Source organism: Corvus moneduloides, chromosome 24 (assembly GCF_009650955.1).
Source record: "Corvus moneduloides isolate bCorMon1 chromosome 24, bCorMon1.pri, whole genome shotgun sequence".
Lineage (NCBI taxonomy): Eukaryota > Metazoa > Chordata > Aves > Passeriformes > Corvidae > Corvus > Corvus moneduloides.
Genome location: NC_045499.1, coordinates 753,850 through 820,700, shown reverse-complemented (window position 1 = coordinate 820,700; position 66,851 = coordinate 753,850). Strand labels below are relative to the sequence as shown.

Here is a 66,851-nt window from a genome sequence, read left to right as displayed (position 1 = left end):
AGGCTCGTTCCTCCACCTGTCAAAGCAAGGGAACACTTCTAACTTTTGGGCAAGAGGAGGGGGAGCAGATCACAGGGAAAGGAAGCAAGAAAAACAGGGAGAGATGAGCTGAAGATATATTTGCATCAATATTTTCCTCTGCCAGTTTCCAGCGCTCACGTCCTCGTTCCCACCTGGAACCACCATTCACCTCCATCTTGACAGACTTAAAAACTGGTTTTGACTGTGCTACAAACAGGAACTTTAAAGTAGATTGGGGGAAAAAAGCACCAGTAAAAAATCTCATTTGCCTGAACTTCAGATCATTCTGCTTTCCATGATTACAGAAGGCAACTGCAGCTTTTTATCTCCATGAAAAAGTGCAAGACACCCCAAAATCATCATTTTCTGGGAAATAACATTCTTTAACTTGAAACTAATATCAGGTATTTTACACGTTGGGAGAATGACAAAAAGCTAAAGGATAGGCAAGAGAGAAGGAAAAGTCCAATGAGATACCAAGAAGTGGAATTCACCCAAATTGACTCAAACATCTTCGACTGAGGAGAGAAAGGAGCACTGCACGTTTCCAGCACTGTGAGTTAAAAAGGCTTCATTGCAGCAATTTCACATAAAGCTTTTCCGGGGTGATACAAAGAAATAACCACGAGGAAGCTTCATGTTACCAGAATAAAATAAAGCACTGTCTCCATACGTTTTTGAGGGATGAAGAGGAGAGGTAGAAGTTGTTTTACTTCAGTCTTCAGGTCACTGCTCTTTGAATTAATGAATCTTTAAGAATCTCTTAATCAGAATGAAAAAAACTCCCTCAGTATCCCCTTTTTTAGGGTGTGAGATTAATTTGGTTAAAGAACAGGTTAATTTCTTTTCCTAAAAAAAAATGACAACAGGAAATCTGTATCCTGCCAAGTTGTCCTTGGGAATTTCTCCCATCGTTACTGAAGTAGAGTTTTCTTTCTCCTCTTCACCTTCCTTCACTTCCCAACTCCATAAGAACAAACCTCCTCAAATCTCATATATGAGTGCTCAGAAATAATTGTGTTGTTACAATACTTTAGAAAGGCCTAAGGCAGATCCGTGAACAAAACTTGAGACAAATAAGTTAATGGAAGAATTAAAAAATGGTGGACTGGTAGAAACCTTATTTAATATCACCAGAGAAATGGCCAAATTCAATAAAAACAACCAAATAAAATTCTGTGACATTCATAGAGGGATCTGTCAACCAGATGACATTTTTTGGACCCAAAAAGGAGATTTCTTTCAGTGAACAGTCTGTGTGCAGCAACACCAACACCTCCCTATGGATGTGGCATTAAGGAAGGTAGGAAAGCAGAGAGAACAGAAAGAAACTGGGAGATTTATTTCTTTACTTACTTATTTCAAGACAGAAAAATAATAAGAATAATTTACATTTCCTTCAGTTCACCAGAATTCCTGTTTTCTTGACCAGACACAGCAGTTTTACTGTCTAAACTTCTCTCACTGTTCATTACGCTCAGTGAGCAGCACAAACCACAAAATATCGAGTATTTAAACATTCACCCTCTGTCCTTTATGCTTCCATTAACAAAAACACCCTTGGAATATTTTCAGAAAATAGGAATACTTTTTTCTGCCAAATAAATTCATTCACCAAATGCAGTGCAACCACCAGCACAATTCCCACAGAAATCCTGACTGTGCCATTAAAAACCGCATCAGCAGAGATCAAAGAGACAGACTGCTCAATTTCCCTGCAAAGTCATCAGAAGGAACAATCCCCCTCGGAAGAAATGAGCTACTTTTCCATCTGCCTTCACTCCCAACTGTTCCTTTAGGCACAACTTTCACCTACAAATGTGAGGAAATCACCAGGGACTATGGGCCACTCCAGAGAAGCAACAGAATTTATCTTAATGGGTTCAGTTGGATCCAGGGAGTGGCAAAGTAACAACTTCTTGTCAATTGGAAATGTGCACCCAGGAACAAAGTAAAATTAATTGATTGTAGTTGAGATATATTTATTTTATATAGCTGCATTCATTCTATGGATCATCTGAAAATTGTAATAAAATAATAATAGTAATGACAATACTAAATATATAGTAACATATAATCTAAATAATATACAATGATCATTGTTATTATCATTACCATCATCTAAAGGAAATCAAGAAATTGATGTTGAATTTGGAGGAATCCTGACCAGTATTTCAGTTCAAGCCATCTCTAATGGCCTGAGGTTTTACCCTAAACCAGAAGCTTTCAATAACGGCAGAAAAACCACTTTCTGTTTGACAGTAATTGTTTCTGGGAACTCTTTCATCCACTGTGGAATATTCCCTGCAGTACAGATAGCTGTGGATGTGCAAACTGCCAGGAAACGCTCGCTGTGCTCTGTTCTGAACCACAGCTCTCCTGATCCGTGACAGGATCCTCCTCCAGCCACAAAACCTCTGGTGGAATCTGCGACCATCAAAAACACCCAACGAGGATCAGAACCACCCAACGGGGACCAGAAATCACCCAACGGGGATCCCACGGCAGCCCCGGGAATCAGAAATCACCCAAAACTCATCCCTGAGCACGCAGAGCACCCTGAGAACTCCAGAGAGCCAAGGAAAGGCATCGGGAGCCAAACCACGGCTGGAGCCGCGGGGCCCGCTGAGCTCCCGGCGCAAACCGGGGCTGGAGGCACGGAGAGGCAGCAGCCGCAGAATTCCCGGTACCGTCCCAGAGGGAGATCCCAGCACAGCCACGCCCGCGCGGTGCGATCCTAACGAGGGACCTGATGGGTAAAGCTGCCCCAGAGAGCCCGGGGAAGGGAACAGGGCTGGGGAAGGGGCTGGAGCCCCAGGAGCGGCTCAGGGAGCTGGGAAAGGGGCTCAGCCTGGAGCAAAGGAGGCTCCGGGGGGACCTTGTGGCTCTGCACAAGTCCCTGACAGGAGGGGGCAGCCGGGGGGGTCGGGCTCTGCTCCCAGGGAACAGGGACAGGAGGAGAGGGAACGGCCTCAGGCTGGGCCAGGGGAGGCTCAGGTTGGATTTAGGGAAAATTCCTTCATGGAAAGGGTGGCCAAGCACCGGCAAAGGCTTCCCAGGACAGAGTGGAAGCCATCTGTGGAAGTGTTCAAAAAATGAGTGGATGTGGCACGGGTTAGTGGCGAACACGGCAGTGCTGGGGCAATGGTTGCACTCAGTGACCTTTAAGGGTTTTTCCAAGGGAAATAATTCCATGACTGTGAAAGGTTCAATTCCTCTGATATCCCCACTCCCCGTTTCCCGGCTGCCTCCAGCACACCCCACCCTCACCGCGATGTGGCCGCAGCGACAACGAACACCAAGAGCCCCTGACACCAAAACACAACCAAAATACAGCCAAAATACAGCCAAAATACAACCAAAACACAGCCAAAACACAACTGGCATCGAGCCGGAGACGGCACCGCACGTGGAGCGGGGCTGGAACCGCCCCCAGCCTGCTCAGCACCGCCTGGGATGGGAAAGGGAACAGGAGAGGAAAGGAGGGAGGGAGGAAGGAAGGGAAGGAAGGGAAGGAAGGAAAGGGAAGAAAGGGAAGAAAGGGAAGGAAAAGGTGAAAGAAAAGGTGAGGCGTGGAAGGGGAAGGGGCAGGGAAGGGAATGGAAAGGAAGAGAAGGAACAAGGAAAGGAAGGGCTAGAAAGGGATGAGTAAGAAAGGGATGGGAAAGGAAGGGATAAGAAAGAAACGGAAAGGCAGGGAAGGAACAGGACGACGCCCTCCCCGCTGCCCCCCCGCCCGTCCCGCCGGGGCCGCCGCCGCCGCCCCCGCCCTCCCGTTTCCGCGCACGGGTCCCGGCAGGACGGGGAGCGGCGGGACCGTACCTGGCGGGGCGTCCCTGCGCGGCCGAACCCCCGGGCCCGCCCGTACTCACAAGTGCGGCCGCTGCTCAGCGCTCCGGGACATGGCGGGGCGGCCCCGCCGCGGCCCCTCGCGTCACTTCCGCCCGCCCCGCCCCCGCCGCCGCCGCTTCCGGCACGCCGCTTCCGGGAAGTGGCGCCGCCCGGCGGCCGCGAGCGGCACAGCGGGGGCGGCGCTTCCGGTGCGGGCGGAAACGGGCGGGGAGGGGCGGGGGGGGGCACCGGGGGCAGCGGGAGGAACCGGGGGCAGCGGGGGCACCGGTATCGCCCACAGGCACCCGCACCGCCCTGCTCCTGTGTGTGTGAACCGCGGACTGGCCGCGGGACAGCACCGCTGAGGGCGGGCGGATATTTAAATAGGCAATTTGCATATGCAAATACGTGTTATAATATGGGCAAGGACTGGTGTGTGTCAGAGTGGGGTGAACGCACACACCCAGTGAGCTTTATATATTATATATAATATATGTAAAATAAATAACGAAATGTAATATATCATCTAATATTATAATGATTTAATAATATAATTAATGGTGATAAAATAATACATTGAAATGAAAGTGATCAATAATGACATAATAAAAAATAATAACAATTTACAATTACTATGCTCTTATATATTATATAATTTGTATTATAGATTACATAAAGCATATATATACATATAAAATATAATTTTGTATTCTGTTCCATAGAGGCTCTGAGAAGGGGTACGTCAGCCTGCACAGACTACAGATATACATGTGTACATAGAAGGAGGCTGTGTGAGGCTGGGGTTTTTATACACATATATATAAAATGATAGACCACATTCCAGTGTAGCAGCATGTACCCAACAGGAGGCAACAGCATGACTCTGTGGGGTGTAATACTAAAAATAAATACAAATAATACTCTGCATAACACACAGAACGTGGCAGATATAAGCTGTCCTGGGAATTTTGTTGTATGTTCTGTGTTACTATAGCTGCAGGGAGAAATGAAGGAGTGCCTGGCAGTGTGTGCATTTGTGGAGCATAAATAACACAAATCACATTCTCTACTGTTAAGTGTTCTGTGGTGTAACATTAGGATAAAGAGTCTGTACAAACACATGGACCTACAGGCGTGAATGTGTGTGTACACAAGTGTATAAATACATATATCAAAGGTGCTTATATATTATGGAAATATATAATATATAATATATTATATATGATAATTTTATATATTTTGTATTATGTATTATATATTATATTCTATGTAAAACTTATCAGGTTGACGAGGTGAGGGTTGGCCACAGGTTGGACTCGATGATCCTGGAGGGCTTTTCCAACCTCAACAATTCCATGATTTGCACTGTTGGACTCCTTATTCCATGGAAGGGAAGAGTTTCAAAATCACCTGTTAAAATTTTGCTTTCACCAGCCATAAATTGCCAAAGTGGCACAAAATGCTGGGGACACGTTTGGCTGCTCCCCACGTGGGGAGGAGCAGCTTTGGAAGCTGTGTCTCTGCATCTGTGTCACCAGGCTCGTTCTCCCTCTGCCTGGTGAACCAGGACCATGTCAGCCCAAATTCCAACTTCCCAGAGCTGCAGAGCTTCCCCAGCCCAGAGCCAACACTCTGACAGTCACCAGTGTGGCCAAACACGGTGCTCAGTGTCGTGTTATCCATGAAGATTGGCCAGCTTGGATGGGCTTGGGGCAACTTGGGCTAGTGGAAGGTGTCCCTGCCCGTGGCAGGGGGTGGGACAGGATGAGCTTTAAAGTCCCTCCCAACCCAAACCAGGCTGGGATTCTGGGATTCTGGGATGTTACAAAACTGCCTGAGAGACTCTTGTCACTGATTTTCCTGTTGTTCCTTGGGAACAGACTGGAAGACCCTTTCATGTTCTGTCCTCTCTCTCTCTTGCTCCATGACCAGGATCACAGAATCCCAGGATCACTTAGGCTGATAAAGACTTCAAGACCATCCAGTCCAACCTGTGACCAGTCACCAGCTGGACCAGAGCTCTGAGTGCCACAGGCAGTCATTCCTTGAGCATGTCCACGGACTCCACCATCAATGGATCCCCCATTACCCTCCTCCACCCCAATCAAGAGAATGAGTCAAAAGTCTCCAGATTTGCGTATTACCGCAGGCCTGGGCCCTAGGGTACATCACCGTGTCCTGCAGCCATAGGGAGGAGGAGGAGAGAAGATCCAGTAGGCAGGAATTGTGCAGCAAGATTGATTTATTTAATTATTTTACAAACTCTTTTATAGACTTTTTTCTTCATAGTCTAATTGGACAAAGGATCAGCCACCCCTTGGGGGTGATTGGCTAAAATCCTAAAACATCCATTGTCAAAATATTTTTCTACCATACCATAAACAAGACTTTTCAAGGTTGCAGGTGGCTTGGTTGTTTACATAACTCTGCTACCTCTTCTGTGAGAGAGAAAAGTTTCTCACAGACTTAGAAAATAGCAAGAAAATCCTCGCTAGCAGCATTTTTGTATCTACATTTGTGAATGTCCAGATTGTGGTGACGAAGGCGTGTCAGAGCAATACAGGAGAAGGTGGCTGTGTCCTGAAGAAACCACATCCATCTCACGGAGCACCCACACTGGAGCAGGAGAAATGCAAGGAAAAAGGAGCAGCAGAGAGGATTTTTTTATGGACTGACCACATCCCCTATTCCCCATTCCCCATCCCCGCTGCACTGCCCAGGCTGGAGGGAAAGAGAGATTAGGGGATGTGAAACTGAGCCTGGGGAAAAAGTGGTTTAAATCTTGTCTTTATTTCTCACCATCCAAATATATTTTAATTTGCAATAAACTAAATGAATGTTTCCAACACCAAGTGTTTGCCCATGACAATTATTGGTGTCACATGGAGATTATAGGAATTTGGCAGAAAATAATCCCCCTGTGTCCCAACTGGTCCTCAGAGGGGCTGGGAGCAGCTGGGTTGAATTTCTGATCACGACCAGTTGGGCACCACAAGTCTGGTCCTGCTCAATGAGGACTTTCATAATCACAAATTTACGAACAGTAGGAATTTTTGAAACAACAGAAATACAGGTTTGGACTTGCTGTAGATAAATGCACCAGCACCAATAGAGTGATGATGATGATGATCAACAACAATCATAATAATAATGATGGTGTGCTAACATGGGTAATAATAATTGTATGCAAAATGTCACCAAGAAGGCATTCCCAGCTGGGAGGGGGGTGAGCAGAGTCACCCACCCACTCTCCCCAAGGTCCACCTCTTCACTAGGGTAATTTACACCCAAACCAATCATCCTTCTCCTGTTTTATGCGCAGCATCATCCAGGCAAAGAGCTGAGTTGTGAAGTCATCCACAGAATCCTGGAATCATTCAGGTTGGAAAAGTCCCCCAAGACCATTGACTCCAACCTGTGAATGGTCTCCACCTTATCAGCCAGGAGGGAGCACTGAGTGCCACATCCAGGCATTCCTTGGACATCGCCAGGGATGGGCACTCCAAACCTCCCTGGGCAGCCCCTTCCAATGCCTGATCACCCTTCCCGTGGAGAAATTCCTCCTGATGTCCAACCCGATCCTCCACTGGCACAGCTTGAGGCTCAAGACACAAAGGTTTAGACCATCTTCTGATCTTTATGGCTCCTGATACACCTGAAACATTACCTTCAGAATTACTGTTTCTTTATAAACAAAGACTGAGTTTGGAACCTGCCATGAAACCAGTGGTGGGCTTACACAGACAGAGGTGTCACGGGGACACTCGAGGACAGTGTCTGGCACGTGACACCAGGCAAAGGCACCATGACTGGTCCCAGTCTGTCCATGCCACTGCTCTGAGATGATTCTGCACTAATCCAACCCTTGGGCTGCATCAGGAGGTTATCTGGAGGAACACCCCATCGTTTCAGCCCAGGAGGGAGCCTTCACAAGCTCTCATGGGTACTTACTGGCCAGCAACTCATCAATGGGGTTGCTCATGCCCAAATTCATGCTTGTGAATCTCTTTCCATTTTTCTACACTACCTGTAATCCTAGTCACAGCCCAGAATCACCGAGTCATGGAATCATTTTGGTTGGAGAAGCCCTCTAAGATCATTAAGACCAATTGTTAACCCAACACTGACAGAGCCACCACTAAACCGTATCCCCTGAGCACTTCGATGGTGACTCCACTTGTGCCCTAGGCAGCTGTGCCAGGGCCTGACCACCCTTTCCAGGAAGAAATATTTCCCAATATCCAAACTAAACCTCCCCTGGCCCAGCCTGAGGCCGTTCCCTCTCCTCCTGTCCCTGTTCCCTGGGAGCAGAGCCCGACCCCCCCGGCTGCCCCCTCCTGTCAGGGACTTGTGCAGAGCCACAAGGTCCCCCCTGAGCCTCCTTTGCTCCAGGTCCTCCCCTGCGGAGGATCAGGCACAGGCGTGATTTGTCTCAGACATTGTGACTGTCACAACAGGAGAAGTGTGATCAGAGGAGAAGGTTCCGTGGAGCTGAGCCAACTCACTCCCTGCTGGTGGAGAGACTCGTGCTCAGTCCCCCCTCTCGAGGAGGATTCAAAGGATTGGCTGCGCATTCATGAACAAAACAGCACGAAAAATCTAATTTACATAAGAGGCTGCCCAGGTTTAACGACGAAAGGAAGTGGATTGGGCCCCCTGGTTCTCTTTTTCCTCTCTTTCACTTTCACTTTCTTTGTCTCACAAGCCGAGCTCCAGGAACGAGGTGGGATCTAAGGACTGGTGGTACTCTTTGCTCTTCTTCTCTCCTTCCCCCTTTTCTGTCTTTATTTCACAGAACCACAGAATGTCCTGAGTTGGAAGGGACCCACAGGGAGAGTCCAGCTCCTGGCCCTTCACAGACACCCCAACAATCCCATCCTGTCCCTGAGAGTGTTGTCCAAACACTTCTGGATCTCTTGCAGCCTTGGGGCCGTGACCTGGGGAGCCTGGGCAGTGCCCAGCACCCTCTGGGGAAGAACCTTTCCCTGATAGCCAATCTAAACCTCCCCTGACACAGCTTCAGACCATTCCCTCAGGTCCTGTCCCTGCTCACAGAGAAGAGATCAGTGTCTGCCCCTCCTTTTCCCCTCACATTGAAATTGTAACTGTGATGAGTCTCCCCTCAGCCTCCTCCAGACCAAGTGCCCTCAGCTGCTCCTCCCACAGCTTCCCCTCAAGGCTCTTTACCATCTTTGTTGCCCTCCTTTGGATGCTCTCCAATGGCTTAATGTCTTTTTTATCTTGTGGTGCCCAAAACTGCCTGCAGCCCTTGAGGTCAGGCTGCCCCAGAGCAGAGTGGGGCAATCCGCTCCCTGCCCAGCCATCGGTGCTGGGCCTGATGCCCCCCAGGGCAGGGATGTCCCTCCTGGCTGCCAGGGCACTGCTGGCTCAGGTCCAACTGGCCACTGACCAGGACCCCTGGGTCCCTTTCCAGGCACTGCTTTCCAGCCTCTCGTTCCCCAGTCTGTCCGGACAGCCAGGTTTGCCCCATCCCAGGTGCAGAATCCAGCACCTTCCCCTGTTGAACTCCATAGGCTGGTGATTGTCCTGTCCTCTAATTCGTTGAGGTCTCTCTGCAGGGCCTCCCTGCCTTCAAGGGGGTCAACAGCTCCTCCCAGATTTGTATCATCTGTGAACTTGCTCAGTATCCCTTCCAGTCCTGGATCCAAGTCATTTATGAAGATGTTGAAGAGCACAGAGCTGCGGAGGGAGCCCTGTGGAACCCCACTAGTGACAGGTCCCCAGTCTGATGTCTCCTCAGCCATTGTCACCCTTTGTGCCTGACCCGTGAGCCAGCTGCTCACCCTCCCATGATGTGTTCATCCAGCTGTGAGCTGGACATTTTGTCCAGAAGGATCCTGGGAGAGACAGCATTGAAAGGTTTACTGAAACGCACAAAGATTCCATCAGCTGGCTTTCCTGGATCAAGCAGGGTGGTGGGTCACCTTGTCATGACAGGAAATCAGGTTTGATGAAGCAGGACCTTCCTCTCATGAGGCTGTTGTGGTTGACCAATGACTGTGTTGTCCTTCAGGTGGTTTTCCATCATTCCCACAGTAACCTCCTCCACAGTTTTACCGGGAACTGAAGTGACACCGACAGGTCTGTAGTTCTCAGGGTCCTCTGGAGTTTAAATCTCCCTCAGCTGCTCCCTTGCTTTGCCTGGGCAAAACATGGTTTTCATATTCCATCCTGTGCTCTGCATGGAAGTTGGTTGTGGGAGTGGGGAGATGGAGTAGTGGCACCGTGGCTTGTGAGCCAGCTCCTCTGAGGAGTTTGTTGTGGGAGCTGAGGACCCATTGAAATGAACTGCACAAAATTCAGGGCTTGTAGCCACCACTCCTGTGGAAGTGCACTGTAAAAATTCAAGAGCTTGTTGGCCCACACCTTTGGAGTCTATACTCTATATTCAGCTGGCTGGTTGCTGGAGTTGCTGGAGTACCACAAAAGCACAAATGCTCCCTGACCTTTGCTCAGCCTGATGAGGATTTACAATGAACCACTCATGGGTCCTGAGACCCCCCAGCTCCCTCAGCTGCTGCTGGTGCTCCACATCCTTCCCCAGCTCCATTCCCTCCCCTGGACATGCTCCAGCCCCTCGATGTTTCTCTTTCCAGGTGGAGCCCAGAACTGCACACAGCTCTCCAGGTGCCTCACCAGAGCACCTCATTCTACCCAGTCAAAAGCTTTTTCTCCTATTTCCCTCTTTTCCCACCTGGATCCTAATCCTAAAAAATGAACAAGGTTTGGTGTCTGCCTGAACTGGGAATACAGCATCTGGCATGTTCTGGGTGTCACCTGGCCAGGACAGACAGGTAAAGGCTTCGGGCGTAAGTTTTTGCTATTTCCCAGGATCTCTGCCAGCAGTATTTACTGCTGGTCCTTTTAGCAAGAGGATGCTGGCTGGGCTCCTGGAAAATTCAAATTCCTTCAGATTTGGGTAATTTTTCCAAGACTTTCAAGCTCCCTTTGAATTGGCAAAGTCCCCCAGCTTCTGGAGGTTGATCTTTGCCTTCCTCATTTATGAGATGCCAGGCTAAAAATTTCTCTCAGGTTTTTTTTTCATGGTCAGGGCTTTTTCCTCATGTTGAATCCAAGCACATTGAGCAAGGTCTAACTCAGCTTCCTCTAAATTGCCAACCACAGCCACAGGCTTCAAACAAACATTTTGGGGAGAACACATTTCAGCTGTCTCCTCTCCTGCCTGCTCATTTGGCATCATTTGGGTTTGACTTTGAGGTCTGGTGTCAGCAGAGACTTGTGTGCAGAGATGATCATCTATTTATGTGTCAGATGTTGGTCCAGTCTGCTCTTCAAGAGCGTGGTTTGGCTCCTTGGTGTGACACTTCAGCTGGAAAGTAGCCGGACAGAGGCATCCACTGCCTGTCAAAAGGGATGTTGTGAGCACTTGCTCCTGTCAAACTTGCCACTGAGATATCATGAGATGTGACACTTTATTGTGCCATAAATCAAGTCTCTCCTGATGGGAGAGAATTTGCTGAAAGTCCTTGCAAGGCGTTTAAAAGATAAAGCGAGACGTCTTCTGTAGTTTCAATGCTTCCAGGTAGTTGTTTATTATTATTAACATTCTAGATAGATTGTTTATTAAGTCTTATCAGAGGAACTCAGCCACCAGTGTGACCCAGGTACAGCATGGAAGGAGGAAAAGTAGGAGTGAGAGTGAGAAAGACTAATTATCAAGATTTACACAGCCTTTTAAAGACATTTTAACCAATAGTTACTAAAAACTTACATTATTTTCACTTTCCTACCAATTATTCAGTAACACAGACAGGAACTGTGGAATTCTCTATCCAATGAATCCAAACTACTTTTACTGCAGAATATGCAGTGGTAGAAGAAGGAGAATAAGGTTTGAGAACAACAACAATCCTCCATTTTGATATTTTTTACTCTTATCTATGTACTTCAAAGAGAAGCCTAAAACCTCTAAATTTTTCACCCTGTGACAATCTTACATCGTAGTCTATCACCTAATTCACACCACTGTATTTTCTAGTTGTTGTCTGATCGTTGGTAATTTTTTCCAAGGTTGGAGGCTAAAACAGTGTTGTTCAGGGGGGTAAGAACCCTTAAAAACAGGCAGAGAAATATTCTCGGCACTCTGGGTTCCTACAGAGATGGAAAATTGGTGCCAAAATTCATCTGGAGTCTTGAAAGCACCAAATGATGCTGAGTTAGACTTTACCATGGGCTCCTTATTCAATCCCTGCTACATCTGTTATAAACTGGTTTGCAGCTCTCAGTGCAGTATTTAGGATTGAGTCAGCAAAGCCACACCTGTCCTACAAGGGCAGGGCTCCGCCTCTTTGGGGACACATCTGAATTGGTGTTTTCCACCATGTAAAGCTAATTTGTGTATATAAAGTAGTAAGACTGGCTAAATTCACTGCCAGTTTTGCAGCTTGGAAAGGTAGAGTTGGCACTGGACATAGAAAAACCTCATTTAAGGTCTTTAAACCATAAAAACTGGCAGAGGAAAGGTTAGATGGGATATTGGGAAGGAATTCCTGGCTCTTAGGGTGCTGTGGCCCTGGACAGGGTGCCCAGAGAGGCTGTGGCTGCCCCATCCCTGGCAGTGTCCAAGGCCAGGTTGGATGGGGCTTGGAGCAGTCTGGGACAGTGGAAGGTGCCCCTGCCCATGGCAGGGGGTGGAACTGGATGGGCTGAGATTCCATGATTCCATTATTTTAATTAAAATCGGACTTCATGAGAGTTCACAAGAATTTTACCTTCCACTTCTGATTTCTAGACATTAAGCAAACAAATGTTTGAAATTCTATTCAAGGCCCACCAAATCCTGGCTCATAGTGCTTATTTTGTTCAGGATATTTCTTTGTCCAATTCCACTCAACCACAAAGAATTAAAATTCAAAACTCATCCCAAGTCTGAAATGCCAATGGGCTGTTTGAGGATCCATCACCTTCATGCTTGAAGTTTCAGGATTAAGAAAAACCAGTTGAGTAAGAAAGTTGCAATTTTGACAGGACAATTTGGACCAGGAAAAAAATAAATCATGGGCAAAAGTCTTGTGCCTTGGCTCCACTGCCTCCCACCAGTGTTTACTGCACAGAGGAGGGTGATTATTGTTCCTGTTAATAAACCCTATAAAATAAGGAGTAAATGACCTGGAATTCAAAATCTCATTTGTTAAAGTGGTATCTCACTTAACAGTGTAATATTATGAAAAACATTAGGATACAGATTTCTGGGGTCTCAGAGTCTAGATCTGGGAAAGGATTTAGATTTAGCTCAGCCAGCACATTTTTTTTTAGATATAAAAACTCAGAAGATTTTATAAAAAAACCACCTTAAACTTATATCAAAGAGTAATACCCAGAACTTCTCCCATCAGCAGAAGCCTGAGAAAACATAGTTTAGTTATCCAGAAAAACCTAATCAGCCTAGAACTCAGCTATTTGTCCCATAAGCATCCATCCCAAACAAGACAGTGTTGAGTGGAGGACAGGCAGGTTGCCCTCCCCTCGCTGCAGCTGCTGATGGTTCAAGCACAGCACCAGGGGCACAGCACCAGGGGCACAGCACCAGGGGTACAGCACCAGGGGCACAGCACCAGGGGTACAGCACCAGGGGCACAGCCCTGCTCAGCTGGAGCTGTGGCTCAGCACATCGGGCTCCCAGTGATCAGGTGGGTTCCCAAAAGGATCACGGAGAGGTGGTTCCAGTTCAAGGGGCAGCTACAGCCTGGTGTCAGGCATCTCCCTGGCAGCCCTTTGCTGCATCCCCCCCAGCCAGGGAGGGCTGTTTGCCACCCTGCTCTGCGGAAGGGAAGGTGGTGGGACACAAGTGCCCCAGCACTGGAGGTACAGCACCACCAGGGTCGGTCAGGGCACAGCAGCCCCCGTGCCTTGGAGGGACTGTACTGAGGTGAGGGGGGATTTCCCTCTGCTGTCACTGCTGGCAAAGATCCGGCTGTCACTATCCAGGAGTGAGCCCTCTGGGATAAGGTTACATAGCTGTTCTTATTTTCAGCCCGTCACTGCAGTCCTTCAACACAACCAGTGGAATTGGCTGAACTGGTGATTGTTATTAATCACGGAATGTCATCGTTGGAAGGGACCTGTCGAGTCCAATTCCCGAGTCTGCACAGGACAACCCAAAGAATCCCAGCATGTGCCTGAGAGCACAGGGACTTCCAGCAAGGGGAGAGCAGTGGGGTGGAGATGCAGCTGTGGCAGAGGGAGCAGGGCCAGCATGGCATGTCCTGTGCTCAGGGACCCCAAGGTGCTGCAGAGCCAGTGCCGCTCCAAAAGCTCTGCTGTCACCATCACGTGTGACATGGCAGGATGCAGGGAGAGCCTGGCTGAGGCTGTCCTGGGAGCAGCTGCTTTGATCACCTTCCTCTGCCAAAGGAATTGGAGGAATAGAATCACAGAATCTCAAGGATCACAGATCCTTGTTGGACCCACAAGGATCATCCAGGCCAGCCCCTGGCCCTGCACAGACACCCCAACAACCCCACCCTGGGCATCCCGGAGAGCCTTGGCCAAACGCTCCTGGAGCTCTGGCAGCCTCGGGGCTGTGCCCATTCATTCCCTGGGGAGCCTGGGCAGTGCCCAGCACCCTCTGGGGGAAGAACCTTTCCCTGATCTCCAGCCTGACCCTCCCCTGACACAGCTCCAGCCCATCCCTGGCTCCTGTCCCTGCTCACAGAGAGCAGAGATCGGAGCTGTCCCTCAGGAGGAGCTGCAGTCCCCCAGGAGCTCTGCCCTGTTATGAGCAGTGAAACTTTCCTCAACATCCACAAGGGCAGATGGTTTATCAACTCCACTGCAAAACACTGTTGGCAAAACACTAAAGCAGCTCTGAAAATGCTGAGTTGGACAGGGCTTAGAGCAACCTGGTCCAGTGGGAGATGTCCCTGACCATGGCAGGGGGTGGAGCGGGGTGAGCTTTAAAGTTCCTTCCAACCCAAACCAGCCTGGGATTCCATGAAAGGCTCCCTGGAGCACAAGTGACCCACAACAGGTGACTTAATTTATGACCCACTCTCATTTCTGCCAACGATGACTCAAACCAAAGGAAACAAGATCAGAAAAGACACTTAAAGCCCTAATTCACAACCCCCAAATGAAAACTTTACAAGATAACCCCCATGAAGAAGCAAAGATGAGAAAGAATATCACCTGGGCATGGAGAGAAGCTTTGGGCATGTTGGAGGGGGTGAGGAAGTCAAGGGAGGGGCAGGAGTGGTGAAAAAAAACAAAAATCAAAAAAAATCAACACCATCTGACACCTTTCCCCCCTATAGTTAATGCACCTAAGGGGACCCAAATCCAGCCAGAGGGGCTTTGGATCGTGCCAGGAATGCCCAGCAAAGATGCCATCACTTGTCTCCACACCCCAGGACTCAGAGACCTGCATCAGGTGCATTTGATGGGTCAATATCTGAACAATTCCACATCAAATCCTGCTGCCTCCAAGCTCAGATCCCCTCAGCAAAAGATGCAGAGACAGATGCACTCTGCCAGTAATTCATTTTTACAGAGCAAGTGTCTTGGCCATGATGTCACAAACCAGCTCAGTCCTTCCACATGGCTCCAAAAGGACCTGGGGTGTTTGTTCTGGCCATGGTGTGTCCAGCAGGACCAACCAGTGACCGTCCCCCTGCACTGGGCACTGGTGAGGCCTCACCTCCCATCCTGGAGTCAGTTTGGAGCCCCTCACCCCAAGAAAGGCCTGGAGGGGCTGGAGCGTGTCCAGAGAAGGGAACAGGGCTGGGGAAGGGGCTGGAGCCCCAGGAGTGGCTCAGGGAGCTGGGAAAGGGGCTCAGCCTGGAGCAAAGGAGGCTCAGGGGGGACCTTGTGGCTCTGCACAAGTCCCTGACAGGAGGGGGCAGCTGGGGGGGTCGGGCTCTGCTCCCAGGGAACAGGGCCAGGAGGAAAGAGTTCAGCACTGAAAATACAAGACTTTGCAAGTTGCTGCAGGGGAGGTTTAGGTTGGATATTATGAAAAATTTCTTCCTGGAAAGGGTGGTCGGCCCCTGGCAAGGGCTACCTGGGGCGGTGGTGGAGTCACTACCCATTAAAGTGTTCAAAAATTGTGTGGATGTGGCATCTGGGAACATGGGTTATTGGTGTGGATGGCAGTGCTGGGGAAATATTTGGATTTGGTGATGTTAGAGGGCTTTTCCAACCTCAAGGATTCTCTGATTCCATGATTTTGCTTCTTTCAGTAACTTCTCCAATGCTACTTTGTCAGCCCAGAAGCAGAGGTCAGACTCCAGCTGCACTTGCTGTTTCTTGCTCAAAACCAGCTCCTTTGCAGGCCAAGTCCTGCTCCTTCCAACCACAGACCAGACCATGAGACTGCTTTGCAGTAACAGGAGTCCCAAAGAGGCCTTGAAAGGGTAGGGAGGCCGTGGCACAGGGTGCCCAGAGAGGCTGTGGCTGCCCCGTGCCTGGAAGTGTCCAAGGCCAGGTTGGATGAGGCTTGGAGCAACCTGGGACAGTGGAAGGTGTCCCTGCCCATGGCAGGGGGTGGGAATGGGTGGTCCTTGAGGTCCCTTCCACCCAAACCAGTCTGGGATTCCACAGTTCTGGTGTACTACACAGGCCCAGGACTCACTCAAGCTCAGGGAACACAAAACATTTCAAGGTAGAGACATTTCAGGAAACAAGACCAGCCCCTTTAGGATCTGAAGGCAAAGACTGTGCCTCAAAACACGAGGCAGGAGCCAGCTCTGCATTCCTGGAGCCCCTGCACTGGAGCTAGGCCACAGACACAGAATCACAGAATAAACTAGGCTGGAAAAGACCTTTGAGTCCAGCCTGTGACCTAACATTACCTTCTCAGCTAAACCATGGCACTGAGTGCCTCATCAAGTCTTTGTTTAAACACCTCCAGGGACGGTGAATCCACACCTGCCTGGGCAGATGATTCCAATGCTGAACCACTCTTTCTGTGAAGATTTTTTTTCTAATATCCAGGTTAAACTTCCCCTGGCACAGCTTGAGGCTGCAGCTTCTCATCCTATCACTGGTCACCTGGGAGAAGAGACTGACCCCCCCTTGGCTGCAGCCACCTTTCAGGGAGTTGTAGAGAGTGATAAGGTCACCCTTGAGTCTCCTTTTCCCCAGGCTAAACAACCCCAGCTCCCTCAGTCGCTCCTCACAGGGCTTGTGCTCTAGGCCCCTCACCAGCCCTGTCTCCCTCCTCTGGACACGCTGGAGCATCTCCACGTCCTTCCTGAACTGGGGGGTCCAGAACTGGGCACAGCACTCGAGGTGTGGCCTCACCAGTGCCCAGTACAGGGGAAGAATGACCTCCCTGCTCCTGCTGGCCACTCCATTCCTGATCCAGGCCAGGAGCCATTGGCCTTCTTGGCCACCTGGGCACAGCTGGCTCATGTCCAGTCAGCTGTTAACCAGCACCCCCAGGTCCCTTTCTGCCTGGCCACTGTCCAGCCACTCTGTCCCCAGCCTGTAGCTCTGAAGGGGTTTTATGGCCAAAGTGCAGGACTCTACACTGGGACTTGTTAAACCTCACAGTGTTGGACTTGACCCATCTATTCAGCCTATCCAGGTCCCTCTGCAGAGCCCTCCTACCTCCAGCAGACCCACACTCGCTCCCAGTTCGGTGTCACCTGCAAATTTACCGATGGTGGACTCAATCTCCTCATCCATGTCATCAATAAAAGTATTGAACAGAACTGGCCCAGCACAGACCCCTGAGGGACACCACTGGTCACTGGCCACCTCTGGATGCAGCACTGTTCACGAGCACTCTGGGCCAGTTCCAGCCAGTTCCTGACCCAGCAAAGAGTGCTCCTGTCCAAACCATGGGCTGCAGCTTTTCCAGGAGTTTGCTGTGGGAGACAGTGGCAAAGGCCTTGCTGAAGTCCAAACAAACATCCACAGCCTTCCCCTCACCCACCAGGCAGGTCACCTGGTCACAGAAGGAGATCAGGTTGGTCAGGCAGGACCTACCCCTCCTAAACCCACGCTGGCTGGGTCTGATCCCCCGGGCATCCTGTAGGTGCTGTGTGATGGCACCCAAGAGGATCTGTTCCATAATCTCACCAGGCACTGAGGTCAGGCTGACAGGCCTGGAGCTTCCCAGATCCTCCTTCCAGCCCCTCTTGTGGATGGGAGTAATCCCTTCAGGGATGCCATAAATCCCTTCAGGCACAGCAAGGAGCCCAGTGACAGAGGGGAGGGATGCTAAGAGGCTTCAGAGCAGCAGATCTCCCCAAAAAACCAAGCACCACCTTGAAATTCTACCTTCCCTAAAGGGGGAGCAGGAGGCCTTTCATTCTGGCCATCCCTGCAAGTCATTAGGTTTGCTGGAGGGCTGGAGTGTCAGGGAACATGGGCATCTCCAGGCTTGGAGCAGCAGGAGGGTCCTTGCAGCTTTGTGTTTATACCTCACTGCCCTGCTGCCAGCGTGCTCTGCCCTGACAGGTCCTGCAGGCCTCCAGCAGCACTGAAAGGTCCTGCAGTTTGTGGCCTCCTCCTGGTGCTCGTGGTTCCCACGCTGCTCCTGCACTGGATCCCGGGATGCTTCCAAGGAGTTTGGATTGCTGCTGGGGCTGCTGTGCTGCCAGGTTTCCCAAGAGGACCAATGGATATCAATCGTGGTAACAGATTGCTCCAGAGCCCTTGCATTGTTCATGTCAGAAATGAGTTTTATTTCTCTCCAAAGCCAAAATACTGCCTGCACTCCCCCACCCCCAAACCCCCAACCATAACTGACTAATCCAGCCTCGTCAAACTTCACAACAACACATTGCAGTGGCAGGTAAAATTTTTCCATGTGGTACATGATAGAATTAACCTCTGCCCTGCACGTGTAGAGGAATTAGCCAAAGAGGAGAATTATGGTGATAGAGCTGTATATTAGTGAGATACTTAGTAATTTAGTGAGATATTTTTAACATTGCTCTTAAAATGCATAGTAATTCCTACTTATGACTTAAAAACTACACACAAAGTACAAGGGGCTGCACTCTGCTGTCTCCCCAAACTGGGGATTACAATCACAAACTGGGAATTTAAAATAAATAATCTGAACGTCCCTAAGTCTCTGTCTCTACAAGGCAAGCAAAACAAGGTCCTAATACCAATGTGCAACCACATTAATGTGCACGTGGTCTTCTGACGTTGAGATGAGTATTTATCACAAAATCTATTTAAACAGGTGCATGAAACACCTGGATTTGAAGGATGCTGCAGCAGCAGGCCCTGCCATAACCAGGCACCTCTTGCGTTCACCCAACGGCTTCAACCAATGGCCCAGAAGCCACTCAAAGATAAACAATTCCATCCAAAATAACTGCACTAACACTACTCTAGATCCAACACTTCTCCTGAGGTCAGGTCACAAGCAAGAAGAACCATTAGCAGGGCAAAGAACAGAGGACAGTGCTTTGGCCAGCTCAGCTGGCCCCTGGCTCTCCCTTCTTGCCTTTTTCTGGTTCCCAGCAGGTGACACCTGAGGGAATTTCGGTTTATTCTGTCGTCCTGGCCACTTTTCCTTTCGAAATGCTTTCTTCAGAGTAGTCACATTTTACCTTTATTTCCATGGGGTCATCTGCATCATCTACAGCGAGAAGGGAAGAAGGATTAAAGTTTGGACATTCTTCTCTGACTTCAGCCAGGTGAAGACACAAAGTATCAGAAAATGCTTCTGTTCACAGGCAACAAGAACCATGGAATCTCAGGATGGATTGGGTTGGAATGGGCCCTAAAGCTCGGGCAGAGACACCTTGCAGACAGCTCCAAGCCCAATGCAACTCCTTGGCCCTTACTCTATTCCAGTATCTGCTCACCTCTATGAGCTGGTTTTCATACGGAGTTGGGTGCTGGAGTCAGGGACTCTCAAGATTTTGGCTCTACCTATCCCCAGCAGCATGCTGGGAGCACCACTGAGTCCCTGGTACCACAGAACTGCTGGAAGAACTGCCAGCATGCAGTGGTTATAGCTGAACTATTCCAGTGTGCAACCTCCTGGACACATTCAGAGGTATCCATTCCAGGGTTTGGAACAATTAATGCCCTCAGACCAGAGCAGTGAAGGAAGGGATAGTTAAGGTTCCCCCCAGCTGCTGCATGTTGAGTTTCTATAAAATAAAGAGAGGCTGCTGTGGCCCACTGTTAAATAAAAAGGTATTTTGTCACTTAAATTCCATTATGGAGCCAGGTTGGGCGAGCTGGGAACGTTCAGCCTGGAGAAGAGAAGGCTCCAGGGAGACCTTAGAGACCCTTCCAAAAGGAGCTCCAAGAGAGCTGGAGAGGGACTGGGGACAAGGGATGGAGGGACAGGACACAGGGAATGGCTTCCCAGTGCCAGAGGGCAGGGCTGGATGGGATATTGGGAAGGAATTCCTCCCTGTGAGGGTGGGCAGGCCCTGGCACAGGGTGCCCAGAGCAGCTGGGGCTGCCCCTGGATCCCTGGCAGTGCCCAAGGCCAGGTTGGACGGGGCTTGGAGCAGCCTGGGATAGTGGAAGGTGTCCCTGCCCATGGCAGGGGTGGGACTGGATGGGCTTTAATGTCCCTTCCCACCCAAACCAGGCTGAGATTCCATGTTTTACTGTGAAGGATTCCTCTGAGCTCAGCACAGGCCCTGGGATCTCAATTTTAAGAGCACAGGTACCAAAAGTGACACACCTGTGTGACTGGAAATACCTAATTAATTAATTACTTCAAGCTCAGCACAGTTTGAGTGTTCTAGCTTTGCCTGATAACTACCTGTTTGCTATCCATAGGGTTAAGCAATACAGAAAACCGGGCCAAAAGGTAAATTTCTTGGAACAACTCACCTCTCCAGAGCTTTGTGCTCAGTGGGAATCTCAATCTCTGCTATGGCTCAGGGCAGAGCATGGTACCAAGGACAAACAAGGATGTTCTGGCTCACAAGAGGCATGGGCAGAGCTGCACAGATCTCTGCACCTTGGAGACACACCCAGCCAGCCTGGGGCTGGGGAGTGGGGGCAGGTGGAGAAGATCTGGCTTTGGGAAGGATTTCTGCAACAGGCAGAAGGATGCTCCAAGGGGAGAGGGAAGGTAGAAAAGGCTCAAACTCTTGTTCTCCCACTTGGGACAGTGTTTTAACAGTAACTACAAGAGCTGTGCATGATGTTGGTATCCAAAGAGGAAAAGCACCCTGGAAAAGCACCCAAAGCCAAGCCCCAGAGCCCTGGGTTCCTGGGGACAGCCTGTGTGCCACAGCACAGGGAACATGGGTGCTGCAGCACCTCTCACCTCTTGTGAGCTGGGCTGTTCTGTGCTGCTCCTCTCTGACCTGTTTCATCAGCTGCAGGTTATGGTCACTGGCTTCCTTGTGGTTCACCATGGGGAAGGGGTAATCCTGACCTGGACAACATGGAGGCAGAGCCTTTACTGGACTCAGCAAGGACATTTCCCCAAATTTAAAACACTTCCAGCTTTTCTTAAATAGAACTGCCTAATCCTCTCCATCAAAGAGATGAGCTCCCACTTTGACATAAGATCCTTCAAAGATGTGTTAGAGCAGGAGTAAAAGCACAAGATGTTCTGATACTATTTAAAGCAGCCAAGCATCCAAGATGGATAAATTCAAAGGCAAAAGCCTGGAGTGATCCAAGAGTTTTAGGACATAAAGTTGAGGCAAGAATATGTACTCTGAAATGAGACTCCAATAAAAAAATGTTAATGGAGAATGAACAGAAGGGAGGCTGTTAGATTCGTCCATTTTCAGAAGAGAAATGGTTTACATTGCAAGTGTGATGCTGCCATCTCAGACACATTTAATTTGGACAGTTAGCAGCAAGAAAATCCTTAGCAAGGAATGTGAATGAATTACCAATGATACACCCTGCTTGCTTCTGCTCTTCTTCAGATGCTGTCCAGGGCTCGTAGATGTACTTGGAGGGAAAGTTCTTTAGTATAGGCAAGTATTTCCTACAAAACAGGGATAATAGGGGGGTTTATAATCCTGCAGGCAAATATTCATATATTCAGAGAAGTGTAAACCAACCTGTGCCATGTTAATATTGGTATTACAATCCATGGGAAAGTTCTGATTCATTCTCCACAAAAGAAGTGGATTTATGTTCTCAAACCTCCATAGGTGATGTCTTCCAAAAGTTAACTTTACAGCATAGAATAAATGGGGTGATTTAAACAGTACTTCAGCTTTGATTTCATCCAAAATGTATTTTTATCCAAAACCATTTCACTGACATTTAATCTTAAACATTAATAAATTTAAAAAACAAAAGTCATTTTCTGTCCTACTCTGTGAGGTACCTCAGCATGGGCTTCTCCTTGGCAATACCCAAATCTAGAGAGGAGGGGAGGAAGAGCTGTGGGGAAATGGAGCTGTTTGCTCAACATGAACACAGTGAGCTCAGGAAACCCTCTGTGCTTTGAGAGAGCCCATCAGCACCTTGTGGAGACACAAGGAAATGAGTCTCTGAAACAGAGAAGACTCAGAGTGGAAAATAAAACCCATGTGTGTGCAACTAAAGGCTGGCAGGGTTAGATGGGATATTGGATATTCCTCCCTGGGAGGGTGGGCAGGCCCTGGCACAGGGTGCCCAGAGAAGCTGGGGCTGCCCCTGGATCCCTGGCAGTGCCCAAGGCCAGGCTTGGAGCAACCTGGGATAGTGGAAGGTGCCCTTGCCCACGGCAGGGGTGGAACTGTATGAGGTTTAAGGTCCCTTCCAAGCCAAACCATCCCAGAATTCTATGAAAAGCAAGAAACAAAGTGCTGACTGGAACCAGGGAAACTGTGGGAAGTTCTACTCAAATCCATTAGAAAGAGGAGCCAGCCTGGTGATCAAACACAGCGCTGGAGGCAACAAATGCTCACAAATGAACACAAGCCCTGCTCAGCCATCACTTGGAACCACAGGTACCTCTCTGCTTTCCACGTTTCAGTTTCCTCATGAGTTCAACAAGACCATTGCTATGAGTGCTGTTTAACAGGTGTGTGTGTGTGTGTTTCAAACTGATCCAGTTCATCAGCTCCTGCTGTCAGAGGAGCTTGAGAAGCTCTAAGGGAGATGGTGGGGTGGGGTGGGGTGTCCCCTGACCTGATGTAGTTGCCCTGGGGGTCCGTGCGCTTCCCAAAGCGGACAGGGCAGAAGATCCGCGTGTACTGGTGGAAGAAGGCGCTGGCTGACAGCCACATCCAGTTCCCAGCGTTGATGCTGTAGTCAGCATCTAAAAGCAGCTCTTCAAACACCTGCACGTCAGGGAAGAGAGAGAAAAACACCCCTGAAATGGCTACATTGCAAAAACTAGACAAAAACAGGCTGGGAGGTGAAGGGGGGGGTTGCTGCTGGAAGCACAGCACTGTGGGGCCTGGGCTGCCTGGGAATGCTCTCCACAAAGACAGAAGGAAGCCAGAGCAACCCAAAAACTCTGGGTTTGGGACCTGCTACAGACTGAGCACATCTCCACCAGTATCCTCATTATCCAAAAATCACGAGGATTTGGGGAAGGGACCACCACTGCACCGAGTGACAAACCAAGAGATTCCATAAACCCTGAGATCCACAGGAAGGCTCAGAACAAAGCCCTGCCCTGCAGAACCCTCCCGCTGCTAGACTCAGGCTGTGCAGGGTTTCTCAGGGCCAGGCAGAACAGAGGAAAATAAAAGCCAGCAGTGAACCTTCATTCCCTCTTCCCAGCTGATCCAGAGGTCCCCCCGTGTCAGGAAGCAGGCGACAGCATGCCGAGCCAGGTGATGGATCCAGCCTTCCTGGCGCAGCTGGGTCATAATGGCATCGATCCATGGGAACCCTGTCTGTGCCTGCAGCAGAACAGGAACATCAGCCCTCCCCTCATACACTGCCTTCACAGAATCACGGCCTGGTTTGGGTGGGAAGGGACATTAAAACTCATTTTACCCCCTGCCATGGGCAGGGACACCTTCCACTGTCCCAGGTTGCTCCAAGCCCCGTCCAACCTGGCCTTGGACACTGCCAGGGATCCAGGGGCAGCCCCAGCTGCTCTGGGCAACCTGTGCCAGGGCCTGCCCACCCTCACAGGGAATAATTCCTTCCCAATATCCCATCTATCCCTGCCCTCTGGCACTGGGAGGCCATTCCCCCTTGTCCTGTCCCTCCATCTCTTGTCCCCAGTCCCTCTCCAGCTCTCTTGGAGCTCCTTTTGGAAGGGTCTCTAAGGTCTCCCTGGAGCCTTCTCTTCTCCAGGCTGAACATTCCCAGCTCTCACAGCTGGTCCCTCAAACTGCCAGCAGTGAAGGGAAGAGGAAAGCCCCAAGCTCCAATGCAGCTGCCGTGGCCGTGTGCCTCAGTTACCGTTTTCCATTTGTGGAGCCTCTCTGCATCCTTGTACCAGGAGATCTGGAGGCAGATGGGGTTCCCAGCCATTTGGGTGAAGTTGGGGGTTGCTGATGCTACTGTATAGAAGAATTCCCTCCACAACAGCTGCCCTTGGAGTGACAATGGGGGCAGAGAGTGGTGCTTTGCCTGCAAAAGACACAAGGTGACAGCTTCAGTTCATACTTATCATTGCAGCCTCACTCATTTTGTGACTGTCAGGCCCATAAAATAAAGATTAATCTGACTACAATACTGGTTTCAAGGCACTTCAACGTTCAAGTCAAGGCAGTCAAAGATCTGAGGCAACACTGTCTGGCCCAAAGCAAAGCCAAACTGCCAGACCTCAGTGTTACCTCAAACATTCTCCATCTACCTTCCAAACCAGTGTCACACTGGGATTTCTTACACCAAACATGTGTTTATTAATGTGTTAACTGAATTCAGGTGGCTCAGCCACGTCTCAAGAGATAATCTTAAGATGGAGGTTCAGGAGGACCTTGGTTTTCTTGGGTTGGTTTCAAGCTCACTTTTTCTTAAGAATCAAACAAGTTTTCTGAACGTGGTTTTGGTTTATGCTACAATTTAAACTTGTCTAAGACAAAACCAGTTGATTTCCAGAAACAAAACTGCATAAACTGATCAAAACCTGCCCTTAACCACAGAATCACCAGCTTGGAAGAGACCTTCAAGATCACCGAGTCCAACCCATGCCGTAACACCACCTCAACTAAACCATGGCACTGAGTGCCACATCCAATCTTTTCTTAAGCACAGCCAGGGATGGTGACTCCACCACCTCCCTGGGCAGATGATTCCAGAACTTTATCACTCTTTCAGTAAAAAATTTTTTCCTAACATCCAACCTAAATTTTCCTTGGTGTAGCTTGAGACTGTCTCCTTGGTTGCTGTCTGGAAAAAGAGACTGACCCCCCCTTGGCTGCAGCCACCTTTCAGGGAGTTGTAGAGAGTGATAAGGTCACCCTTGAGTCTCCTTTTCCCCAGGCTAAACAACCCCAGCTCCCTCAGTCGCTCCTCACAGGGCTTGTGCTCCAGGCCCCTCACCAGCCCTGTCTCCCTCCTCTGGACACGCTGGAGCATCTCCACGTCCTTCCTGAACTGGGGGGTCCAGAACTGGGCACAGCACTCGAGGTGTGGCCTCACCAGTGCCCAGTACAGGGGAAGAATGACCTCCCTGCTCCTGCTGGCCACTCCATTCCTGATCCAGGCCAGGAGCCATTGGCCTTCTTGGCCACCTGGGCACAGCTGGCTCATGTCCAGTCAGCTGTCGACCAGCACCCCCAGGTCCCTTTCTGCCTGGCCACTGTCCAGCCACTCTGTCCCCAGCCTGTAGAATTGCAGGGGGTTATTGTGGCCAAAGTGCAGGACTGCACACCTGGACTTGTACCACCAGACAAACAAACTAAAATCCTTGAATTTTAGGAAGGTTTTCCTGGGCTTCCATGCTGATCCCATGTCTGCTTGCTCCCTATTCATAGAACCATGGAATGATTTGGGTTGGAAGGGACCTTAAAGCCCATTTTTCTCCACCCTCTGGCAGGGACACCTTCCACTAGCCCAGGTTGCTCCAAGCTCTGTCCAGCCTGGCCTTGGAAACTTCCAGGGATCCAGGGGCAGCCACAGCTCCTCTGGGCACGCTGTGCCAGGGCCTCCCCACCCTCACAGGGAAGGAATTTCTTCCCAATATCCCATCTAACCCTACTCTTTCAGTTTGAAGCTTCCCCTTGTCCTGTCACTACAGCCCCTGATGAAAATATGAATTTAGAATATGAATATCCTGTTTCTAAAACTTAATTGGGAAGAGCCACAAACACTCACAGGTGTTTCACACAACATGAAGCCACTCCACAGATTTCATGAGACACTGTGAGAAGACATTAACAAAGCAGCATTTTTGATACACCAAGTCTCTACCAAGATGATCTGAGTGTTAAATCCTGCCTGCCGTGCCAGACATGTCACAGTTTTGGATTTGCTTACCTTGGAGCAATTATTTGCTTACCTGAGCATAAATGTTTGACAACCTATAAAAAAAGGTCCGAACTGACAGGCAGCCCATACTGAAATATGGGCTCAGGCCTGTGGTGCTTGGAAGAAGCGAGTTTGGGATTGTCCTTGGTTTAGTAAAACTTGTCACCCAGCCCTGAAATGAAAACAGCAATCTGGGTTCAGGCAGCACAAGATTACAAATGTCCAGTAATAAACAGAGGAAAGCTCTTGGAACTGGCTTCACTATCACAGGAGCTTGTTTGATGTAACGCCTGGAAAACATTCCCGCTTCCCAGAAATCAAGAACAAAACCTGAGCCCAAGCTGCCACCCTCCTCCAAGCCAAGCTGGGCACTGACCTCAGCCCACCTGGAACCACCACCATCCCCCCTGTGTTCCACCAGGGCTGACCTGGTCAGTCAAGTGTTGCTCCAGGCGCTGCAGCCCTTCAGTCTCCCCTCCTCTCCAAGGGGAAAGGCTCTCTGAGGAAATCTTCAAATCCACAGGGAGAGGCACCCTGTAACACTCAGCCAGGCCCGGCTCAGGGGCCCTACATCTCCTGAGGTGAGAGAGAAAACTTTGAAAGGGGCAACAGGAGCCAGGAGAAGGAGGCAGCCCCTGTCCATGGCACACGCCAAGTCTCCTCTGTCACGGTCCAACCAGAGCACAGGGAATGAAAGCACAGCCAGAAATGCCCGGCTATACTCTCCTGGGGAAGAGCAGCTCATCCTGCAATTGCTCCAGGGAATTCTAGCCTGAACTGGGGAAAGAGGAACAGTCCCACCAAGTTACAGTACTCAGGGCAGCTGCAGACCCACAGCTCAGACCCCTTTTAGTTCCCATCCCCTACACAAGGCTCAGAGACAGCTCCTCTCCAGTTGCTCCCAGCTGTCACATCCATCCCTAGGAGGGAACTAAGAGCCTCCTCAGACCCTAAACACAATTCTGGTGCTGCCTCCAAAGGCCACTCCAGATCCTATGCCTCTGAGGTCACTCCGGAGAGGTTTCACAGAATCCCAGACTGGTTTGGGTGGATGGGACCTTAAAGCTCACCCATTCCCACCCCTGCCATGGGCAGGGACACCTTCCACTGTCTCAGGTGGCTCCAAGCTCCAGCCGACCTGGCCTTGGACACTTCCAGGGATCCAGGGGCAGCCACAGCTTCTCTGGGCACCCTGTGCCAGGTCCTCCCCACCCTCACAGGGAGAATTTTTCCCAACATCTAATCCAAACCTGCTCTCTTTCAGTTTCATAGGGAAGGAGGCAGATCAGCTCCCTGGGCCACCCTGGCTGCTCGTTGCTAACCAAGGTGGGGGCTCCCCAAGCCCACACCCCTGAGCAGCCCCCCGACATCTCCTCAGCCTCAGCTGCTGAGGCTTCCCAAGGCCTCTGCCCCCCATAAGGCTGGAAGAGCATCAGTTTGGTTTTTCTTCCCCACCTTATAAACCAGATGAAGATGCCCAAGGAAGTGTTGGTGGTACAGAGATTTCTCACAACCCAGGAATGAGCTCAGACATCCACAGATCTTTGTACTTACCGGGACAAACCTGAGCTCAGCGCTGCTGCAGACACCTACAGAGCTGGAGCCAGTGCAGCTCTCAGAGCACTGACATAGCTCAGGCCTGCTGGGAAGTATGTGAACCACTTCTCTCTCATCAGCATTAATTTTAAAAGTCCAAACAAACAAATTAGGCAAGAAAGGGGAAAAAAAAGTGCTAGGAAAAAATATAGGAATTTATATATCCCAGTACTTACATGAGTCCTGTCATCAGACTGTCTGAGGACAATACTCAGGAGTTAACAGGACTCCCCCGAGATGGGAAGACCCAAGCCTGGGTTGGGGGCACTGAGCTGAGGCCATGCAGGAGGAATCTGATACTGAATCCCAAGGACCTGCAGTCCCATCCCAGCTCTCTCCTGCCCCAGTCTTACCTCCCTTTGGATCACTGACCTCTCCTCATGCAGAGCTAAACACAAGACATCCTTGACTCTGAGCTTCTTCTCAAGTCCTGGGAGACACGAGCTCAGTCCCTCTTTCCCATACAGCAGAGGGGAGGAGAGATTTAAAGCCAGGAGGGAACAGTAGGATTATTCCACCGAACTTCCTGCATAAAACAAACTATAGTGGTTCACCCAATTCCTGTCCAAAATCTTGAGAGGAATGTAGAGCATGCCTTTGAGTAAATTCCCCAGGCATTCCTCTGTAGGAGTTTGCCATCTCTTAAAAGCTTTTCTCAAGGTGTCTTGCAAAAGCTTACGACTTTTATGGAATCACAAAATCATTAAGGTTGGAAAAGACCTTTAAATCATTGAATCCAACCATTATTTCATGAGGTGTCCCACATGGTGGGAAATCTGCTGCACAAATACCAAAAGAGCTGAGTATCAGACCATTCCACCATCTGCTCTCCCCGCCTAACAACAGTCACATCCCCTGTATATAGAATCTATAACCCTCCACACACAGAAATAAAACAAGAAAATGTCTAAAATGCATCGTTATCATTTGGCCCTGGCTCTTCTTTTGGGCAGAGAAAGAGGCCCAGCAATTCCCACTCACTGGCTGATACTTACTGGAAGTCTTCAGCTGTGAGGTTTCGGACAGGCACCTCAGGGTCACCAAGCAGAGACAGAATGTGAAGGAACCTCTTGTAAGTTAATGGGGGACTCCCACCATTTAGGTCCAAAATGCTAAAAAAAAAACCAAGATCACTTTTCACACAACAGAAACCAAGGAAGAAGCTGGAGCTGCCAGTGGACAGGAAGGTGACATCACAGGCTGTAACAACTCCATCAGTGCAACTGAACGTGGAAATTACAGATTTTACAAGTAAAACTCCCCTGAGTGAATGCACATCCATCTCAAGAGCAGTTTCTCAAGACCTGAGGCAACAAAACTGGGATCAGGATTCCAGCCATGGTTTCACCTGTACAGCCACACACAGGCAGGACACACAGGACAGGGTGTGGGATGCCTCTGGTGTCACAAAAACCAGGTTCAGGGCAGTAAATAACTGTTGTTTGTGAGCAATCACCTGTGCAAACAGCTTGAATTCAAGACTGCAAGTTACACACATCCATTCATTTCCGTAATTTTGGGGTTGTGCACAACTGCAGTGTTAGGGCTGCTTTAGTTACTCCTATTTTCCTTCTTAGTAATTTCAATACTTTCAGTCATTCAGCACTGAGTAACAGTTTGGATCCAAGTGTGTCCAGACACCAGTGAAAGCTGATTCGAAAGATTTTGAAAAAATCTGACACCAAAAATTCTTTACCACATTTAACAGAACTTTTACAAGTCCTATTAAATGAGTTAGAGAATTTCTTCCACTCTGTTTAAAAGAGTAAGTTTTTAGGTGAATTAAACTGCCCAAAAGGAAAAAGTTAACCAGCTCTTTAGGCTGAAATCCTGAAACCTGTCACAATCTCTTCTGTTCCTTCCAACAGAGGAGCACACAAAGTTTCTCCAGCAAACAGCACCATGTTCACCTCAGCCAGTCCAAGTTTCTCCAAATGAAAACCCAAGACACTTGGATTTTTCTCTTCTAAAATTACCCCCCTGGAGACACGTGTGGGTTTGGGGCAGCCACGTACCGCTGGGTGTTGTACAGGCTGTGGCCCACCAGGGAGAGCACCTCAAAGCCCAGCTCTGCCCCCAGGCGCCGGATGTTGGCCTCCATGTCCTTGTAGAACGGCTCCATCTCTGCATCCAGCGTCACTTGGGTGATGTTCCACTGCTGGACGTGATCCCTCAGAACGGTCTCATACTCCCCTTGAATAACCAGCAAGCAGGAGCCCAGCTGGCCCAGGTTTTTGTGAAGATCCTCAAGGGACTGGAGCAGGAAGTGCCAGCGCAGGGCCCCGATGTGCATGGAGGAGGTCAGGAATGCTCTGTCCAGGATGTACACGGGGTACAGGGCCTCTGAGGACTCCAGGGCAGCCAGCAGCACCGGGTTGTCGTGGAGCCGGAGCTCCTTCCGGAAAAGGTGAATGGTTCGATGCAGCATCCTGGCTACTGGAGGAAGGGAACTCCTGGAATTCAGGATACCCAATCCCTTGGGAGAACAAGGTCAATTAACAATTGGAAATAGAGCTCAAAAAAACTCCTCTGCAGTTTTTACCACAAACCTCTTGCTTTGATAAGTTTTCATGAGAGAGAAAAGCAGGAACAAGACCAAACCTCTCCTCTGGCCCCACCATTCAGCAGCAGGATCACCACCCAGCTCCACAGAGAGTGGTCTCTGCCCCAAATGAGTCACTCAAATCCTTAAATTAAATCCCTCAATGAAATTACATCCCAATAACACTCACCAGAAGGAAGGAATCAAAACAGATGGAGCTGCCAGAGCTCCATTTAGTGCACAAACACTTTTTAACCCCACAAATGTGGCTGTCAGCAAACCCTCTGGAAGTCATCAGCTGATTTCAAGGAAGTCCACAGGAGCAATCAGCTCATCAGAGACCTGGTACAATACTCCCTCTGCCAGGGGATTTTAGTAGGAGACATCTGAATTTATGGACTTCACAGAATCCCAGACTGGTTTGGGATGGAAGGGACCTTAAAGCCCATCCAGTTCCACCCTCTGCCATGGACAGGGACACCTTCCATGAGCCCAGGGTGCTCCAAGCCCCATCCAACCTGGTCCCGGACACTGCCAGGGATCCAGGGGCAGCCCCAGCTGCTCTGGGCACCCTGTGCCAGGGCCTGCCACCCTCACAGGGAAGAATTTCTTCCAATATCCCATCTAACCCTGCCCTCTGGCAGTGGGAAGCCATTCCCCCTTGTCTTGCTCCTCTAGACCCTTATCATAAGTCTCTCTCTAGCCCTCTTGGAGCCCCTTTAGGCACTGGAAGGGGCTCTAAGGTCTCCCCTTTTCTTCTCTAGGCTGGACACCCCTAGCTCTCCCAGCCTGTCTCCAGAGCAGAGCTGGGTGTGATAATGACACAAAACTACTCTTGACTCATACATTTATTCCCCTTTGAACCCCTTCAGCTGAGTTCAGAGGGTTGGCAGGAGCGCTGACCTTGGGTCTCAGAAGAAGTGGCTCAGGGTAGAGTGTGGGAAGCAGCTCCCAAACTCTGGCTGCCCTGTTCAGGACAATGGACTAAGCAGGTGCCGGGAAGCAAAGGAGGAGCCCAGCTGCCACCTCGTGTCTGCACTGAGCCCAGCAGCACCTCCCAATCTCGCTCTCCCGTGGAAAACCGGGAAAGTTCAATGCCCACCTCCCAGGTGCGTCCCCACCTGCTGCTAATTTCAAGTGTTACCCCCAGAGGAGAACTAAGAGATTAGGCACTGGCAAAGAACCAAACAGCAATCCCTAATCCAGCTCTGCTCTTCCAGCCAAACAGCTCCACTCACCCCCTCACCAATGGCTGCCCCAGGTGACTCAGCCCTTGTCCCAGCTCAACCCACAGCCAGCAGCTTTTGCAGAAATCTGATTTGCTCTATTCCCAAACACATGTACTGGCAGCACCCAGACAAACCCACTGTGGTACAACCCCCCAAGTAAGGCCCCAAACTCACGAGCACGGGGTGCAGCCCAGTGAGGGCTGGGACGTGTGGGGTGCCCAGCTCGGCACGGCCCTGTACCCACTTCCTGGGAGAACCGGAAAAACAAGGTGACTCCCGCTGCTCAGGGGAGCACCCAGCTGGCATTTTTGGGTACTAAAACATGCAAAGCATGCTGGAAGAGTCCCCTGCACCCTATGCACCAGCTAGCCTCACTGAAGGACTGCCCCAGTCAGGGGTTCCAAGGCCCCCACAGCCTTTGGGGCTGTCCCAAGCCCTGTGGCTCCACATGGTCTGCAGGGTCACCTCAAATCCAGGGCCCCGCAGCCCCATGAAGCCTGTGGGGTCACACTCACCCAGTGCCCCTTGGTCCCACACAGCTGGGACTGCTCTGAGGCCAGTGCCCCACACAGGCCATGGATGGCCCCAAGATGTGTCCCTGGGTTGGGGCCCATTCCATCCCTTCCAGGGGTGGCATCCCTGCAGGAGCAGTGGGGAGCAGGATTACACCATAACAGGGACTGGGCACAGAGCAGGTGGGCCCCAGGCCAGGGCCTGGGTGGGCTGCAGGGTCTGGGTCAAGGGTAGCTCTGGGGATTCTAAAGGGGACTGGGGGAATCAGAGCTGGGGCAACAGGGATTTCATTAAAAGGAGCTGGAAGGAGCAGGGGCTCCATTAAAAGGGGCTGGAACTCACTGGGGAGGGAGGGAGCCCAGAGACAAAGAGCTGTCAAGGCTGGGTGAGGAGCTGGGATCCCCTACTGGGTGGGAAGGAATGGGGAGGGGGATCACTTGTGCAGGCCATGGGTGGGGTCAGAAAGGAATTGCGCCCTTGGACACTCCTGTCCTGTCAGGAAGAAGGGAAAGATCCTCTGGGATGCTAGAGAAGGCAGAGCAGGTGCTGTCTGTCATTGACCTCACGTTGGGATTTATCCACTGCTACTCTTCCACTTCTCCATGAACCAGTGACTTGAGTCCATTCACCCAGCAAGGCTGGGCAGACTCCCTGCCACATCTGGATCACATCTGTTCCCCAAAAATCAACCAGGCAGGCAGAAAATACACCTCTCACTGGATTCATCCCTACACTTTGGGACAGGCACATCAAGACAGAAAGCAGGAAAAACTAAGCCTTACCTTGAGGGTTGCTCAGCTGACACGCCAGGGTCTTCACAACACGTCACCCCAAAGAGACGAGGTCACACAGTCACTGATCCTGGCTCTCTCGCTGCTGAGCATTTCTCTCCCAGGCAGGGATGTGCTGAAGGGATGCAGGGGCTGTCAGTGGCACTATCCAAATCCCACTGTGGTGCTCCTGTTCCTACAGGCATCAAGAAATTAGTTGCCCAGGTTTAAAAACCCCTAAATACCACAAATATCTGCACTGAGGTGGATTCTGCATCAAAGATGGTCCAAGGCACTCAGGGTTTTCTATAATTCCCAAGAGAGAAGGAGGAGGGTTGCAGGCAGCTCCTCTCTGGTCCCACTGGTCCTTGGAGCCAGCAGAGCCACACGGGGCAGGGACAGACCAAGGCCTAGGAACTGGGAAGAGAAACTTTACAGTTTAATTTCCTCTGTGGGGCACTCTCCATTATCAAATCCAAACACAGATGCTCCTTGACTATATCCTGGCTGCTTCAGAAGCAATAGTAAAACACTTAAACACAGGTGCCAGACACCTGGACAGAGCAGCCCCACACCTGCTCTCTGAAACCACAGTCGGGCTTGGAAAGTGGAATAATTATCACCGTTGTTTAATGTTATTCTGATTTGACAGGCTTGAGAACAATTCTTCAATTATTAGTAATTCTGGGATCTAAGAAGGCATTTTTTGCACAAATCTGGTTCTATAATCCCACTCTCCACACTGAGCCAGACCTGAGGCTACTGTCGATTCCAACCTCTAGGTTCTTTTCCCTGCTTGAATACTCTCGGTGGTAAATACGGTCCTGGATACAGCTTTGATGCAAGAAAATGGCATTTTGAGTCAAAGTAGGAAATAAGTCCCAAGCCCACCCAAGTGTAGGGGCTTGACTGGGGCTTCTACTGCAGCGAGTTGAGAACCACCCCCGAGAGTCTCTATCCATGGGGAGGGAAGTGGGGTGCGGGTCTGGGGCCGGGGCTCCAGCATCCCCTGCCCGGGCCCCTCAGACGGGCGGGCAAGTGGCGAGGAGGGAAGGAGGGAGGGCGGCCCCTGCGCCAGTCCCGCAGCAGCTGGGGGCGAACGGCCCGGCCTGGTCCCCCACCTCCTCCCTGGGGTGGCTCCCAGAGCCGCCTTTACCTCCTTCCTGCGGGGCCGGCGGGCGCGGCGCCGGTGCCTCGCCCCACGGGGCCGGTTACATAACGCCGGGACGGGCGGGTTATGTAAGAACCGTTCCCAGCGGGGCCCTACCCCCTGTCCGCGGAGGTTTAACGCGGTTCAGGCTGGGAGGGTCCCAGGCCCGGAGTGTCCCAAAGCCGGGGGTCCGGAGGGTCGCGGAACGGCCCCGGCCCCGCTCCCGCCTCCCCACCGCAACTCCGGGCCTCGCCCCCGAGCGGGTCCCAGCGAGGGGCGGGGCGAGGGTTCCCGCCCGCAGCGCTCACCCAATGGCAGAGCTTCGATTCGGATGAGGGGGCGGGGCCGAGCGCCGGCACGCCCAATCAGCTCCCGAGCTGCGGGCCGGGGGCGGGGCTGGGCGCCGGCACCGCCCAATCAGCTCCCGAGCTGCGGGCCGGGGGGCGGGGCTGTCCGCCAGGCGTCCGCCGTTGCCAGGCGATAGCGGAAGTCCCGCCCCCGCCGCGCGCCGCCTCACGGGCCTGGGGGGCGGGAGCGCGGGGCTCGGTGGTTGTGGGTCGTTAGTTAATTAGAGTGAGGGGGTAATTAGTAAGTAGAGAGGGTGGAGGTCGTTCCGAAGGGATTGTGTAAGGGCTCTGGGAGGGGTGAGGCTCTGGGAGGTTGTTCCTATCTGTGGGAAGAGGGGCGCAGCTCTTGTCCGGGTGCGGGGGTAATTAAGCTGAGGGGTTAATTAATTAGGCTGATGAAGGGGGGTGAAGCGCTTCTTCAGTGGGTATAGTCAGGCTAGGGGTGCAGTGAAACTGAGGGGTGCTCGGGCGGGGGAGTCCGTGCTAGTGGTGCCTGAGGGAAACGATAATCCCTGGTGGGGGAAGTTAGGCCTAGGGGGCTCCCCCATCCTCAGCGTGGGTGGTAGGGCTGCAGTGTGTTATCGGGACAGGTTCCTCTCAGGGCGGGCTGGCGGGTGTCCCCATGGCCCTGGCCATGGGGGCTGGGGAGGCAGAGCAGACCCCTGCTTTGGGAGTTTGCTGTGGCCGGGAGCAGCCCATCCCTGGGCAGCTTTTGGATTCCCCCTGCACAGGAAGGGGGAGATGGGGCCTTGGGGTGGGAAGGGGCACTGATGGGTGGCTCCAGCAGGGCAGCGTGTACCCTAACCATGAAGGGACGTGGCTGGTCCTGGGGCAGATGCTACAGTTCCATGAGGGGTTTAGAGCCTGGTCATGGCCTCCCAGTTCCTTAGGGTTTGGTAAACCCCAGGGTTTATTAGACTCAGCTGGGGACTGAGGAGATGGCATGGATTATAAAGAGTCTCATTCCGCTCCTCCAGCAGGTGCGAGAGCAGCTCCAGGAACGGGTTCAGCCTCTCTGTGACTGGTATCACATCAGGATAACAGCTCAAAACCCACATCTGTAGCCAAAAAAAATTCTCAATATAAAGTGGTATTTTTAAAATCCGGGTTTGTCAGGAGTAGAATCCGGTGTCAGAGCTCCAGCACCATGCAGAGAGCCTCGCGGCTGACAAGGGAGCTCTCGCTCCTGGCTACGGAGCCACCTCCGGGCATCACCTGCTGGCAGAACGGGCAGCTCGATGACCTGCGGGCACGTACGTACCTTGGGGCTTCCCAAAGGCAGGGCTGGGCTGCAATTTGCTGCTAGGTCTGTGCTTGCTGTGTGCTCTGGCCTTTATAGGCTATGTGGAAGTGTTGGATTTTATTTTCCTTTAAACACAGCTTGGCCTGTGCCTTGGCTGGTCTGCCCTCAGTTTAGATGCTGTGGAGGGGAGCTGGTCTCACATAAGATGACATTTTTTATTCCTGGATTCTCCCCTGTGAGGGTGGTGAGGCCCTGGCACAGGTTGCTCACAGAAGCTGTGGCCGTCCCATCCCTGGGAGTGTCCAGGTTGGGTGAGGCTTGGAGCAACATGGGATGATGGAAGGCGTTCCTGGAACTGGGTGGTCTTTAAGGTCCCTCCCAACCCTTAACATTCTATGATTCTGTCACCTGAGCAGCTCTTTAACTGTGGGAGGTATGTGGGGACTGCTGTCAATGAGATGATCTTGAAGGTCCTTTCCAACCCAAACCATTCTGTAATTCTGATTTTGATGTAATTCTTGTATTTTCATCTTGCTCCTAAAGAAATTTTAGGAGGTGTGGACACACCATATGAGAAAGGAATATTCAACCTGGAAATCATAGTTCCTGAAAGGTAAGTGGGTACCCGTGTGAGGCTGGCAGGCCCTGGCACAGGGTGCCCAGAGCAGCTGGGGCTGCCCCATCCCTGGCAGTGTCCAAGGCCAGGCTGGACGGGGCTTGGAGCCACCTGGGACAGGGGGAGGTGTCCCTGCCCATGGCAGGGGTGGGACTGGATGGGCTTTGAGGTCCCTTCCAACCCAGAGCAGGCTGTTTGTCTGGTTAAGTAGTTGGTGTAGTCCTGCTTTCAAATGTGAGTAAACTGCTGTAATGTATTTGCTGTAAATGCTAACATGTGGGTTTTTCCTTTATCCTGCCAACAAGGAATGGGGTTGAGACCCTTTTTTTTAAGGAATGCAATTTTTCCAGTGGCTGATACACTTATTTTGCATTGAACATCAAAGATGTGTGATTAAAAACCTAAAAGTGCAATGATAAGACTTCTGCCTCCTCATACTGTCTCAAAGCTTTCTGGAAAGAGCTTGTTCATCAGTACAAAGTTTCTTATGTTGTTCCCTTGTGGAAGTCTGTCCGGGGAAGTGCTGGTCAGACACAGCTGGAAGCAGCAAAGGCAGAGCACTGCCTCCAAAGACTTGTGGGGAAGGGTGTCATGTAGGGTGAGAGGAGGAAGCTATGGCGTTGCTTGGGTGGCAAAACAACTGGCCTACAGATATAACAATAACTTCTGTTTCTTAATGCTTGTGCCTTCAGGTACCCATTTGAGCCACCAAAGATACGCTTCCTGACCCCCATCTACCATCCCAACATCGACTCTGCTGGGAGGATTTGCCTGGATGTTCTTAAGTTACCCCCGAAGGTAAGACAGTGCTTGGGTGTGGGTAAGTGAGCCTGGGCAGGATAATGACCTCCTTATCTGCTCCTTGTAAAAGCCTGATTGAATGTCTGTTTACTCCTGACTTATTTACAGGGAGCAGGGAGTGAAGTTTTTGAGTGGCATCTCATTTGTTTAGAGCCAGAACATGATGTTCTTTGTTCCATATGAGTTTCCAGGGTTTTAAGGATTGGAGTCAAAAGGCATTAGGTCTGAAAATGAGTTGCCCCAACACAGCAGAGATCCAGCCCACAGAATCATGGAATCTCCTGAGTTAGAAGGGACACGCAGGGATCATCGGGGCCATGAGTTGGATTTGCACAGGACAAGCCCAGAGTCCCACCGTGTGCCTGGGAGCTTTTTCCAAATGCCCTTTGAGCTCTGGCCGCCTTGGAGCCATGACCACTGCCCTGGCTGTCAGCTGGGCTTCCTTGGAGCCTTGTGTTGAGAGTGGGTCTGGTGTGTTCCATGGGGCATTAGGTGCTGGAAGTCCAAGGCAGCTGTGGGCAGGTTGGGTTGAAGTGCTGTGGGTTCTGAGGTGTCTCTGGGCTGCCATGTGCTGGTTTCTCTCTCTGAGCTGCTGCTCTCATCCCATTTCCTTACAGGGTGCATGGAGGCCTTCCCTGAACATCTCCACCCTGCTGACCTCCATCCAGCTGCTGATGGCAGAGCCCAACCCTGATGACCCTCTCATGGCTGACATTGTATGTGAGCTCCTCTGCCTCTCTCCTGGCCATGGACACAGGTGGGGAGGGAGTGGGGGGCTGGATTTAGGCTCAGCTTCTGCTTCACTTGCTCTGGATTGACACGCTAGGGGTGTGGCCTGACCTGGATCAGCTGGGGTGTCTCTGGGCTTCCCTGAGGCAGCTGAGGCCAGAAGAGATGGTCAAGATTTTGTCTTCATGCCATTCTCTTCAGTGCAAATGGCAGCATGAGTTCTTCAAGCAAACTAAATGGATTTTACACTTTCTGCTTGTTGTGGTTTTAGTGTGGTTTAGGAGTCCTAAAGCCAGACTTGGTGCCAGCTTCTTGATGACAGGTATTCAATCAAATATCTGTCTTTGTCTTGCTCTTCCCATTTAGTCCTCGGAGTACAAGTACAACAAGCAGCTGTTCCTGCTCAACGCCAGGGAGTGGACTGAGAAATACGCAGGGCAGCTGAGAGTAAGGACCACGCTTTGCTCACTGGGTGTAGCTCCCTCGTGGTCTACAGTCCTTTTGTCTCAGTTTCCTTTTCACAGTTGCTTTGTTCTGTCTTTCCTCCCCTTCTGCTCTGTGTTTTGGATCTGTATTTAATTTCATTATATTTTTTTAAGCTCATTACATTCTCTCCTTCCAATTAAATGCTCATTCACTAATAACTGCTGTGCTGCTCAAGGAGGAGGGGCAGATGGATAAACCTTTCCCAGGGATCCTGCAGCCCTGTTCTCCCTCATCTGTGTTCCCTGGTCTCCCTATTCCCTGGTGGAGTGCAGCCTTCCTCCCATCACCCTTCCTCTCTTCCTGCCTCCTTTCCTCTCCCTCACCTCATGAATGAGTTTCCTAAAAATAAATCACACTTAAGCAGATAAAAAACTCTGCCCAAAAATCAGTTACCTTTGGGCCTTCTGCCTTCCCTAGGTGCCTTCTCTCCCTGCACCTTGTTTGGATAACACCTTTTCTGGGATGAGGCTATCTTCCCTGCAGGAGCCCTGGCAGTCGTGCTCACTGCTCCAGCTCTGAACCCATTAACAAGTTCACTGTGGTTGTCAGGAGGGCACAGAGTGAAGCCATCCCTGCACCAACACACAGAGCCCTGGAGCAACCCAGCTCCTCTGTGTGTGCCACTGCTCTGCTCAGTCATCCTGCTCTCCTGTCATCCCCCTTCCTAAAAACCCCAGCAGCGGGAGCAGAACAGCAAAGGCTCACTGCATGAGAGCCAGAGTACAGTCAGCTCTTACCTTGGTGGAGCACGGGGCACTCCAATGGCTGTAAAATTAAATTATTCACAGCTCTTTTATTTCTTGGGTCATCACAGGCTTCCAAGCCTTTGGAAGAGAAAATCATCCCAAGTGAAACAAGCGCCAGCAGTGAATCGACCGCGCAGAAAAGAAAAGGGGTTAACATCAGCAGGAAGGAGAAGAAATCCTGCCCAGATTCCTGAGGGGGGTTTGTTCTCTTGGGGCTGTCACTGTCCCCTTCCCCTCACACAGGTACAAGGAAAGAGTCTGCCTTTAAAGGGCTGCACCAGCTTTGGGTTTCTGTTCCCTTGCATGGGGTGGTTTTTTTGGTGAAAAGTTCCATTATATTAATAAAATATAAAGCTTTTATATCTATTTTTCCATTTTGTTGAGTGGAGGTTTTGGAATATTCAAAAGAAAAGGAAAACTGGAAGCACCACTTCAGCTTCCAATTCCCAACTTTCAGAGACATGGGAATAGCACCAAGTAGTTCAGTTTCTATTTTCACAACGGGCTGAGAGCAGGAGCTGAGCAGCAGACAGGTCAGAACCAGCTGCTGGGAGTCCTTTCCTGGGAAAGGCTTCGTTTGCCATGTAACCTCAAGGGGTGAAGTCATTAAACTCAACTCTTACAACCTGGCTCTCCAGAGCAGTCTGTTAGGTTCCAGTTGGACCATTTAGGATAACCTGGATGGTGTCTTGGCTCTGTTGTGACTCCAGGAGGTGGCCAGTGACAAGAACCAGCTCAGGGCAGGGGAGGAAGAGCCCAAAAGATTCCTGGCGATCTGGGAGTGGATGGATGTGGAAGAGAGCAGGATGTCAGCGCTGTGATGTGCAGGGTGAGGAGCACGAGAGGACTGGGCCAAGGAGGACAGTTCTCAGTACTTTCAGGGATGCAAAAATCAGGGCTGACTGCAGCTCGCAGGGGGAGCAAGTAGGGTGCTCAGCCTCTTGCTCTGCAGGTTCCCTGCTGGGAATTTAACCCATGGCCTGTCCCTGCTCCCAGAAGGGTGAGCCAGGCCCACCTCTGGAGCAGAGACAGGACTCGGCAAGGTTCCCAGTGCCTGGGAAGTGATGGAGCTCAGTGATGAGCTGAGTCTGATGGGTGAGGAAAGGCTGTGTCCTCGGCTGCTCCCAGAGCCCTGAGCCTGTCCCTGTCCCACTCAGTCGAAGTTGTAGTAGAGGCAGAAGGCGAAGAACATTGCGAAGATCTGGAATGGCGGAGGCGGGAGAGGGTCAGCCCCACGGCAGGGCTGGGCCAGGCCAGGCCTGGCTGTGGTTGGAAGCAGAGAGGGGCTGGAGGGTCCCTGGCCTGGGACCATTGCTGTGCCCCTCAAGGGGCCTGGGCCAGCTGTCCTGGTGCTGCACAGGGACACCAGGGCAAGGAGACCCAGGGGGAGCAAAACAAAGCCTCCCCTGTCCCTTCACCTGCCCTATCTGCAGTGGAGAGTGGGCTCTGTACCCTGAGACAGACCTGAGCCCCTTTGTGCTCTCCTTGCCTGCTGAGCAACCCCCCTGCCACAAAGAGGGGACCCTCTGCCTGCCCTGTCCCCAGCCCCCCTCATTACCTCAATGCCCAGCACGGCCAAGCTGCAGGTCCCAGGGAGGGAGATGTACCTCTGCAGGGTCCTGCCGAAGGTGGAGAAGCAGCCCTGGGGCAGGGAGAGGAGGGAGGGGCTCTCTCGTGTTCCCCGTGGCCACGGGGAGCCCAGAGGGGGACTGGGGGGGGGGGTCGGGTCTTCTCTGTGGCAGGACGAGCTGAGGACTTTGGGAGCCCCTGGACTGTGGAACCACAGCCAGGCAATGTCCCAGGCTCCTGTCCCTCATGCTCTGCTCTGTGAGCCTGGGAAGGGCTGAGGCTGAGACAGGGACACGGGCACAGCAGAGCTGTGCTGTACCTGCTCATGGATGTAGCCAGGGCTTCTGTCCTGGCACTGCTCCCAGCCCAGGAGCTCTCCTGCCTGCAGAAGCCCATTCCGGGCACAGCATGCCCGTGGCCATGGCGTCTCTGGGTGCAGCTCGTGGAAGCGGGAGCCGTTCCCAAAGTCTTCAGGTCCTAAAACGCCACAACACGAGAACTGGAACAGAAGGGAAACACCATCACCGTGCTCACCCTTGGTGGATCCTGTGTGTGCTCCACACACCCCCAGGAGCCTCCCAGGTGCTCACCGTGACCATGAGGGTGTTCCAGGCTGTGGAGAAGACCTCAGCACCCTCATCCCCACCATAGTTCCTCCTCAGCTCGGACAGGAAGCGCTCGGGTTGGACCTGTGGGATTGGTGCCAGGGCTGGGACTGTTCCACTCTGCTCAGCACCAGCTCCTTTGGAGGGGAGTTGGGCACCCAGTGGACCTCCCCCCTCCCCCCACCTGCTTTGAGGTTTGTGTTGTGGTGATGGAGGTGAGGGGAAGGGTGTCCCCACGCCAGCCCCAGTTGCCTGGTGGGCTCTGAGCCATGGCCATGGTGTGACAGAGGGAGGCTGGCGACCCTGGGGACGGTGCCAGTACCTTTTTCCAGTGCACCAGGAAGAGAACGGCCCCAGCAAGCTGCATGAGGAAGACGAGGCTGACGAGGATGAAGAACTGGAAGGCAGCAGGTGAAGGAGTCAGAGACCAGCCTGATCCCACAAGCAGCTTGCTCACATTATCCCTGCCCTCCTCTGCACCAGCCCTGCCTGTGCCCTGCATCCTCGAGATGAGGGATGTGTGTGCAGCTCCTGGGAACAGATTCCACATCTCTGACCACTGTGGCTGCAAGGCAGGGGTCAAAAACAAGCACCATCTGCAAGGGACTGGGGATGCTGAAGAAATGGGGGTGTTGGTGCTCAAACAGGCGTTTCTGCCCCTCACCAGCAGTGGGGATATCTTGGAAATGCCATGTGGGGCAAGCCAGTGGCTTCAGAGAGAATTGACCCCACTTAGTGGCTTTATAAATCCTCTGGGCTCTAAATCGAGACTCACAAGATGGGGAGTGGATGGCAGGACGTATTGAGGATGAGGAACACCTGCATCCCCCACCACCCTCCAGCCCATGACTCCTGCCCCCAGTGCCTCTGCCCACATCCTGCAGCCCCTTCCCACCCATCTCCCTCCCTCACCAGCAGCAGGAGTGGGCGGCTCCGGCGCAGGGCCCCGCAGCAGCCCAGGAAGCCCAGCAGGGACAGGGCGATGCCCAGGGCCAGCAGCAGCCACGCGCCTGCACTCAGCACAGCCCTGGCAGCCACGATGTCCTGGAAACCAGCCGGGTCCACGGCCACCCAGACTCCCACGGCCACCAGGCATGTCCCCCCAGCCTGCAGGGGGAGGTCCGGAGATGATCATGGGGTCAGGGGATGTCCAAGGCTTGGTCCCCTCCCTGGGCTGGGTGTCACCCACCCGAGTCAGATGGAAATGGCAGCCCATGTGGATGGGGGATGTTTGAACCCTTGGTCCCCTCCCTGGGACCGCTGTCACCCACCCCTGAGCCAGCTGGAGATGTCGCTCCCCAGGCACAGGTTCTCTCCACCCCTGCACCCCACGGGGCCCAGGTGGACTCACAAACACCAGCACGTTGAAGATGAACATCAGGTACTTCATGCAGCTCAAGACACGCATGGGGACACCGGGAGGGGGGACACGGCGGTGTTTGTCCCTATGGAGGGGAGAGCAGAGCCCTGGCCACAGCCAGCCCTGACTTGTCCTGGACCCCATGGCTCCAGCAGAATGGGGGGGGGATGCAGCCTCCCAAAATTCCTAGATCATTTTGTATCCCCACCATCTCCCATGACACCCCAAAAAACCTGTTTCCTCTCCAAATTTGTGTCCCCTCCCAACCCCATGTCCCCTTCAAACCCCATGTGCCCAGTCCTATGTCCCCTCCAAACCCTCTGTCCCCACCAAATCCCATGTTCCCTATAAATCCCGTGTCCCCTACAAATCCCATGTCCCCTCTAAATCTTGTGTTCCCTTCAGCCCCCACACCACTCACCCTGTGGGGACAGCGGGTGACCCAGGTACCTCCAACCTTCCCTGGTGCTGCCAGCACCTAGATAATATCACGAAGGTCAGAAAATCCCTCCCCCATTTCCACTCCAGCAGCCCCCAAGAAACCCCTTCCAGCGGCGAGGACATGAATGATTGATGGGGAACAGGATCCACCATTGTGCCAGCGGCAGCCGGGAGTCTCCGGCTCTTCTCAGCCAAGGAAATGAAACCTGTGGGCAGGGAAAGACGAGCCGCCCCACCAGGCCGGGGTGACCTCGGCCATCAATTATTGCTGTGGCCATTCGGGGAAGCCCTCAACAGCCACACACGGGGCTGTTGGGACACAGGGACATCCCAGATGGATCACTGGGTCTGTTCCCTCTCGTTGCTGACTTTAGGAGCTCTCTAAACACAGAGTCATGTTAGAAAGGAGACCTTATTTATTCTGCATCAGGTGCAACGAGGAGGTTTCCACAAATCAAGCACACCAAGGGGTAAAAAGTTAAATCTTTTCTACAGTAAAATTTACATGAGCCCGCCTATCTAAAGCATATTCTTCGCCTGCCTAATGCATATTTATTTTGGTGATGTGACTTTACCCAATGCTTGAAACACAAAGTTCCGGGGCAGATAATTCACCTCGAAGGCATAGCCCCGGGGCCCCGAGGGGCGGTCCCGCCGCTGTCCCGCCGCGCCAGCAGGGGGCAGCCGAGCGCGCGGCCACAAAGCTGCGCCGGGCGGCCAGAGCGCCTCCCGCCGGCCCTTCAGCCGGGCGGCTCGGCCAATCGCAGCGGGCGGCGGCGGGCGGGGCGGGAGAAGAGAGAGACAGACAGCGGCCTGGACCAATCACAGAGCGCCATTCCCAGGGCGGGGCCCTGCGGGAGCTTGGCCCCGAGGCCGGAAGCGGCGCTGCGCGTTCCCGTTCCCTCAGCGTTGCTTCCGGTGCTGCCGCCGCCGCCCGCGGGATGTAGCGGCCGGTGAGGGACGGGCGGGGGAGCGGGGGGTCCGGGCGCAGCCCGGGACGGGCGGGGCCGCTGCTTCCACACCACCGGGGAGAGCCCTGCCGCCGGTTCCCCCGGTTCCAGTAACTCTGTGCTTCTTCCCCCCCCCAGCGCGGCGGCAGAAGGACGCGGAGGGACCTTCACCGGCTGCCTCGGAGCCGCACGGAGCCGCCGCCCCGATGGCGTCCCGCAAGGCCCCCGCCGGGGCGGGCAGCGGGCTGGCGGCCGCCGGCCGGGACCGGGATCGGGAGCGGGAACGGGAACGGGAACGGGAACGGGCGCATCTGGAGCTCGCCGAGCTGGGGCCGCTCCTAGAGGAGAAGGGGGACCAAGGAGGCACCGGCGCGGCCAGCGTGAGCCCCTCCGAGACCCCCGGGCGGCCGGGGATCCAGAGCCCGGCTCAGGCTCCTCGCTCCGCCCCCGCGGCTTATCCCGGGAATCTGCCCGTTATCCCATTAATAGCTGGGGGAGTACGGCTCCGTGTCGTTCCTGGGGCCGGTTCCTGCTCCGAGCCGCCCCAAACTCTGCTCCTGCCGAGCAAGCGTGGAGCTGGGATAGTCCGGGGGTCACCGGGATCGCGGTGTCTGTGCCGAGTGTTCCCAGGGTGTTTCCAGTGCCCCAGCATTTCCACAGGGCTGGGAATCTCCTTCCCGAACCCTTTTCCGTCTGGGCAGAGCTGGAGCTGTGCCGCGACCCAGAGCGTTCCCAGCTCGGAGCCGCTTCTGCTCGGCTGGGCCGGCTTGGGTTTCCCGTTCCAGCCTTGGTTATAGGGATGAAAATCCCTGGCGGTAATCCCGCCTTTCGACAGGATAAATCTGGGATTAGCCCGCCCCGGGTGGGTCAAGCAGCAGCGTGTTGCATAAACGAGGGTGACCGGCGGGTCCTGCCCATCCCCTCGGAGGGATGAAGCCCCAGGTGCTTTCAGAAGAGCAGGGATGATTCCTCTCCTGGGGGCTGGAACGGCTCCTTCCCGGCTCTTCTTCCCGCAGGCCGAGGACCCGCCGTGCCCGGCGGCCCGCGAGGAGGAGGAGGAGGTGGTGCGGGTGCTGACCCTGCCCCTGCAAGCTCACCATGCCATGGAGAAGATGGAAGAGTTCGTGTACAAGGTACTGGAGCCTGCGGCAATGCCCCGGTCCTGATTTTGGAGCAGATTCCCCAGTCCCAGGGCTCGGGGTGATGGGATGTGTCCAGATAAAGCTCCACGCGGCTGCAGTTGGCTCCAGCTCTGCTCCCAGCAGCGTTTCCCGGGAACGGTGTAGGATGGGGCTGGCCGGGATGGGGGCTGGCCCAGCCATGGTGGGCGAGGATCTGGGAGCAATCCCGCTGTTCCTGCGGGCCTGGGTGGGGCCCGGGAGCACCGCAGGGGTGTCACCCGGTGCCTGCAGTCACTGTGGCTGCTGTGCTTCTTCCCTGATCAAACGGGAATTACCGCAGGGAACAGACTGTGGGTGTGGAAGGGTTAAAGCTGAGGGTATGAATCGCCCCTGACTCCCTGGAATCACTCCCTGGGGCGAGCAGGAATCAGTCCCTGGGAGGACCTGGAATCACTCCTTGGGGGGCTGTGGGGAGCAAAGCGCAGGACGGGGGTGGCTCACAGGGTCCCACAGGGCACCTCATGTCAGAGAAGCCAAACTTCCTCTCCCCAGGGAGCATCCCAGGGCTGGGCTGTTCTCCGTGCATTTGGGGCTCTGGGCTGCCCTGATCCCCTGGTGTGTTGCAGGTGTGGGAGGGGCGCTGGCGCGTGATCCCGTACGATGTCCTGCCCGACTGGCTCAAGGACAACGATTACCTTCTGCACGGGCACCGGCCGCCCATGCCCTCCTTCCGCGCCTGCTTCCGCAGCATCTTCCGGATACACACCGAGACGGGCAACATCTGGACACACCTGCTGGGTGACTGGGGCAAGGGGCAGCTCTGGGGCTGGAGGGGCTCAGACCCTGCATTAGGGTCAGGACGGGCTCGCTGCTGGGTCCTCTCCATGCCCAGGGCTCCCTGTGTGGATCCTGTGCATGCAGTAGGATCGGACATGGAGTGCCTGGAGCTCCTGGAGCCCCTTGGGAGAGAGGGACCAGGGCTGGGCTCAGCCACTGCAGGAGTGGGATGAGGAAATGTGTCCTGGACAAAACAGGGAAGCGTCAGAGGATGTTCCTCTGAAATGAGTCCGGAGGAGGCCAGAGAGATCCTCTGGGGGCTGGAGCTCTTCTGCTCTGGAGCCAGGCTGGGAATGCTGGGAATACTTAGCCTGGAGGCGAGAAGACTTCAGGGAGAACTTAGAGACCCTTCCAGTGCCTAAAGGGGCTCCAAGAGAGCTGAAGAGAAGCTTTGGACAAGGGCAGGGAATCACAGGACAAGGGGTAATGGCTTCCCACTGCCAGAGGGCAGGGTCAGATGGGATATTGGGAAGGAATTCTTCCCTGGGAGGGTGCGGAGGCCCTGGCACAGGGTGCCCAGAGCAGCTGTGGCTGCCCCTGGATCCCTGGAAGTGTTCAAGGCCAGGTTGAACGGGGCTTGGAGCAGCCTGGGACAGTGGAAGGCGTCCCTGCCCATGGCAGGGGATGGGAACGGGTGAGCTTTAAGGTCCCTTCCCACCCAAACCCGTCTGGGATTCCATGACCCTGTGAAACACAGGGATGCTCAGTAGCTCTTTGCCCTGTGCCTGCCCCTTCCCTTGACCCCAGCCCTGCTCGTTTGCACTAACAAAGGCCTCAGCCAAGGACCCACTGTGGGCCACTGAGCACCCCTGGGATACATCCAGGACCTCTTCTCATCGTGGCTCTGCTGAACTCTCCCACAGTCCCCCTGACTTCCCGCTCCGTGTGTTCCTGCAGGCTTTGTTCTGTTCCTCTGCCTCGGGATCCTGACCATGCTGCGGCCCAACATGTACTTCATGGCTCCTCTCCAAGAGAAGGTGGTGTTTGGGATGTTCTTCCTGGGAGCAGTGCTGTGCCTCAGCTTCTCCTGGCTTTTCCACACTGTCTACTGTCACTCGGAGAAGGTCTCACGGACTTTTTCGAAGTGAGTCAGCATGAGTGTGGTTGTGTGGTCTCCTGGGAGGTTTTTGGGTTCTTGCAGCACTTCCTCTTGGAAAGCACTGCATTCCCAAATGTTTTATCCTTGGGGGAAGGGAGCATCCACCCAATCCAGCGTGGAACTGAGGGGGAACCACAACAGGGTTCTGGAGGGCTCTGCCTGAGCACCTTAAATCTGCCAGGTCAGGGGTGTCAGGTGCATGATAAATATCCTGGGGCCCTGCAGCTCCCAAGGGAACAGGACCCTGGCTTCCAAGGGAACAGGCTCTGTGCTCCCAAGGGAACAGGCTCTGTGCCCCTCGTAGGAGTGAAGTGAGGAGGAGTCTCGCTCTCACTGGGCAGCTGGGGGCCATGGCCAGTTTGGTAGGTCCCAGTTTACTGGATGCTTTTGAAAACCTCTGTTTTGGATCCAGTTTGGACTGAAACCAAATGGAAAGAAGGAATACAAACAGGATTCCCAGCAGAGTGGGAAGGCTGGTCAGTGGTTTGTGCCTCTTCCTGGGCTGCTCCAAGAGTCAAGCTCCCATCAGCCTTCGCAGTGAGGCTCTCAAGTGACATTCTGCTCCCTCATGGCTATTAAAGGCATTCATTTGGGTGCTGCTTGCTGGGAATCTTGCCCATCCCCTTTGCACAACCCCCAGAGACCCCATGGGATCCTGTCTCCAGAACAAACCCAGCAGGAATGCCCTCATGTTCCTGGGAAGGCAGTGGGGGAAGTGCAGGTGCTATGTTTTGGTGGTGAGATGAGTGGAGGATCACAGATCCATGTGCTCACGGATTTGTTCCTGGTGGTTTGAGCTCCAGCCCCCTCTTGCCCCTCCTCAGGATTCCTACATGCCCAGGCCCTTCCTCCTGTCGCACCTGGCCCTGATGGGACCCCAGCATGCCCCTCCTGCCTGTGACTGCACTCAGGTGCAGGCTGGGGAGTTCCCACACATGGAGAGGGTGGATTTTGGGGCTCACCTGTGGCTCTCTGTCGTTGCATCCTGGCTGCAGGTTGGATTATTCAGGAATTGCACTGCTGATCATGGGGAGCTTCGTCCCATGGCTCTACTACTCATTCTACTGCTCCCCACAGCCAAGACTCATCTACCTCTCCATCGTCTGTGTCTTGGGTATCTCTGCCATCATCGTGGCACAGTGGGACCGATTTGCCACGCCCAAGCACAGGCAGACCAGAGCAGGTAGGAGCTCCCTCCTCCCCCGAGTCCTGGGAGGCACTTTGGGCAGATTCCATTTGGGAAAGACTCTGGGCATCTGGTGGGTTCATTCCCCCTGAGCAGCACAGCATTGCAAGGAGCGGCCTCCTGCCTTCTCTTGCTGTGCTGGGGATTCATCTCCTGAGCAGAGCCTGGGGTTTGGAGTTTAAGGATAGCCCTGGGCAGGCTGGGGCTGTGCCTTTTCCGCCTTCCCTGGGAAGCAGTGGCAGCAGGAACCGGCAGCTAGGGCACAGGAGGAAGGCATCCCTGAGCTCTTCCCTGCCAGGGACATGCTGGCTGGTCCCTGCCTTCCTGGGGGTGGAGTGGGGGGCTGCCTCCAGCCCCACACCCCAATTTACCCCCACAGCAGGTCCCATCAGCCTCTCTGAACACCAGAAGACACGTCCCTCCCCAGCTCCCAGGGGTCCTGAAGCAAATGTCTGTTGGAGCACTGTCTTGGCTACATGAGTGAGGAGAGACCACGATGAGCCAGAGGCCACCTGAGAGCCCTCAGATGAGGGCAGGGGACAGGCAGGACTCACATCCCCATGGCTCCTCCCCACTGCATCCTGTGCCCCCAGGACGAGCAAGATCCAGCTGGGTGCCACCCAGAGCCTCTCCAGGCCAGTGTCACTGTTGTGCCACTTGCTCTCTGCCAACTCAGCAGAGGCCAGAGTTGAACATTTCAGCTGCTGCTGAGCTCCTTCCTCAGGAGCTCCAAGAAATTACTTTCCTGGAAGGGGTGGCTGTGTTCCTGGTGCAGTCCAAAGGGCTGGCACCTTCCAAAATGTCCATTCCCATAGCCAGGAGTGGGAGCTGCTGCAGCCCTGCATAAGAAATACTGGGTGGATTCACCCAGCAAGCACAGGGGTGCTTTGCCTGGGATGTGGAGCTGTGGATCCCCCGTTTTGTGAAGGATAAGGGCCACGAGGATTGGAGAAGTTTAAGGAGTGTTTGGACAAAGCTTTCAGGCACAGGGTGGGATTGTTTGCGGGTCTCCTGTGCAGGGCCAGGAGTTGGACACAATGATCCTTATGGGTCCTTTCCAGCTCGGGATATTCTATGAATCCAATGAAGAAAAGCTGCTTCCTTAACACAGGATGAGGGATCAAGGGGAGTTGGTGGGAGGAGCAGCTCCCACTCCACACTGAGCTCCTTTCCCTGACCTCCTCTCTGGGCCACAGGCGTGTTCCTGGGGCTGGGGCTGAGCGGCGTCGTGCCCACCATGCACTTCACCATCGCCGAGGGCTTTGTGAAGGCCACCACGGTGGGGCAGATGGGCTGGTTCTTCCTCATGGCCGTGATGTACATCACGGGCGCTGGGCTCTACGCCGCCCGCATCCCTGAGCGCTTCTTCCCGGGCAAGTTCGACATCTGGGTGAGTGTGGGGGTGAACGGGGTGTCTGGGGGCAGCTCTGGGGTCAGGAGAGGGGACACTGAGTGGCTGGAGGCTGGGGGTGTCCTGCTGTGCCTCAGCACATGCTGGCAGGCAGACCTTGAACAGGTGTTGGCATGGGCAGGGCAAAGTACAGGGTGGGAATCACTGCTGGGAGCAACAGAGCGGGGAGCAGAGGGCAGAGGACAGTCCTGGAGCAGCGAGGAAGAACAGGAGGAGGTGTTGACAGTGTTCCTGTCCTCTTTGGTCTTGTCTAAAGGCTTTTTTGCTTCCCTGCAGTTCCAGTCTCATCAGATCTTCCACGTGCTGGTGGTGGCTGCAGCCTTTGTCCACTTCTACGGGGTGTCCAACCTGCAGGAATTCCGCTACGGCCTGGAAGGGGGGTGCACAGACGACTCTCTCCTCTGAGAGCACCTGGTTTTAGTACAAGCTTCCTAAGTGCTTTTTAAACTCTTGTCTTTGCTAAAATCAAAGGAAGACTCAAAACCATTTGGGGTTCTTGGTTTTTTTTTTTTAAAGAAACAAAAAAATAAGAAACTGATAAATCCTTCAGCAAAGTTGTTGACCAAATCCTCACCCCCTTCCCCACGCACTGCGCTGGGGCTGCAGGGGGACTCCCGCCTCCTCCAGACAGTGTTTTAGCTGCACCGGGATCACCTGCTGCTCTGGCAGCACAGGGAACAGCTCCCTGCTCCTGCACAGCCGAGCACATCCTGCTCCTCACGCACCAGGAGTTCTGCATATCCCCCATGGCAGTGCCTGGCTGGGGCAGCCCCAGGCACGGGCACACACTCATGTAATTTAAAGTTTTAATTGTCCTGTTTTGTTTTGTTTTCCTTGACAAAGTAATGTAAACATAAATGAAAGAATATTTAATATTTAATACTAAGCTTTAAAATGATGCGCTGCCGCTGCAGTCCTCAGCTCCCTCACTGTCAGGAGGAGGGAGGAAGGACAGTGGTGTAGGGAATGTAGAGCTGCTGTAGCTGATTGAAATAAAAAGGTCAATAGTTCAGTGTCACCGCTGTGTCCGTGTCTGGTTTTGGGGAAGGGGGAGAGAGGGCTCTGGGCACCCCCAGGAGCAGGGCAGGAGCGCCCTGGGGCAGGGGGATCCCTCCAGCTGCAGTGGAGTCTGGACTGGGCTGGGATAAACGGGAAATTGGGGTGGTGTGGTGATGACAGGGTAGGAAACCCAGCCCTGGCTGGTGACAGCTCCGGGGCTGTGACTTCCCTTGGGGCTCAGCAGGGCAGGAGAGGTGTCACAGCCTGGCAGGACCATGCCAGAGGCTTCTCCTGGTGCACAGGGGACAGTGACTGTCAGGGTTTTAGAGGGGCAGAGGCCAGCACAGTAAAGCCCAGCTCAGGCAGCTGAAGGCCACTGCCTGACCTAGGGGTGAGGGAGCAGTGTGGGCAGAGCCACCACAGCCCCTGTGCCACCTGTTCCTGCCCTCCCCCACAGGTGGGGGCATCCTTTTGCTGAGCTGTTTGGATGTGGCCCAGCTTTGGAAACCCCCCAGGCTGGGGCTGGCGGGAGCCCCCAGCACAGGCAGCAGCAGGTCCTGCATCCCCCATCCCACCTGGGCAGAGCCTGACCAATCCTGTATCCCACCTCTCACCCAGGCTGAGCCTGCTCCCAGACACAGCACTGCTGGCAGAGGTCACCCCGTGCTCCAGGAGGTGACATGGATGAGTGTCCACCCCGTTCCAGCAAAGCTCCATGATGCACAGCCAGGCCTGGGACTGGCACCCTGGAGCTCCACATGGATCTGAACAACACCCGACTGCTCCCCCTCTGGAGGTTGGGAAAACACCAGGGATCTGAACATCCAGGTTTGGATACTCAGGGAATCTGCAAGTGTAATTGTCTCTCAGAGCACAGACACTCACCTGAAAACAGAAGAGACACCACCCGAGTGACACAAATAGAGAAAACTGCCTTCAAAATCTGCCCGAGGAACCAGGGAAGTGGCAAAGCAAGAAGAGCCTTTACACACACACACAACACAAACACACAAAAGGCACTTTTGTGTGTAAGGGTTTGAAAATTACAAACCAGTGGTAACTCTGAGGGATGAGACACAAGCCCTGGTAGTCCCGAGGTGATTCTGGGAGGCAGGGGGGTGGAAGATGTCCCTTCTAAGGACACAGGAGATGATCAGGCTCTCACACGTGCATGCACACCTCACGCAACTCTAATCTACCCACGTGTCAACATTACTGTGAGCACTTCTGCTCCTTCCATCCTCTGCTTCCACTACATGACTGACTTGGTTTCCTCCTCCCTGGGCAGAGGAAAAGCCAGGACTGGCTCAGATAACATTACTCAAGTCTTTCTGGATACTGTATCAGGAACTGCCAGCACACAATAGCATCGTTAATTAATGAGTTGCAACAGAAGACGCTGCTGGATGTTATTTTGTAACTGCTGGCAAGAAGGAAGGGGCCTCCACGGCTGCAGTTTAAGGACAAAACCGCAGAGCAGATGTGGTAACTCTGCTCAGGCCAGGATCCGAGATGAAAAGCAGGAGGCTGTGCTGGCAGCAGGTGCAATGCTTCCCCCTCCAGCCCCATAACCTAAATCCAACAGGGAAGAGGCTACCTTCCAGCTGTGTTCACTGCAGGTGCGACATCCCAGAGGAGACTCCAAGACTTTCACTCCAGTCTGTGTCCAAAGGATGACAAGACTCTCTTTGGTCCTTGTCTTAAACCTCCTTGTATTCTACCAGACATGTGTAACATTACAGCAACGGAATATATCAGGAATAAATAGATTTTCTTTTCTAAAAGTTCTCCTGAGCAGTTTGACATTAAGAAATGCTGCAGGTCCTCCTGGCATGGTGTGTAAGGGACAACCACTGCTGTTAAGTACAAACCCCCTCCGCATCCTCCAGGTGGGGACCGCTCAGGAACAGGGAAGGAAGTGGAAGAGGAGGAGGAAGAGGAGGAGGCGGTGGCTGGGAACCATCACTGGTACTGTCGGTAGTCGCTGAACGGGGGTGGCTGGAGCTGGGATGGATCCTCTGACAACTGTGGGCCTGGAGCAGGGACAGGGGAAAAGGCAAATGAATACCAAAAGACAAGAGATTCTTCCTATTAACAGGATTCACAACTGGTTTGTTTATATAAATCCCTCTTAAAATTAATCATAAATCCCGGAATGGTTTTGGTTTCATAAAAAGTTTCAAAAATTGCATAGAATCCCAGACTGGCTTGGGCTGGAAGGGACCTTAAAGCTCATCCCATTCCCACCCCTGCCATGGGCAGGGACACCTTCCACTGTCCCAGGTGGCTCCAAGCTCTGTCCAACCTGGCCTCGGGCACTGCCAGGGATCCAGGGGCAGTCACAGCTGCTCTGGGCACCCTGTGCCAGGGCCTCCCCACCCTCCCAGGGAACAATTCCTTCCCAGTATCCCATCTAACCCTGCCCTCTGGCAGTGGGAAGCCATTCCCCCTTGTTCTGTGACTCCTGGCCCTTGTCCAAAGACCCTCTTCAGCTCTCTTTTAGGAAAAGTACACTGTGCAAGCTGCTCCGAAGACAAACCACTTCTCTCCAAGTTTCACAGAATCATGGAATTGTGGAATGATTTGGGTTGGAAGGGACCTTAAAGCTCATCTTGTTCCATCCCTTGCCATGGGCAGGGACACCTTGCACTAGACAAGGTTTTCTAGCACGGAAATGAACTAGAGCAGGGAGAGGGAAATCTTTCCAGTCACACAAAGCAGCTGGAAACTTGCACATTAGTGCCCTTGAGGTGACCTTGGCCCCTCTAGAAAGGTTTAACCACGGTGACTTGCCCAACAATAAAGCAACCAGTGAAACGGAACAAGTGTGGAGTCAGCTTCCTGATCCACTGCCTGCTGCTGGAGGGAGCAACACAGCTGTGGTGGGACAATCCAGAGAGAATTAATCATCATGGACAGATGATACACCTTCTCCAAGGCAGATGAATTTTAAAGCATCTTTAAAGAACAGAAATTGTCATAGTTTAGGTTGGATGAAGAATATTGGTGAACAAACCCAGAAGAGGATTCACTTGGGAAACAGTGACCTACTACTCATCCAACACTAGCAGTTTGTGTTCTTCCCAAAATAAGGTGGAGCATTTATCCTACAATGAAACGCTGGGAGAAGCTACCAGTGTTAAGCCTGAAGAGCAGAAGGCTCCAGGGAGACCTTAGAGACCCTTCCAGTGCCTAAAGGGGCTCCAGGAGAGCTGGAGAGGGACTTGGGACAGGGGCCTGGAATCACAGGACAAGGAGGAATGGCTTCCCACTGGCAGAGGGCAGGGTTAGATGGGATACTGGGAAGAAATTCTTCCCTGTGAGGGTGGGGAGGACCTGGCACAGTTTGCCCAAAGAAGCTGTGGCTGCCCCGTGCCTGGAAGTGTCCAAGGTCAGGCTGGATGGGGCTTGGAGCAACCTGGGCTAGTGGAAACTGTTCCTGGCTATGGCAGGAAGTACAATGAGATGGGCTTTGAGGTCCCTGCCACCCCAAACCAGTCTGGGATTCTGTGACAGAGATATTTAGGATTTTCCACGGGAAGCATTCACACAACAGCTTCTGACTCAGTGAGAGCCCTGCTTGCATTTTACTTGGGAAAGAAGTCAGGGATGCAGATACTGAAGCAGTTTAGAAGAGAATCACCACCACGTTTTTTGGAAATCGGTGTATCTGTATCTCCCAGGTCTTTATCATCTCTTTTACCCCAGAGTTCTCCACACAGACCACGGCCTGCCAGAACCACCCCTCTTTTCCACAACTTGCTGCCTGCCATTCCCTCAAACCATTGTGCCCCACCCCTGAGTAAAACCCTTCTGCCACCATGTGCCAGGTGTGTGGCAGAAGCCAGGGACAGCAGGGACATCCCTGCTCTCAGCCATGCCACCTCCAGTCTCCCAGCAGGAAGCAGCTGGTGATAACCTCGTGTCATCAGCACCTGCAGCTCCTCCTTGGCTTTCCACAGCCTCAGGAGCTGGCAGGGCAGTGCAGATTCACTCTAGGATAAGAAGATGACTGCCAGGGGCACATCAGCAAAGCAAATCCTTGTGACACATCCTCTGGCTCCTTACCGTTTGGGAACTGTGTGGAGGCAAATCTTGTCAGCAGAATTCCTGCTCCTTCGATCAAGGCCAGGAGAATTCCTCCCATCGCAGCAGATCCGACCATGGCAACAGGGCCATCTGGGAATGAAAAGCACAAACCAATGCTTTTCATTTCTTTGCTACATGTCAGAATCTACTGAATCCTAGGATGGTTTGGGCTGGAAGAGACCTTAAAGATCATTTTGTTCCACCCCCTGCCATGGGCAGGGACACCTTCCACTGTCCCAGGCTGCTCCAAGCCCCGTCCAACCTGGCCTTGGACACTGCCAGGGATCCAGGGGCAGCCCCAGCTGCTCTGGGCACCCTGTGCCAGGGCCTGCCCACCCTCTTCATGCAGTCTTGACCTCTCCTAAAGCAGACTCAGAGCAGTAATTTTGCATCCATTAAGCTGCATTAAAGGATAATTACTGGGCAACTCCCTCCGCCCTCCCTTCAAGGAACACCAGGAACATTTGGGAGCCTGATTATTACTTTCCTAAGCAGAGGAGAAAAGCTTCAGATTATTTTTCAGCATCTGAGACAGCAAATTCCAATTTGGGTGCCACAGACTGTTGCTTTGCTATAACAATGAGAACTGTACGTTTAGAGAGCACGAGGTTTTCAACTGATATCCCTAGTTTCTTACTTCTTGCAGCTAAAATGGCTCCAGTCAGGGCTCCGCTCGTGATGGAATTCCAGGGATCTTCCTTCCCTCTCATCCTGACCATACTGCAGTCAATCATGGAGAAGAGACCTCCCCAGACAGCAAAACTCCCTGTTCCAAATCAAACCAAAGCCACTTTGGAGAGAGCAGAGAAGCCAGTTGTGCTGCACAAGAGGTGCTGTGGCATTACTGTGCTCTCTTTCAGACATGAAGTAAATTCTAACTCATGAAGAACCAAATACAGGTTAAAATAAGTACAGGAAAATTTCCGACTTGTCATTATCCCCCTCTCCCCCCATTTTATATATAATCTCACTAATCTACAATTAACTACAGAAAGTTTATCAAACTGTGATTATAATGGAACTTTCATCCTAACAAAGTCAGATTAGCTAAGGGAACTTCCAGATGTATCCCTTTTTAATGTATTTCCTCACAGACAATGATGCAGAGTCATGTCACACCTCACACCACACCCACCCCTGCTCCTGGGGCCTCAGGAGCTCCTACAGCACATGCAGGGACACCCCCAAGTTCTATTTTTGATCCAAGCTGGATCACTTCTTGTAATGAGTTAGTTTTATCTTAACCCCCTGCACACCATGAAGAGGCTCCAGGGAGCTCTGCTGTCCATGACCAGTTATTACTGCTGGCTTATCACTCCAAGAACACAGACTGTTTCCTCCCCAACCAAACTCATTTTGGATATATCAGAACTCTATTTACTCGTTGCTTGGGCCAACAAACCTGCTGAGACCCTGCTCAGGTGTCAGTGCACCTCCACCATGTAACATTTCCAAACTCTGTTATCTGCCAACAGTCAATTCTGTGCAACAAAACCCCAAAATTCATTACCTCCCAGTTGTGGAGCTCTGGTTTTAATGGCTGTCAAACTGCCACGCAGCCGGTGGTTGACACCCTAAAATAAGAGAATTTAGTTAAAATAAAACAGTAAAATCTTACAGCCAAACTGAGTCTGCATTGCAAAAACCTGCCAAAGGTCCAACACCCTTCTGAGCCCCCTCAGCAGCTTGCGAGGAGCTGAGACAAAGTGTGCTTTACACCTATTTCACTATTTATCACTCCCTTACAATATTCCTGTCAGGTACATATGGGAATTACAGTTACCAGGCAGGAAACAATTTGGGTTCACAGTCTGAGGGGCCCAGTGTGACTGAAGGAGACATTACAGTAACATTTTAGCAGGATAAGCAGTGATTTTTCATATGTATCATTTTTTCTTCCTATCTGATGGGCAATCCCACTAGCTGCGCCACTTCAGTCATTCCTGCAGGTGGAATATACAGTCTTTGTAGCCAAGAGAAGCGAAGTCATGCTGAGCCTTCCAGAGTCCAATACTCAACATGTCACCCAGGACCTCACAGAACAATTACACATTTTCCCACACTTTAACACAGTTTAAAGAATATCCACCAAGTTTTATTTTTGTTACAATCACACAGAAGTGAGGATAGGTATATTTAGCAAGTCCAAAGCAATATTAAGAATCTAATTAAGCACACAGTCCTTTTCAAGTGAAGTGTCTGCAGGATCTGACTAGTTCGGAAAGTTAATTATTAAACCCACCTCAAACCAACAGCTAATTGTCAGAGTAACATCAAAAACACCTTTTATATGAAGTCAGAGAAATTTTAAAGCAAATGTTCAAGTAGCAATTAGATCTTAATTTATCAAATGTCTCTGCAATGGGTTTATAGCCAAAATTTTGCAGCAGAAGTCCTGAAAGTGAAAACCAACTTGCATCAGCAAACCTTCACTGCCGTGTTTACTCACTCCTGCATTGAAACCAAACCTGAGCACTGAAAAACTGAGTTAATAAAAAGGGCAATGATTAAATAAGAGATTAATTAAAGAAAACTATACCTTTTAATATAAATCTGAAGGAGAAAAAGACTCTTTCATTGAGTCATTCCATGTTTCAAAAGAAAGGAAGAGGCCAGGAAAGGCAGGAGAGCCCAGGCTTCATGTCCCTCCATGCAGACAGAACCACAAGCAGGAGATCAGCCAAGGTGGATGTTTCCTGCTGCACTTCCCCATCCCAAGGGAAATGTTCATCACTTAGGGAGGAACAAGCTACCAGTATCCCATTGTGGCCACCAGAGCAAACGGGGAAGCAGCAATTTTATCCCAAAAAATGAAGGACCCCACAGATCTTGAGCCAGGACAGATTCTCATGGTCTGGATTAACGATGTACAGGTCTTTAATCAGCCCTGCGCCCTGCACAGGGATTTCTTCTCCTTGCCCTTCACTGCCACGCTCCCTGGGGAAGGACAGTGGAGGCAAGAGTGCAGTCCATGCACCTTCAGAGCATTTTACTCACCACTGGGGAATTTCGGAAGCCTTTGATAGCCTGGAAAATGCCCCCTCCTATGGCCCCCATGGTGAAGGCCCCTCCGCAGTCATCCACTATCCTCCAGGGACTGGAAAGAAAAATAGAGATGAAAATATTAAATCCCATCATGTTAAACAGTGTAAGTGACTGGGATGGATCCAGCACTTCAGCACTGGTGTAACTGGGGTGAAGATAGAGCCTGGTGGCTTTTCTGTTTCACATCCAGCTCACTGAGCAGGCAGCAACAAAGAAAACAAGAATATTACAGCAAAACAAACTCAACCTTTGCCAGAGTCTCCTGGCCCACTTCCCTGGAGTGGGAAGTAGCAATTATACAGAAATGCCTGAACTCCTCACACAAGGCAGAGACATACTTCCATCATGGAAAACTCCTGCAGAATTCCAGCTCTGCCCTACTTACATACTGTAAATAGCTTTAAATTCCCTGATCTCATTCTTCTCTTGACCTACAGAGAACTGAGGTAGCAAATTCCATGAGACTCTGCTCCCAGTTGGCACAAGACACATTTTCTTGAATCATTCGCTCTTTTCATTAGTTCTGCTTATTTAAGTGAGACTTCAAAGTTACCTTTGCTGAGCTGGAAAGGTTTTTCCTCGTGCACTCTGGATCTTTGAAGTCCACCCAAACAAAACAGAGATCCCTTCAGAGGACTAGCAGCCACAATTCCTGCTCCAACATCACAGAGCAGCCAGGAAAACCTTCCTGCAGCACAGGCTGTCAGCACCTGCCAGGGGAGCCTTCATTTGGCATTCAGAACCTCTGCCAAGAACTGGAGCCTTGCAACCCTAAACCAAACTCCTAAACTAGGTGAGCTTTAAGATGCCATTAACTTCTGTTGTCACTGTGGGTAATTTCAGAGCAAAAAAACCCAAAGCTGTTTGGTTTCTTTCATCTTGTATTGAGATCTTCCAGCCAAGCACTCAGGTAATTTAACTCCTGCACTGCCAACAACCAGAAAATGCAAAAATCAGCCTAAAATAGCATGAAGGTCACAAATCTGAGCACCATGGCAAGCTCGGTGTTTATGTCAGGTAGGAACATCAATGAGTATTTCCTATTTCACTTGGAATGTCATGTTTCTGTTCCTGAGGACCCCCTACAGCTTCCAGCTCCTGCACATGAGGACACTATCCCTGACCTGCCACCTCCCCACCTTACAGACCTCCTCTAGCGAGGGGTGACAAACCTCCCTCACTGTGCTGCAGGCTTTGCCACATAGTGTTTTGTTCCTGAACAAAGTATCTCTAATTTGCAGTCCCTCCTCCTGCATGTTCTCCCCGGCTCCTCACGTTCATGACCTACTTCCAAATCTCCTCCTGCACAGCCAGCCCTGCCCCCTTCCCAAGGGAACTCCTGTGTGCATAGGTCACACTCAGTGCTGCCTTCGCTTTTGTACCTTGGATCCATGGGTTGTTCCCAAGGCACCAGGAGCCCACCCAAGTGTCACCACTGAGTGTCCCCAGTGACAGCCACATCCAGCTCCCAAACCCACATGGCCTCAGGAAGCAAGGCAGTGTACTTTATCCTTCATCATCTCCTGTTTGTCTGCCCTGCCTGCACATGGTCTCGTCCTACCTCATTACAACCCCCTCAGCCCTGACTGCATTCAATAATTCAACAGTTTATTTTCCTTCTGCTCTTTCCTGCACCAGGTAAAGGTTCCAGGCACACTCTTGTCTGAGATGCCAAGATGAAAAGCAACTCAAGTCTTTCTTCTCAGGGATTTTTTGTTGTTTTGCTCTCACATCTCCTGTGCAGATTTTGATCTCCCCTGTTATGAATAACACATCTCATCCCAATTCTCTCCCTTTGTTAATTCTCAAAGAGTGATCTTTTTAAAAGGCTTTTTGGAAACTTAAATGGATTATGTAAAGCGGGCGTCCCTTATGCACAAAGTCAAGGAATTCCAATCTACAAATCATGGCTGCTTTTTCCCGAAGCCTCTTAATGAGACCCCAATCACGGAATGCTTCCCTCTTTAACCTCATTAGCTGTTACCTTTGGGCTTCCTAATTTTCCTTTTAAACTACTCTCCAAGATTTTCTGAGCAGCTTTTAAATGAGAGAACCTCTTTGATCCCAGCACAGCCAGCCTGTGTGTCAGCTCCTCCAAACTCCCTCAAAGCTGACACAAAATATGCCCAGCCCTGGCACTGCTTGACCTCATAAAGAATTGGAGGAGAAGAGATTATTCCATTGTTAATCTGGCACTTATCTACAAGCACGGTATTACTGTTAATTGTTTCCCTGACTCTGAGGGAAGCCCCAGCTGCAGGGAAATGACATGTGGATAAGGTCGGGTCCCTGATGGCACCAGAGATTTCTCAGAGATGAAAAGAGCAGAGGGCAAGACTTCACTTTTCCCAGGGCTCCGGGGCAGCCACATACCAGCTCTGGATGCCTGAGAGAGGGGTGAGTCCTCCCTCCAAGCCCCACGGCATCCTGCAGTTCTCCTGACAGCTGGAAAACTACTGGAATCAGAGGCCACCACATTTTAAATGAACAAAGGGCACTTTTCTCTGTGCCAGTGGCTCATAGAGAACCCGCCTGACCCCAGGATAGCAGCTCCTGGGGGCTGGGTAACTGGGTGACCAGCAGCAAAGGGGTCAGAACAATGGAGGACACCAGCAGCCCCCCATGGCTTGGCAGTGAAACATCTCTATTGCACAGCATTAAGGACACAGGTTCAAGCTGTGCCTGGGGAGGGTCAGGTTGGATATCAGGAGGAATTTCTCCACAGAAAGGACTGTCAGGCATTGGAAGGGGCTGCCCAGGGAGGCAGTGGAATCTCTGTCCCTGGAGGTGTTCAAGGAATGACTGGATGTGGCACTCAGTGCTCTGGTCTGGTTGACAAGGTGGGGATAGGGCACAGGTTGGACTTGATGGTCTGAGAGGTCTTTTCCAGTCTCAGTAATTCTGGGATTTCCTGGAGCCCACAGCAATCTTTTAATAAATACAATTTACTCTGCTCATGACCAGACTTTATGCTGTAAAAAGGCAGGGGTGGCATTTATGGAGAAACTTAATACATGTCAGCAGAGCAACCTGCAACGTTTGGGAAAAGCCTCATGCACAGTCACAGATCTCTATCTGCAAAGGCAAGCAGAATCTCAGGACGATTTGGGCTGGAAGGGACCTTAAAGCTCAGACCATTTCACCCCCTGCCATGGGCAGGGACACCTTCCACTAGCCCAGGTTGCTCCAAGCCCCATCCAGCCTGGCCTTGGACACTTCCAGGCACAGGGCAGCCACAGCTTCTCTGGGCAACCTGGGCCAGGGCCTCCCCACCCTCACAGGGAAGAATTTTTTCCCAGCCTCCCATCTAACCCTGCCCTCTGGCAGTGGGAAGCCATTCCCCCTTGTTCTGTGATTCCAGGCCCTTGTCCCAAGTCCCTCTCCATGCTGAGAGAGAACTCTGCCCAGGATTCAGTAACCCTGCACCTGAGCTTGCATTTAATCCGTTTATTACTACAAATACAACCTTTGACTTGCAACCAATGTGTTTGTGCAGGTCTACAAAGACAGTGCTGAACCATGACAGGATTCAGACACTGCCAGTTTGCCATGGAGAGGGCCAGGGGGCTGGGCTAGGCTTATGGAAATAGGGAAGGAGAGGGGCAGGGCAACTGGGGGGTGAGGGGAGCCTGGGGAGGCCAAGGATGAGGGGAACTTGGGGGCTGAGGGGAGTTTGAGGATGAATTAAGGGTGAGAGAAGGCTGAGGAGGGGATGGGGGAGGCTGAGGATGGAGGAAACTGAGGATGAGGGAGAGAACTGAGAAAGAATTAAGGGTGAGAGAAGGCTGAGTGGGGTGTGGGGGAGGCTGAGAGTGAAGGGGGCTGTAGATGAAGGAAGGCTGAGATGAGGTGCTGAAAATGGTGGCACTGAGGATCGGAGGGCTGTGGATAAGAGGAAAGACTGAGGACGGGGGACTGAGATGGTGGCTGAGGGGGGACTGAGAACTGGAGGGGCTGTAGGTCGGGGAGAGACATAAGGCAAGCTGAGAATGAGGGGGGATTGAGGATGGATAGTCTGAGAATGACGAAAGGACTGAGGATGAGGAGGGGAGCTGAGAATGAGGAGCCTGTGAATGAGGGAGAGACTGAGAATGTGAGCAGCTGAGGATGAGGGGGGATTGAGGATAGGGAGGCCGATGACGGGGGGCTGAGGCCGAAGGGGGTTGAGGATGAGGAGGCACTAAGGATAAGGGAAGGCTGGAAGGGAAGCTGAGCACGAGGGACAGAGGTGGGGCTGCGAATAAAGGGGTGCTGAAGGACCGAAGCGCTGCCCGACGTGGGACCGTCACTGCAGCGCCCTCCGCCCCCGGAGCCGCACGAGCGGCGCAGGCCGCAGGGCCCCGTCGGCTCCTGGCCGCTCCGGGAGGCCGCGCGGGGGTCGGCAGCGGCGGGGTTCGGCTGCCCCGGCCCCGAGCGGGCCCCGCGGAGCGGCCTCCGCCGCTTCCCTCAGGGGGCCCCACCAAGGTCAACCCCGCCCCTCCGACGGGGAGCGGCCCCGGGCGCGCCCGCAGCGCTCCCCCGCCCTTTCCCGGCGCTTGCGGATCCCGATCCCGATCCCGATCCCGATCCCGATCCCGATCCCGATCCCGATCCCGATCCCGATCCCGGCCCAGGCCCGCTCCGCTCCCCTCACCAGGGCTCGCGCGCGTACTCCTCCATCTTGCGGGGCCCCACCACCTCCCCGCGCGCGATTGGCTGCGGCGGCCGCACGCCGGCCAATGGCAGGGGAGGGCGGGACGAAGCGCGAGGCAGGGCGGTGTCTGCGCGTGCGCCATGCCCGGCCCCGCCCCCTGCGCTGATTGACAGGCGCCGTGATGGTGGGCGTGTCGCCGGGCCGTGAGGGGAGAAATCCCGGAGCGGGGGATGCATTGGGTGGGACGGACCTTAAATCTCATCCAGCGCCACGCCCCGCCCCGGGCAAGGATACTTCCGCTATCCCAGGCTGCTCCAAGCCCCGTCCAGCCTGGCCTTGGACACTACCAGGGGTGGGGCAGTCACAGCTTCTCTGGGCAACCTGGGCCAGGGCGTCCCCGCCCTCACAGGGAGAGGAATTCCTTCCCAATATCCCATCTAAGCCTTTGTCAGTGGGAAACCCTTTGTCCTGCCATTCTAGGCCCTTGTCCAAAGTTCCTCTCCTAAAAGTTCTCTTTTAGGAACAGTACCTGTGCAAGCTGCTCCAAGGACAAACCACTCTGCTCCAAGTTTCATGAAATCATGGAGTAGTTTGGCTTTGAAGGGACCTCAAAGCTCATCCTGTTCCATCCCCTGCCATGGGCAGGGACATCTTCCACTGTCCCAGGTTGCTCCGAGCCCTGTCAGTCTGGAATGTCAGGGCCCAAGCCCACACCATTCCCGATGCTGCTGCAGGAGCTGGGCTGACCTCGCATGTCCCAGGGGATGCTCCTGTGGCTCTGTGTACAGCTGGAAGCGGGGACTTGACATCCCTTCCACCAGGTCAGTTCCCTGGGCAGGCAGAGCTGGAATGCAAAGAACAGTGTCCGTGATGGCAGGAGATTCCCGGGCAGCTTGCAAAGCTCTCGGCACAAGATGAGGCTGTTCCCTCTTGTCCCATCGCTTGTTCCCTGGAAGCAGAGCCCTACCCCCACCTGGCTCCACCCTCCTGTCAGGGAGTTGTGGAGTGCGAGAAGTTCCCCTCCCAGCCTTCTTTTCTGCCCTGGAGCCTTGCCCCGTCCAGTGGTTTGCAGCCACTCGAAGTTCTAAATTGCTTATTCTTTTCTACTCCTAATTTAACATTACACGCTCTGCTGTCCTGTAAGGGCAGCAAATCATTCGGTGGCAAAAACTGAGTGCAAAACAGGTTGTTCTCCAACAACTTAATTGTTTTAATATGGCTGAAGCACCAGGAAGGAGCTAGAATGCTCCACCTGCTGTGTTGGGTTTTGATGCTTTAAAAGACTCCTCGGGTTTCACGAACAGGTGTGTTTGACCTCATTTAAGGTGGGGGGTGGGAGTCATGCAATTTTGGAGATTCCTGGGAGGTGCTATTGTGGCTTCTGCTTTGGCCAAGAAGGGGAGATGGGAAAAGTAGGAAATCGTGGCCTCTCTCAGCCACCAGAGCAGCTCTCCCCACTCCTGTGTTCTCTGGTACTGCTGTGGTTTCATCCCCCTGTGCGGGGCAGTGGTGCGGCAACACCTCCAATCCTGGGGTCAGTTCTAGGCCACTCAATTCCAGAAGGACACTGAGGGGCTGGAGCACGTCCAAAGAAGGGAACGGAGCCGAGGAAGGGTCTGGAGCACCAGGAGTGGCTGAGGGGCTCAGCCTGGAGAAGAGGAGGCTCAGGGAGGACCTGCTCACTCTCCAAAGCTCCCTGAGAGGAGGGTGCAGCCAGGGCAGGGGGGGAGGGGGTGTCAGGCTCTACTCCCAGGGAACAGGGACAGGACAAGAGGAAATGGCCTCAAGCTGTGCCAGGGGAGGTTCAGTTTGGATACTAGGGAAAATTTCTTCCCGGAAAGGTTGATCAGGCCCTGGCACAGCTGCCCAGGGCAGTGGTGTAATCACCATCCCTGAAGGGATTTACAAAACATGTGGATGTGGCACCTGGGGACATGGGTCAGTGGTGGCCTTGGCAGTGCTGGGGGAACTTAGAGGGCTTTTCCAAACTCAACAATTCCATTATTTTGTGACTCCTCCCATACTGGTCTGACCCTGTTGCCTAATGAGTGGTATGTTCATTAAATCAGGCTGAATGGTCACTCTGGTCCTGGCTTTCACAAGCTGTGGGAGAGCTGGTGAAACACGGTGACTCCATGAGGTGCAGGAGCTTCAGCATCACCCAAAGGACTGGGTGGCACCTGTGGGACAGGCTCAGGGAAGATGTTCAAGGGCTTTCTGGGATTTCTGAGTTTCCCCAGGATTTGGTTCATTTCCCAAAATATATAGTCTTCTCCACTCTTGCTGTCGTGTGAGCATGTGTCTGAAGAGGAGGTTTTGGATAAAGATGCATTTGGTTTGGGAGAGATGTGACTTCTCTCACTGGCCACAAGACACCCACTGCCTGTTGTGGCCAGGCAGGGAAACGTCACTCTTCAGCAAACAGCTTAAGAAATGATAAAAAGATCAGTTTTCAACCTCTCCTCCTGTGGGCTCTGAAGGAAAGGGAAAGAAAACAGACTAGAGGAATCCATTTAAAGTTCAGCTGTCCTTTATCAGCTAATAGGGAAAAATAAAGGCAGATGGATGGTCCCAGGTGGCAATGAGAGAGGTGGGGGCACGGAAGGCTTTCTCAGCTCTGCCAGAGTTTGTAAATATGCCTGGAAAAGCTGCTTAATCTGCCTCTGTCTCTGTCTCTCCTCTCTAATGGCTTGTTGTGGCGCTTCAAAGCGAGTGGTTTGGAAATATTCATTAGTGCCCTCGAGGTGTTGGTTGCTATGGAGATGGGAACCCGATAAATCCAAGACTGACAGATTCAGAGCTGCCAGGAGCTCCTGAGTGCCAAACTACACCGTATCCCACTGCTCTGAACCACACAGGGCCTGGACCATTTCTCTGATGAGGAGAGACTGCAGGAGCTGAGCCTGGTTAGTCCTGAAAACACTGAGAGGGGATCCCATCAATCCAGACAAATATCTCCAAGGAGTGTCAGAGGATAGTGCCAGACTCTTTTCAGTGGTGCCCAGTGACACGATGAGAAGCAATGGCCATAAACTAAACCACAAGAAGTTTCACCTCAACATGAGGAAGAGCTTCTTTCCATGGAGGAGGGCAGAGCACTGGAACAGCTGCCCAGGGGCAGTGGGGAGTCTCCTTCTCTGGAGATACTCCAAGCCCACCTGGAAGTCTTCCTGTGTCACCAGGTAACCCTTCCTGGGCAAGGGGGTCAGACTGGGTGATCTCCAGAGGCCCCTTCCAACCCCAACAATTCTGGGGTTCTGGGATTCTGTACTTCACTAATCCACACTGTGGTGGCTGGAACCAGCTCTGGAGCGTGGCCCAAGGGTCCCCAAACATATCCCCAGTCCCAGTTGTTGGTAGCCCATGAAGAACCAGTCAGTGCAGACATATCCAGAGCTCCTCTTATTCGGGGGTGAAAATACAAAATTTCTTTCTGGTGTTTTCTTTCTACAGCCTCAAGAACCCTGTGGAATATGGTCTGACAGAACTGTGCCCATATCCCAGTTAAAAACAGCTGTGTGATGGTAAAGATAAATCACACTGAGACCATCCACTCTAAACTGTGACAAGTTTAGGATGTCCCCTGCTTCTCTCCCAGATCTTCTGCTAATGTAGGAATATTCCCCCACAAAAGGATGCTCTGTGCTACCTCTGCCCAGCTCTGTGGTGCAGGGGAGGAGTGCGCAGCAGGTGTGGACTCCTGGATCAGGAAAGGATGGGTGATACTTCAGGAGAGACTTGGAGTCTCCCAGGCCACATTCACAGCTTCTTAGGGAATTTGGCACATGGTACTTCTCATCACAAGAACTGAGGTTCAGGAATGACAAAATAGAGATTTTATCAAGGTGTTGATAGTGATTTTATTCTGTTGAAAACCAATTTACAATATGGGATAGTTTGCAGTGATTTACTATGAAGGAAAGGCAGACAGAGAAAATTCCAGATTTCCTTTTTAAGTAGAAGAATTCTTTCTCTGACTTAGCATTGCAGATTGTCCCTGGGGCTGTCTGCATGTCCTGTCCCTGGAGCCAGGGTTGGCACACCTGGGAATGCTTGGATTGTTCCAAGAAGAGGCAGACACAAAGACATGATTCCTCACTGCCTTTTTGTTGTGCACTTTCCAGTTGGGAAATGAGCTTCCAGTTTGTTGCTCATCTCTTATAAATACTTGATGACTGAGCACAACAATGCCCTAGAAATACTGGAGGGTTGGACATCTATAGAATAGCATCATGGACTTGTTTAGGTTGGAAAAGATCATCAAGTCCAGCTATTCCCCCAGAACTACCACTAACCCAGTAAATTCCTCCAGGGATGTGGATTCCACCACTGCTCTGGGCAGCTGTACTAGGACTGGGCAATCCTTTCAGAGAAGGAATTTTCCCAATATCCAACCTAAACTTCCCCTGATGCAACTTAAGGCCATTTCCTTTTGTCCTGTCTCTTGCTCCCTGGGAGCAGAGCCTGACACCCACCTAGGTTCACCCTCCTGTCAGTTAATTTCTTCCATCCCCAGACTCTGTAACTCAAATGTCTCTTCCAAAACACACAGTGTTAAAACATTTCCAGCCTTGTATCCTG

The 66,851-nt window shown here is 52.3% G+C and overlaps 6 protein-coding genes across 17 annotated transcripts in view; 2 read left to right on the top strand and 4 right to left on the bottom strand.

Annotated features, from left to right (window-relative positions):
* The window catches only part of LRIF1 (ligand dependent nuclear receptor interacting factor 1), a 12,074-nt gene extending 8,100 nt beyond the window's left edge, over nucleotides 1-3,974 (bottom strand). The window contains exons 1-2 of one of the 4 annotated variants that reach the window (XM_032133255.1): nucleotides 3,894-3,974; nucleotides 1-16 (exon numbers count right to left, since the gene is read on the bottom strand). The exon at nucleotides 1-16 is cut by the window's left edge and continues 60 nt beyond it. Coding sequence is in view for 1 of the 4 variants with exons in the window: in XM_032133253.1 (XP_031989144.1) it covers nucleotides 3,894-3,925 (32 nt within the window). In the remaining 3 variants the exon portion in view is untranslated. Of the gene's footprint in view, nucleotides 17-3,843 lie in introns of all 4 variants that reach the window. The other 3 variants (XM_032133254.1, XM_032133253.1, XM_032133256.1) reach the window with 3 other exon arrangements.
* Nucleotides 3,975-18,498: 14,524 nt separating this feature from the next.
* LOC116455374 (cryptochrome-1-like) lies at nucleotides 18,499-34,219 on the bottom strand. Of its 4 annotated transcripts, none has more exons than XM_032133195.1 (12): nucleotides 33,964-34,219; nucleotides 32,820-33,003; nucleotides 29,769-30,229; nucleotides 28,749-28,865; nucleotides 26,586-26,733; nucleotides 26,189-26,329; nucleotides 24,145-24,315; nucleotides 23,493-23,633; nucleotides 22,912-23,063; nucleotides 21,678-21,775; nucleotides 21,098-21,208; nucleotides 18,499-19,435 (listed from the first exon to the last, which is right to left on the bottom strand). In XM_032133195.1, exons 3-12 carry the CDS (start codon nucleotides 30,179-30,181, stop codon nucleotides 19,344-19,346), a joined length of 1,584 nt encoding a protein of 527 aa, XP_031989086.1. In that variant the 5' UTR covers nucleotides 30,182-30,229; nucleotides 32,820-33,003; nucleotides 33,964-34,219; the 3' UTR covers nucleotides 18,499-19,343. The 4 variants fall into 4 exon arrangements, with proteins under 4 accessions (XP_031989086.1, XP_031989087.1, XP_031989088.1 ...); XM_032133196.1 differs by having other exon boundaries at nucleotides 32,820-32,997; XM_032133197.1 differs by lacking the exon at nucleotides 33,964-34,219 and adding an exon at nucleotides 33,053-33,224 and having other exon boundaries at nucleotides 32,820-32,943.
* Nucleotides 34,220-34,446: 227 nt separating this feature from the next.
* Nucleotides 34,447-39,291, top strand: UBE2T (ubiquitin conjugating enzyme E2 T). 5 transcript variants are annotated; one of them, XM_032133368.1, is made up of 7 exons: nucleotides 34,447-34,545; nucleotides 35,282-35,557; nucleotides 36,091-36,160; nucleotides 36,856-36,961; nucleotides 37,582-37,680; nucleotides 38,060-38,140; nucleotides 38,994-39,291. In XM_032133368.1, the coding sequence occupies exons 2-7, from the start codon at nucleotides 35,452-35,454 to the stop codon at nucleotides 39,117-39,119; spliced, it is 588 nt and encodes a 195-aa protein (XP_031989259.1). In that variant the 5' UTR covers nucleotides 34,447-34,545; nucleotides 35,282-35,451; the 3' UTR covers nucleotides 39,120-39,291. The 5 variants fall into 5 exon arrangements, with proteins under 5 accessions (XP_031989259.1, XP_031989265.1, XP_031989262.1 ...); XM_032133374.1 differs by having other exon boundaries at nucleotides 34,475-34,545; nucleotides 35,285-35,557; XM_032133371.1 differs by having other exon boundaries at nucleotides 34,480-34,583.
* A 787-nt stretch (nucleotides 39,292-40,078) lies between these two features.
* Nucleotides 40,079-42,507, bottom strand: LOC116455553 (tetraspanin-18-like). The gene is made up of 7 exons (XM_032133520.1): nucleotides 42,451-42,507; nucleotides 42,012-42,206; nucleotides 41,422-41,496; nucleotides 41,085-41,183; nucleotides 40,865-40,993; nucleotides 40,484-40,567; nucleotides 40,079-40,126 (listed from the first exon to the last, which is right to left on the bottom strand). Exons 1-7 carry the CDS (start codon nucleotides 42,505-42,507, stop codon nucleotides 40,079-40,081), a joined length of 687 nt encoding a protein of 228 aa, XP_031989411.1.
* Nucleotides 42,508-43,708: 1,201 nt separating this feature from the next.
* On the top strand, nucleotides 43,709-50,522 carry ADIPOR1 (adiponectin receptor 1). 2 transcript variants are annotated; one of them, XM_032133029.1, is made up of 8 exons: nucleotides 43,755-43,853; nucleotides 43,989-44,230; nucleotides 44,867-44,983; nucleotides 45,598-45,769; nucleotides 46,706-46,892; nucleotides 47,903-48,090; nucleotides 49,290-49,483; nucleotides 49,781-50,522. In XM_032133029.1, the coding sequence occupies exons 2-8, from the start codon at nucleotides 44,057-44,059 to the stop codon at nucleotides 49,907-49,909; spliced, it is 1,161 nt and encodes a 386-aa protein (XP_031988920.1). In that variant the 5' UTR covers nucleotides 43,755-43,853; nucleotides 43,989-44,056; the 3' UTR covers nucleotides 49,910-50,522. The 2 variants fall into 2 exon arrangements, with proteins under 2 accessions (XP_031988921.1, XP_031988920.1); XM_032133030.1 differs by lacking the exons at nucleotides 49,290-49,483; nucleotides 49,781-50,522 and adding an exon at nucleotides 48,473-49,281 and having other exon boundaries at nucleotides 43,709-43,853.
* A 1,357-nt stretch (nucleotides 50,523-51,879) lies between these two features.
* On the bottom strand, nucleotides 51,880-62,376 carry TIMM17A (translocase of inner mitochondrial membrane 17A). The gene is made up of 6 exons (XM_032133031.1): nucleotides 62,271-62,376; nucleotides 57,590-57,689; nucleotides 56,103-56,166; nucleotides 55,230-55,358; nucleotides 54,572-54,682; nucleotides 51,880-52,536 (listed from the first exon to the last, which is right to left on the bottom strand). The coding sequence occupies exons 1-6, from the start codon at nucleotides 62,294-62,296 to the stop codon at nucleotides 52,466-52,468; spliced, it is 501 nt and encodes a 166-aa protein (XP_031988922.1). The 5' UTR covers nucleotides 62,297-62,376; the 3' UTR covers nucleotides 51,880-52,465.
* Nucleotides 62,377-66,851: the final 4,475 nt, after the last annotated feature.

Excerpts from the sequence above, each read along its gene's own strand:
- LOC116455374 (XM_032133194.1), bottom strand. The coding sequence starts at position 31,830 with ATGCCAGCTGGGTGCTCCCCTGAGCAGCGGGAGTCACCTTGTTTTTCC. Across the intron at positions 26,330-26,585 it reads AGCAACACTTGACTGACCAG|GGCTGGGTGACAAGTTTTAC; the intron begins GTCAGCCCTGGT and ends TTTTCATTTCAG. Across the intron at positions 23,064-23,492 it reads GCTGGGAAGAGGGAATGAAG|GTGTTTGAAGAGCTGCTTTT; the intron begins GTTCACTGCTGG and ends CCTGACGTGCAG.
- UBE2T (XM_032133368.1), top strand. The coding sequence starts at position 35,452 with ATGCAGAGAGCCTCGCGGCTGACAAGGGAGCTCTCGCTCCTGGCTACG. Across the intron at positions 36,161-36,855 it reads GAAATCATAGTTCCTGAAAG|GTACCCATTTGAGCCACCAA; the intron begins GTAAGTGGGTAC and ends TTGTGCCTTCAG. Across the intron at positions 37,681-38,059 it reads ACCCTCTCATGGCTGACATT|TCCTCGGAGTACAAGTACAA; the intron begins GTATGTGAGCTC and ends CTTCCCATTTAG.
- LOC116455553 (XM_032133520.1), bottom strand. The coding sequence starts at position 42,507 with ATGCGTGTCTTGAGCTGCATGAAGTACCTGATGTTCATCTTCAACGTG. Across the intron at positions 42,207-42,450 it reads TCTTCAACGTGCTGGTGTTT|GCTGGGGGGACATGCCTGGT; the intron begins GTGAGTCCACCT and ends CTCCCCCTGCAG. Across the intron at positions 40,994-41,084 it reads GGAACACCCTCATGGTCACG|TTCTCGTGTTGTGGCGTTTT; the intron begins GTGAGCACCTGG and ends CTTCTGTTCCAG.
- ADIPOR1 (XM_032133029.1), top strand. The coding sequence starts at position 44,057 with ATGGCGTCCCGCAAGGCCCCCGCCGGGGCGGGCAGCGGGCTGGCGGCC. Across the intron at positions 44,231-44,866 it reads GAGGCACCGGCGCGGCCAGC|GCCGAGGACCCGCCGTGCCC; the intron begins GTGAGCCCCTCC and ends TTCTTCCCGCAG. Across the intron at positions 45,770-46,705 it reads CATCTGGACACACCTGCTGG|GCTTTGTTCTGTTCCTCTGC; the intron begins GTGACTGGGGCA and ends GTGTTCCTGCAG.
- TIMM17A (XM_032133031.1), bottom strand. The coding sequence starts at position 62,296 with ATGGAGGAGTACGCGCGCGAGCCCTG. Across the intron at positions 56,167-57,589 it reads GCTTCCGAAATTCCCCAGTG|GGTGTCAACCACCGGCTGCG; the intron begins GTGAGTAAAATG and ends CTCTTATTTTAG. Across the intron at positions 54,683-55,229 it reads AGCCATTTTAGCTGCAAGAA|ATGGCCCTGTTGCCATGGTC; the intron begins GTAAGAAACTAG and ends TTTCATTCCCAG.